Source organism: Hordeum vulgare, chromosome 1H, assembly GCF_904849725.1.
Source record: "Hordeum vulgare subsp. vulgare chromosome 1H, MorexV3_pseudomolecules_assembly, whole genome shotgun sequence".
Taxonomy (NCBI): domain Eukaryota; kingdom Viridiplantae; phylum Streptophyta; class Magnoliopsida; order Poales; family Poaceae; genus Hordeum; species Hordeum vulgare.
The window spans coordinates 505,287,367-505,359,455 of record NC_058518.1 but is presented as its reverse complement, the minus strand read 5'-3'; the positions used below and the strand labels follow the sequence as shown (position 1 = coordinate 505,359,455).

General features: G+C 46.8%; 3 protein-coding genes across 3 annotated transcripts; all 3 read left to right on the top strand.

The window, feature by feature from the left end:
* The first annotated feature begins 34,580 nt into the window (after window positions 1–34,580).
* LOC123451182 lies at window positions 34,581–37,453 on the top strand. The gene is made up of 4 exons (XM_045128193.1): window positions 34,581–34,864; window positions 35,278–35,626; window positions 36,293–36,420; window positions 36,818–37,453. Exons 1-4 carry the CDS (start codon window positions 34,784–34,786, stop codon window positions 37,250–37,252), a joined length of 993 nt encoding a protein of 330 aa, XP_044984128.1. The 5' UTR covers window positions 34,581–34,783; the 3' UTR covers window positions 37,253–37,453.
* Window positions 37,454–39,414: 1,961 nt separating this feature from the next.
* Window positions 39,415–44,997, top strand: LOC123451170 (pentatricopeptide repeat-containing protein At5g39680-like). Its single transcript, XM_045128184.1, has 6 exons — window positions 39,415–41,521; window positions 42,222–42,292; window positions 42,365–42,587; window positions 43,148–43,326; window positions 43,428–43,601; window positions 44,577–44,997. The coding sequence occupies exon 1, from the start codon at window positions 39,415–39,417 to the stop codon at window positions 41,461–41,463; it is 2,049 nt and encodes a 682-aa protein (XP_044984119.1). The 3' UTR covers window positions 41,464–41,521; window positions 42,222–42,292; window positions 42,365–42,587; window positions 43,148–43,326; window positions 43,428–43,601; window positions 44,577–44,997.
* Window positions 44,998–61,179: 16,182 nt separating this feature from the next.
* Window positions 61,180–63,019, top strand: LOC123420258 (protein phosphatase 2C 51-like). The gene is made up of 3 exons (XM_045107311.1): window positions 61,180–61,977; window positions 62,220–62,325; window positions 62,450–63,019. The coding sequence occupies exons 1-3, from the start codon at window positions 61,240–61,242 to the stop codon at window positions 62,791–62,793; spliced, it is 1,188 nt and encodes a 395-aa protein (XP_044963246.1). The 5' UTR covers window positions 61,180–61,239; the 3' UTR covers window positions 62,794–63,019.
* The last annotated feature ends 9,070 nt before the right edge of the window (window positions 63,020–72,089 follow it).

The window sequence follows — 72,089 nt, the reverse complement described above, 5'->3', positions numbered from 1 at the left end:
GATATGAAGGAAGCGAATATTAGATGTCAATTTACTTTGAAGAAGGGCATGGAGCATTTTCCTAGAAAGAAAATAAGATTGCCTTATGAATCCATGATGAGGGCTACTTATGATTTGAGCACCAAAGGCGACGATACGTGATTCCATCACCTTATGCCTAGCTAAGGGCGTTAAACAATAGCGCTTGTTGGGAGGCAACCCAATGAATCTATCTTTTTATTTCTGTTTTGTTGCGTCCACACCATCATAATTCTTTTATGATTGTGTTTTTTGTGTTTATTTTTGTGTTTGAGCCAAGCAAAACCTTTATGACTAGTTTTGGTGATGGTTGTTTGATCCTGCTGGAAAAAGACAGAAAATTTTTGCTCACGAGATTATTTTTCATTTTTATTCAGAAAGAGATTTTGAGTTGATTCTTTTTGCTACTAGTTGATATGTCGTTTCCCAGGCTGTCATAATGTTTCAGAATTTTTGAGGTAACATAAGTATACGAAGTATACAGATTGCTACAGACTGGTCTGTTTTTGACAGATTCTGTTTTTTGTTGTGTTGGTTGCTTGTTTTGATGAAACTATGGATAATATCGGGGGGTACTAGCCATGGAAAAGTTAGAATACAGTAACCTAACACCAATATAAATATAAATCAAGATTGCTACAGTACCAAGAGAGGTGGTAGTTTGTTTTCTTGTGCTAATGATATCACGAGCATCTGTTTAAGTTTTGTGTTGTGAAGTTTTCAAGTTTTCGGTGATGTTCTCATAGACAAAGGGATAAAGAGTGAAAAGAGCTCAAGCTTGGGGATTCCCAAGGTACCCCAAGCCATATTCAAGGACACCAAAAATCCTAAGCTTGGGGATGCCCCGGGAAGGCATCCCCTCTTCGTCTTCAATCCATCGGTAACATTACTTGGACCTATATTTTTATTCACCACATGATATGTGTTTTTATTGGAGCGTCTTGTATCGTAGGAGTATTTTCTTTTTGTTGTGTCACAATCATCCTTTCTGCACACCTTTTGAGAGAGACATGCACTCATCGTGAATTTGCTAGAATACTCTTTGTGCTTCACTTATATCTTTTGAGCTAGACTATGTTGCTCTATGTGCTTCACTTAGATCTTTTATAGCACGGCGGTGCGTAACTTGGTAGTTGGATTGTGCTATGAAAGTAGTCCCAAAGGTGATAGGTATCCAAAGAGGATACAATAAAACTTCCATCTTCATGTGCATTGAGTAGAAGAGAAGTTTGATTCCTCTCAATTAGTTTTGATACATGGATTTGGTAATATTAAGAGTTATGTTAGTAGGGTGTTGTGAATCTAGAAATACTTGTGTTGAAGTTAGTGATTCCCGTATAATGCACGTATGGTGAACCGCTATATTAGGAAGTCGGAGCATAATTGATCTATTGATTGTCATCCTTTCTGTTGCTGTCGGGATCGCGCGATGGTTTACACCTATCAACCCTTCCCCTAGGAGTACGCGTTTAGCACTTTGTTTCGATTACTAATAAAAACTTTCACAACAAGTATGTGAGTTCTTCATGACTAATGTGAGTCCATGGTATAGATGCACTTTGACCATCCACCATTGCTGGCCTCTCTAGTACCGCGCAATTTTCGTCGGTGCACAAACCCACCATATGACTTCCTCAAAACAGCCACCATACCTACCTACTATGGCATTTTCATAGCCATTCCGAGATATATTGCCATGCAACTCCCACCGTTCTGTCTCATGACTTGTGCCGTCACTCTCATATTGCCATTGAATGATCTTAAGATAGCTAGCGAGGTGTTTCAATGTCATACGCCAAGCTAGATTGTTGCACATCCCGGTACACTACCGGAGGCATTTCCTATAGAGGCATCATCGTTCTAAGCTTTGAGCTGTGAGTAAATAAAAGTGTGATGATCATCATTATTAGAGCATTGTCCCATGTGAGGAAATAAAAAATAGGCCAAACTTGCCCACATAAAAAAAGAGAAAAAAAGAGAGGCCAAAGAGCCCAAACAAAAAAAAAGAGAAAAAGAGAGAAGGGACAATGCTACTATCTCTTTCCACACTTGTGCTTCATATTAGCAACATGTTCTTCATGATTGAGAGCCTCTTGTTTTGTCACCACCATATGCTAGTGGGAATTTTCATTATATAACTTGGCTTGTATATTCCAGTGATGGGCTTCCTCAAAATCGCCCTAGGTCTTCGTGAGCAAGCAAGTTGGATGCACACCCACTAGTTCTCCTTTTGAGCTTTCACATACTTATAGCTCTAGTGCATCCTTTGTATGGTAATCCCTACTCATTCACAATGATATCTATTAATGGGCATCTCCATAGCACTTTGATACGCCGAGTCAATGTGACCATCTCCTCCTTTTTTTGTCTCACAACCTCCACCACACTCTATTCCACCATAGTGCTATATCCATGGCTCACGCTCATGTATTGTGTGAGAGTTGAAAAAAGTTTGAGAAAGTAAGAGTGCGAAAACAATTACTTGGCCAATACCGGGGTTGTGCATGATTCAAATTAGTTGTGTGGGGATGATGGAGCATAGCCAGTCTATATGATTTTGTAGGGATAACTTTCTTTGGCCTTTTTATTTCGAAAGTTCATGATTACCTTGCTAGTTTGCTTGAAGTATTATTGTTTTCATGTCAATAGAAAACTATTGTTTTGAATCTTACGGATCTGAACATTCATGTCACATGAAAGAAGTTACAAAGGACAACTATGCTAGGTAGCATTCCACATCAAAAATTCAGTCTTTATCACTTCCGTACTCGAGGACGAGCAGGAGTTAAGCTTGGGGATGCTTGATACGTCTCTAACGTATCTATAATTTTTTATGGTTCCATGCTATTATCTTGTCAAACTTTGGATGTTTTGTATGCCTTTTATATCTTTTTTTGGGACTAACTTTGTATGGTGGAACTTGGCGCAGATATTTTTTATATTTTCCAAAACTTATCCCCGTAAATTTTCAGGACGTTTGGAGAACTTTGATTTCTGCACAAAAATAACACCAAGGCAATTCTGCTAAAAACAGCGTCAGTCCAGGTTAGTTCCATTCAAATCATGCAAGTTAGAATCCAAAACAAGGGCAAAAGAGTTTGGAAAAGTAGATACAATGGAGACGTATCAACTCCCCCAAGCTTAAAACCTTGCTTGTCCTCAAGCAACTCAGTTGACAAACTGAGAGAGAAATAAAAACTTTGACAAACTCTGTTTGATCTTGTTGTTGCAACTATGTCTAACTCATAACCAGAATTTCAGCAAGATCACAAGTTAACCACATAAGCAAATGACACAAAGGTCTCACAGTAAACTAATATCAATGGCATAATCAGCTAACGAGCAAATAATAATGAGTTTCAAATACCAACACTTCAATCAAAACAAGCATGAAGCAATATGAATAGATGGTATCTCGCTAGCTCTTTCTGAGACCGCAAAACATAAATGCAGAGCACTTTCAAAGATCAAGGGCTGACTAAACATTGTAATTCATAGCAACGAAGATCCAGTCATAGTCATACTCAATATCAGTCAAAAGCAAAGCATAAAAATGACAAAGGTGCTCTCTCATTGGTGCTTATATAAGAGGAGGATGACTCAACAGGAAAATAAATAGACAGGCCCTTCACAGAGGGAAGTATTGATTTGCAGCGGTGCGAGAGCTCAAGCTTTGAAAACAAACATAATAATTTTGGGTGGCATGCTTTCATTGTCAACGCAATGACCAAGAGTTCTCAATATCTTCCATGCTACTCATGCTATAGGCGGTTCCCAAACAGAAAAGTAAAGTTTTAACTCCCCCACCACCAATCAATCACACTCCACGGCTAGCCGAATCCTCGAGTACCGTCCATACTAACATCAATCCGGGGGGAGTCTTGTTTTACAGTTGTGTTTTTGATTTAAGCGTGGAACTGGGTATTCCAATTACCGGCCCCTTTCTCGTGAATGACAGTGAATAAACACATGTCGAGGATAACACTCCTAGCATGGAAGATACCAATAGCCCCATGTCACCACATGAGCGGTTCGGGCATGCAAAACAGATTATTTCTTGAAGGTTTAGAGAGTGGCACATGCAAATTTACTTGGAACAGCAGGTAGATACCGCATATAGGTAGGTATGGTGGACTCTCATGGAAAAACTTTTGAGTTTATGGAAGTGGATGCACAAGCAGTATTCCGCTTAGTACAAGTGAAGGCTAGCAAAAGACTGGGAAGCGACCAACTAGAGAGCGACAACAGTCATCAAGATGCAATGAGTTTGACTAACATTGAATGCAAGCATGAACAAGATATAAATCACCATGAACACGAAAATCATGGAGGCTATGTTGATTTTGTTTCAACTACATGCATGAACATGCGCCAAGTCAAGCCACTTGAAACATTCAAAGGAGAATACCATCCTATCATACTACATCATAGTCATCTCAAAATCTATGTTGGCATTCAAGACAGACCATTATAAACTCTCAGCTAAATAAGCATGGCATCAGAAACTATGATCTCTAAGTTGTCATTGCAAACATGGTTCTCTCACAACAAAGCTAAATCTGAGTTGACAAGCTAGTCATATTTACAAAAACAAAATAGATAGAGTTCATACCAGCTTTTCAGTCTCAGTCACTTCATCATATATCATCATTGTTGCCTTTCATTTGCACGATCGAACGATGTGAACAATAATAAGCGCATTGGACTAAGCTGAATCTGCAGGCAAACACAAAGGAGAAGACAAAGTAATATGGCTCTTTGAAAGCTAAACAGGTAAGCATGCAAGAACCACTAAACATTGTAACCAATATCTTCTACCTTGACCCAAAGAAAAAGAAAACTATTTACACGGGAAAGCTCCCAACAAGCAAAAGAAGAAAGAAAAATCTTTTTGGGTTTTCTCAAAAGGACACAAAACAAGAAAACAAGAAAACAAAAATAAACTAGCATGGATAATAAAGTGGCAAAGTGTAAACACCGGCTAACAAAGTGAAAGCATAAGCATGAATGTAAAGTCGGTGAAAACACGTACTCCCCCAAGCTTTGGCTTTTGGCCTAGCTTGGTCTACTCCCATGGTGGGAAATCACCAGCTCCAGGATACTCCGGAGCAGACTGTGGATGCCACTGCTGTGTGAGCTCCTCTGGCTCCCACTGATAAACTGGCGTCTGGTACTCGACTGGCGGCTCGGGCACGGGCGCCTGTGGTTGGGCCAAGCCCCAATATGCGTAGATGTCCGCGGGCATAATAGTTTACCTGCCTGCATGAAGATCGAACAAAGAAGGAGCAGGCAAAGTAATAGTCTCTCGAGTACCCTGACTAAACACTAGGTTATAAATCATCCATCGACTAGCATCTCTATCCAGAAAATCATGGCGAACCATGTTGTCATAATCCAGATATTTCTCAGGGAGAAGCATCTCTCCTTCCTCTCCCAGTCTAATGGGTATCTCAAAGTGTCTGGCAAGACGGGTAGCATAGATACCTCCATAGACAACTCCTTTAGAACGGTTCAGGTTCAAGCGTTGAGCTACTATAGCGCCCAAGCTATAAGTCTTATCGTTATAAAGGCCTTCGCGCAAAACCACAACGTATGGAGAACTAAGTGATCCAGCCTCGCCACGGCCAATCAAAGATTTTCCCATAAATAGTGAGAAGTACAGAAGCACAGGAAAATGTATGCTAGCAATTCTAGCGCGAGACACTCCTCTCTCCTCTCCAACAGCAATAGAACCAATGAAATCCTCCAAGTCCCGTGGACGAGGGTCACGGATATCCCCAACATAAGGTAATTTGCATACATTGCAAAAATCCTGCAGCGTCATGCACTGGGGAACATCGTATATCATGAACTCAACCATGGGAGGATTCTTCCTTGGATAAAAGTTGAAGCTTTGAACGAAAATATTGGTGAGGAGGATGTATTGTGGGCACTTATCTTCAACGAACGTAGTAAGACCATCGTTCTCCACCAAGTAATAAAAGTCTTCATAAAGTCCGGCGGCGCGCAAAAATTCATCACTTGGCCACTCGCATGCTCGAACTTCTGTGACTCGAGGGACTACATACTTGGGGTGGTTCTTCTCATCCTCCCTAGGGTTACGGCTTGAAGAGCCTCTCAAGAACCTCCTCATCTTTTCCTTTTTCTAGCTCTGAAAAATTCTGAAATTTTAGAGACTTCGGAAGAAAAGTGAATAAGGATTAACCCAACTTGTAGCAACTACTCCTACTAGTGCCTAGAGACCGTATCACGTGCTAAAACTACTTGGGACCAGCTAAAATCAACATTTCTAGCTCAAGAACAGGGTCACCAAGGTAGCAAGAATACGCGAAGGATAAAGCACTAGAGCAAAAACTAATTGGACCAATGGACGAGTCACTTACCAAGGAGTAATTTCCCCAAAACGGTTCGGAGAATGGTGCTTTGAGCAAGGAGATCAAAAATCACAGCCAAATGAGCAAGAACACGGGTTTGAGCTGCGAAACAATTTTTTTTGGAGGTCGAAGAAGAGGCTGAGAGCTGGAATGAGTGGAGGGGGTGCCTGTGGGCCCCCACAAGCTTGCACTCCGCCACCGGGGGGGTAGATGGCGGTGGCAGGGCTTGTGGCCCACTGGTCTAGCCCCCAGGCCAGCTCTCAGGCCCAGAAATTTTCAAAAATTCCAGAAAAAATCATACTAAATTTTCAGGACCATCGGAGAACTTTTATTTTCGAGGTATTTTTCTCCGGGACGCTAAAACAGAAAACAGGAAAAGCTAAACTAATTCTATCATTTTTCTTCTAAGCAAAAGAAAACGAAAGCTTCAAAACAGAGGTATGTGACTCTTTGATTCATCCGTTTCATGGTCATCGAAAGAAATCCGTCAATGGGATTGATCAAGTCCTTATGACAAAACCTTCTCGAATCGCAAGAGAGAACGGAGAATTTTCCAATAGCCACTAAGTCACCTCAATGGGGATATGTATCTCCCCAACAAGCAAATCATACTTCATTTTGACACGAGGAATAGGGCATTCAAAGCTCCCAATGAGAATCGATGAAGTCTTTTCGGTACCATTGATGCAATGTACTTGATATCGTTTCTTCGGAAAGTGCACGGTGTGCTCATTACCGTTGATATGGAAAGTGACACTGCCTTTGTTGCAATCTATAACAGCCCCTGCAGTGTTTAAAAAGGGTCTTCCGAGGATGACAGCCATGGCATCGTCCTCGGGAATATCCAAGATAACAAAGTTTGTTTAGATAGTGGTGTTAGCAACCACAACAGGCACATCCTCGCAAATGCCGATAGGGAAAGCAGTTGATTTGTCGGCCATTTGCAGAGAAATTTCAGTGGGTGTCAACTTATCCAACTCAAGTCTACGATAAAGAGAGAGCGGCATAACACTAACACCGGCTCCAAGGTCACATAAGGCAGTTCTTACATAGTTTCCTTTAATGGAGCAAGGTATAGTGGGCACTCCGGGATCACCAAGTTTCTTAGGAGTTCCACCTTTAAAAGTGTAATTGGCAAGCATGGTGGAGATCTCATGATCTGGTATCTTCCGTTTATTAGTCACGATATCTTTCATGTACTTGGCATACGGAGACATCTTGAGCATATCAGTTAACCGCATCTGCAGAAAGACGGGTCTTATCATCTCAACGAAGCGCTCAAAATCCTCATCATCCTTTTTCTTGGATGGCTTAGGAGGAAAGGGCATAGGTCTCTGAACCCATGGCTCCCTTTCTTTACCATGCTTCCTAGCAGTGGAGTCATTCTTATCGTATTTCTTAGGTTGTGGGTTATCAGGATTAACCGTAGGTTCAATCTCCATATCCTCATCATTGCTAGGTTGAGCATTATTATGAACATCACTGTCCATATTGTCACCAGGTTCATGTTCATCACCAGATTGTGTTTCTGCATCAGACGCAGAAATATCATTAGGTTCTTCCGGTGTGACAGTATTTGGTGAACTGGCATGCAGGCTTCTATCATCCTTCTTCTTCTCCTTAGGATGACTAGGTGTATCAGCATTGATTCCTTGAGAATCTTGATCAATTCTCTTAGGATGACCTTCAGGATACAAAGGTTCCTCAGTCATTTTGCCTCCTCTAGTAATGACTCTGACAGAGTTGTCATTTAGTTCATTGAGCAGGTCATTCTGAGCTTTAAGTACTTGTTCTACCTGAGTAGTAATCATAGAGGCATGTTTACTCAGAAGCTTCAGATCATTGACATTTCTGTCTACACAAGCACTTAAATGGCTAAGCATACGAGTACTTTGTTCCAAATGTCTGCTAACATAATCATTGAAACTCTGTTGTTTGGCAACAAAGTTGTCAAATTCATCAAAGCATAGGCTAGCAGGTTTATCAAAAGGAATATCACTCTCATCAAACCTACGCAGAGAATTCACTTCTACTACCTGTATCGGGTTATCGAGACCATGGATCTCTTCGATAGGTGGTAGATTTTTGACATCTTCAGATCTAATGCCTTTCTCTTGCATGGATTTCTTGGCTTCTTGCATATCTTCGAGACTGAGGAAAATAATACCTCTTTTCTTCGGAGTTGGCTTAGGAGGTGGTTCGGGAATAGTCCAAGAATTATCGTTGATCAAGATGTATTCAGTAGAGTCTCAGCTTGTTCTACAGTTCATTCCCTAAAAACACAACCGGCACAACTATCTAGGTGGTCTCTAGAAGCATCGGTAAGTCCGTTATAGAAGATATCAACTATCTCGTTCTTCTTAAGAGGGTGATCAGGCAAAGCATTTTGTAGCTGGACAAGCCTCCCCCAAGCTTGTGGAAGACTCTCTTCTTGGAGTTGAGCGAAGTTGTATATTTCCTGCAAGGCAGCTTGCTTCTTATGGGCAGGGAAATATTTCTCACAGAAGTAATAGACCATCTCCTGGGGACTACGCACACATCCAGGAGCAAGAGAGGTGAACCAGACTTTAGCGTCATCCTTTAGAGAGAAAGGAAACAGCTTAAGGATATAGTAGTGGCGGATCTTCTCCTCATTAGTGAAAAGGTTGGCTATTTCGTGTAGTTTGGCAAGATGGGCTATGACCGTCTCAGACTCATAACCGTGAAAAGGATCAGATTCGACTAGACAGATTATCTCAGGATCGACAGATAATTCATAATCCTTATCGGTGATAAAGATAGGTGAAGTGGCAAACTTCGGGTCATATTTCATCTTAGCTTCTCGAGATTTTTCCTTCCACTTGAGAAGTAATTTCTCAGCGTCATATGCATCCTTACATGCAAGAAAATCCTTAGCTATCTCTCCCTCCATAATGTAACCCTCAGGTATATCAGGCAATTCATATCTAAGAGAGCTAGATCTAGCAGGAGCAAAAGCAGGTTCTATCTCAATAGTATCGGTAGTTTCAGAAGCATCACGAGCATTAGCAGTAACTCTAGCCATATGAGCATCAAGGAATACCCCTAGTGGAACATCAGGCAAAGTAGTATCTCTAGCAGTATCAAGCATAGCATCATCAGACAAAATAGCATCTCTAGCATCATCAGGCAAAGCAGTATCAGGCATAGCAACTCTAGCAGTATCAAGCATAGTTTCATCAAGCATAGCATCTCTAGCAGTATCAAGCATAGCATCATCAGGCATAGTATCAGCCATAGTATCAAGCATAGCATCTCTAGCAGTAGCATCATAAGCATCATCAAGCACGGGCGACATATCAAGATTTCTAGCAGGAGGTGATGTCACAAACTTACTCATAACTTAAGGTGAATCAAGTGCAGAGCTAGATGGCAATTCCTTACCTCCCCTCGTAGTTGAGGGCAAGACTTTGGTCTTCAGATCCTTCAGATTCTTCATAGTGACCAGCAGATATAAATCCCAAGTGACTTAGAGAATATAGCAATACCTCCCCGGCAATGGCGCCAGAAAAATGCTTGATGCCAACTGTTCTTCCCCTTTGCAAGGGCACCAGAAGAATGCTGCTAGCACTCTCCGGCAATCGAAACTAGAAGAATGTTGTTGACAGCCCACAAGCGCATGGGATCGCAGCAGTTTTCGAGGGTAGAGTATTCGACCCAAATTTGTTGATTCGCACGACGGGAGGTGAGAGAATACTCTCAAGTATTAGCAGTTGAATTTTCAGATTCAACCATACCTGAAAGATTAGTATCTGCAAGCAAAGTAGTAACAACAAAGTAGCGAGTAACAGTAGTGACAGCAGTAGCAAGTAGCAACAGTAGCAAGCGACAGTAGTAGCAATAGTAGCAGCAGAGCAAGACAAGTAACAGCAGTAGCAACAGTAGTAGTAGCAGCAGAGCAAGACAAGTAACAGCAGTAGCAACAGTAGTAGCAGCAGCAGAGCAAGACAAGTAACAGCAGCAGTAGGACAAACTCGTAGGCAATGGGTCGGTGATTTGTTTGGATGATATTCATCATGCAACAGCTATAACACGGAGAGATATGTGGCTAGCTCCCGTTCATCAATGTGATGTAGGCATGCATTCCGTGTGTCGTCATACATGCTTAGGAAAAAGAACTTGCATGACATCTACTGTCCATCCCTCCCGTGGCAGCGGGGTCCAAAAGGAAACTACGGGATATTAAGGTTCTCCTTTTAATAAAGAACCGGACCAACGCATTAGCACTTGGTGAACAGATGAACTCCTCAAACTATGGTCATCACCGGGAGTGGTTTCGGTTATTGTCACTTTGGGGTTGCCGGATCATAACACATAGTAGGTAATTACAACTTGCAAGATCAGATCTAAAACACACATATATTGGTGACAACATAATAATTTCAGATCTGAAATCATGGCACTCGGGCCCTAGTGACAAGCATTAAGCATGGCAAAGTAGTAGAAACATCAATCTCAGAACATAGTGGATACTAGGGATCAATCCCCATCAAAACTAACTCGATTACATGATAGATCTCATCCTACTCATCACCGCCCAGCGAGCCTATGAATAGATTACTCACGAACGACGAAGAGCTTCATGGAATTGGAGAGGGAAGAAGGTTGATGATGACGATGGCGACGATTTCCCTTCTCCGGAGCCCAAGACGGACTCCAGATCTGCCCTCCAGATGAAGAACAGGTGGTGGCGGCGCCTCCGTAGCGTAAACGCGGCGAAAACTTATGTTTTTTATTTTTTCTGGGACAAAAGGGATCTTATAGACCTGAGGTTGGGGGCGGTAGAGCCGTGTGGGCCCCACAAGCCTGCCCACCGCCACTAGGGGTGGTGGCGGAGCCAGGGCTTGTGGACCACTGGCCCACCCCCTGAGGTGGAACTTGGCGCAGATATTTTTTATATTTTCCAAAACTGCTCCCCGTAAATTTTCAGGACATTTGGAGAACTTTGATTTCTGCACAAAAATAACACCAAGGCAATTCTGCTGAAAACGACGTTAGTCCAGGTTAGTTCCATTCAAATCATGCAAGTTAGAGCCCAAAACAAGGTCAAAAGAGTTTGGAAAAGTAGATACGATGGAGACGTATCAACCGACGAAAATTGCGTGGTACTAGAGAGGCTAGCAATGGCGGAAGGTGAAATTGCATCTATACCATGGACTCACATTAGTCATGAAGAACTCACATACTTGTTGCGAAATTTTTTATTAGTAATCGAAACAAAGTGCTAAACGCATACTCCTAGGGGAAGGGCTGGTAGGTGTTAATCATCGTGCGATCCCGACCGCAACACAAAGGATGACAATCAATAGATCAATTATGCTCTGACTTCCTAACATGGCGGTTCACCATACGTGCATGTTACGGGAATCACTAATTTCAACACAAGTATTTCTAGATTCACAACACCCTACTAACATAACTCTTAATATTACCAAATCCTCGTCTCAAAACTAATTGAGAGGGATCAAACTTCTCTTTCTACTCAATGCACATGAAGATGGAAGTTTTTGTATCCTCTTTGGGTACCTATCACCTTTGGGACTACTTTCATAGCGCAAGCCAACTACCAAGTCACGCACCGCCGTGCTCTAAAAGATCTAAGTGAAGCACATAGAGAAAAATGGTCTAGCTTAAAAGATATAAGTGAAGCACAATGAGCATTCTAGTAAATTCACGATAAGTGCATGTCTCTCTCAAAAGGTGTGCAGCAAGGATGATTGTGACACAACAAAAAGAAAATACTCCTACGATACAAGACGCTCCAAGCAAAGCACATATCATGTGGTGAATAAAAATATAGCTCCAAGTAATGTTACCGGTGGATTGAAGACGAAAGAGCGGATGCCTTCCCGGGGCATCCCCAAGCTTAGGCTTTTTGGTGTCCTTGAATTTGGCTTGGGATGCCTTGGGCATCCCCAAGCTTGAGCTCTTTCCACTCTTTATCCCTTTGTCCATGAGAACATCACCCAAAACTTGAAAACTTCACAACACAAAACTTCAACAGAAACTCGTGATATCATTAGCACAAGAAAAAAAACTACCACCTCTTTAGGTACTGTAGCAAACTTGATTTCTATTCATATTGGTGTTATATTACTGTATTCTCACTTTTCCATGGCTAGTACCCCCCCCCCCCCCCCCCCGATACTATCCATAGTTTCATCAAAACAAGCAACCAACTCAACAAAAACAGAATCTGTCAAAAATAGACCAGTCTGTAGCAATCTGTATACTTCGTATACTTCCGATACCTCACAAATTCGGAAAAATTACGAATGCCTGGGAAAAAGGCATATCAACCAGCAGCAAAAAGAATCAACTCAAAACCTCTTTTTGAATAAAAATGAAAAATAATCTCGTGAGCAAAAAGTTTCTGTCTTTTCCAGCAGGATCAAACAACCATCACCAAGACTAGTCATAAAGGTTTTGCTTGGCTCAAACACAAAAAGAAACACAAAAGACACAATCATAACAGAATTATGATGGTGTGGACGCAAAAAAACAGAAAGAAAAACATAAATTCATTGGGTTGCCTCCCAACAAGCGCTATTGTTTAACGCCCTTAGCTAGGCATAAGGAGATAGAATCACGTATCGTCGTCTTTGGTGCTCAAACCATAAGTAGCCCTCATCATAGATTCATAAGGCAATCTTATTTTCTTTCTAGGAAAATGTTCCATGCCCTTCTTTAAAGGAAATTGAAATCTAATATTCCATTCCTTCATATCGATGATAGCACCGATAGTCCTTAGGAAAGGTCTACCAAGAATGATAGGGCATGTAGGATTGCAATCAATGTCAAGCACAATGAAATCCACGGGTACATAGTTCCTATTTGCAATGACAAGAACATCATTGATCCTTCCCATGGGTTTCTTGACAGTAGAATCCGCAAGATGCAAATTAAGAGAACACTCCTCAATCTCATTAAAAAAAGACTTTGGAATCGCGGAAACACTAGCACCCAAATCACACAAAGCATTGCATTCATAGTTTTTGAATTTGATTTTGATAGTAGGTTACCACTCATCATGAAGCTTTCTAGGGATAGAAACTTCTAATTCAAGTTTCTCTTCAAGAGATTTTATCATAGCATCGACGATATGATCGCTAAAGGCCTTGTTTTGGCTATAAGCGTGTGGAGAGTTTAGCATGGATTGCATCAAGGAAATGCATTCAATCAAGGAGCAACTATCATAATTGAATTCCTTGAAATCCAAAGTGGCAGTTTCATTACTACTCAAGGTTTTAATATCTTCTACTCCACTTTCAATGCTTTGAGCATCAAGATAGATGGACTCCGAATCATTGGGGCGTTTTTCAACCAAAGTGGATTCATATCCAGCCCCGTCATCATTAGGTTTGACACAAGAAAACAAAGATTCAATGGGATTCACACCAATCACTTTAAGATCTTTGTGATTCTTATCACGAGAACACGCCCTTTTAAGCCATTCATGTCTAGCACGAATTTGGGCGGTTCTTTCTTTGCTCTTACTCATGGAAACACGCATAGCTTTCAAAGTTTCATCCATATTGATCTTGGGAGGAGCACATCTAACTTTCAAAGCATCAATATCACTAGACATTCTATCAACGCTCCTAGCCAAATCGTCAGTTTTGAGTAGTTTTTCCTCTATGGCCGCATTGAAAATCTTTTGCGAGTTGATAAACTCTTTGATATTACTCTCTAGATCAGAGGGTAATCTATTGTAATTTCCATGAGTATTGTTGTAGGAGTTGCCAAAGTTATTAGAGGGGTTACTAGGAAAAGGCCTAGGAACATAGTTTCCTCTAAAAGCATTGTTGTTGCCAAAATTATTCATACCAACAAAATTAACGTCCAAGCTAGCGTTGCTACTATCAATCAAGGAAGACAAGGGCATGTCATTAGGGTCTAAAGGAGCACTTCTACTAGCAACAAAATTCATTAACTCATCCATCTTAGCACTCAACGAGTTAATTTCTTCTATAGCGTGTACCTTCTTACTAGTAGGTGACCTTTCAGTGTGCCACTGAGAGTAGTTCGTCATGATATTGTCTAGGAGTTTTGTGGCTTCTCCTAACGTGATTTCCATGAGCGGAGTCCAAGATATTTCTAGAAGCGAAATTCAAGCAAGCGTAGAAGATTTGTATAATCATCCAAAGACTCAAGCCATGAGCGGGACAATTTCTAATCATCAATTTCATTCTCTCCCAAGATTGTGCAACATGTTCATGATCAAGTTGCTTAAAATTCATAATATCATTAGGGAGAGAGATAATCTTAGCCGGCGGAAAATACTTGGATATGTAAGTATCTTTGCACTTATTCCAAGAATCAATTCTATTTTTGGGCAAAGATGAAAAGCAAGTTTTTGCTCGATCTCGCAATGAGAAAGGAAAAAAGCTTCAATTTAATCACATCAGTATCCACATATTTCTTCTTTTGCATATCGCAAAGCTCAACGAAGGTATTAAGATGGGATGCGGCATCTTCACTAGGAAGGCCGGAGAATTGCTCTTTCATAACAAGATTCAGCAAAGCAGCATTGATTTTGTATGATTCCGCACTAGTGGCGGGAGCAATCGGAGTATTAATAAAATCATTATTATTAGTATTCGAGAAGTCACAAAGTTTGGTGTTTTCAGTCATGGTGACTTCATCAAGCAAGCAAGCACACAAGCGAACAGAAAGCAAGCGAGAGAAAAGGGCAAACGTAAAAAGGCAAATATTTTTGTAAATTTCTGTTTTTCAGAAGTGGGGGAGAGGAAAACGAGAGACAAAAAAGTAAATGCAAGAGATGAGTTTGCGACACCTACTTGGATGAGTTCTTGACTTGATCCTCCCCGGCAACGGCGCCAGAAATTCTTCTGCTACGGCGACACAATTCCTTTTGCTGCCTCTTGAGCTTGCGTTGGTTTTTCCCTTGAAGAGGAAAGGGCGATGCAGCACAGGAGCAGTAAGTATTTCTCTCAGTTTGAGAACCAAGGTATCAATCCAGTAGGAGAATCGCGCCAAGTCCAGAGTACCTGCGCAAACACAAAAGAGCTTGCACCCAACGCTATAAAGGGGTTGTCAATCCCTTCAAGATTGATTGCAAAGTGAGATCTGAAGGCGGAAAGTGCAACGAAGTAAAATTGTAAGGACGAAAATATGGTGTGAAGTAGACCCGGGGGCCATACTGTTCACTAGAGGCTTCTCTCAAAATAGCAAATAATACGGTGGGTGAACAAATTACTGTCGAGCAATTGATAGAACCGCGCAAAGTCATGACGATATCTAAGGCAATGATCATACATATAGGCATCACGTCCGAGACAAGTAGACCGATACTTTCTGCATCTACTACTATTACTCCACACATCGACCTCTATCCAGCATGCATCTAGTGTATTGAGTTCATGACGAACAGAGTAACGCTTTAAGCAAGATGACATGATGTAGAGGGATAAACTCAAACCAATGATGAAAACCCCATCTTTTTACCCTTGATGGCAACAACACGATGCGCTCCTCGCTACCCCTTCTGTCACTGGGTGAGGTCACCGCACGGTATGAACCCAAAACCAAGCACTTCTCCCATTGCAAGAATCATAGATCAAGTTGGCCAAACAAAACCCACAACTCGAAGAGAATTACAAGGATATGAAATCATGCATATAAGAGATTAGAAGAAACTCAAATAAGATTCATAGATAATCTGATCATAAATCCACAATTCATCGGATCTCGACAAACGCGCCGCAAAAGAAGATTACATCGGATAGATCTCCATGAAGATCATGGAGAACTTTGTATTGAAGATCCAAGAGAGAGAAGAAGCCATCTAGCTACTAGCTATGGACCCGAAGGTCTATGGTGAACTACTCACGCATCATCGGAGAGGTCATGGTGTTGATGAAGAAGCCCTCCATATCCGAATCCCCCCTCCGGCAGGGCACCAGAACGTGCCCCAGATGGGATCTTGCGGAGACATAAGCTTGCGGCGGCGGAAAAGTATTTTCGTGGATCTCCTCGTCAGTTTTGGAATTTTTCTGAATTTATAGGCGGAAGAGGTAGGGCAGACGAGCCATAGGGGGCCACAAGCCTGCTAGGCGCGGGCCCCCCTGGCCGCGCCTAGGGGGCTTGTGGGGTCCCCTGGTGGCCCTTGCCTTGGTTCTCAAGTCTCGTGCGTATCTTCTGTTCCGGAAAAAATCTTTTTGGAAGTTTTATTCCGTTTGGACACCGTTTAAAATCCTCCTCTGAAAAGGGTCAAAAACACAGGAAAAACAGGAACTGGCACTTGGCACTGAGTTAATAAGTTAGTCCCAAAAAAAGATATAAAAGGCATACAAAACATCCAAAGTTTTACAAGATAATAGCATGGAACCATCAAAAATTATAGATACGTTGGAGACGTATCACACACCTCAGCGTAATGGTGTGTGCGAACATCGTAATCGCACTCTATTGGATATGGTGCGATCTATGATGTCTCTTACTGATTTACCGCTATCATTTTGGGGATATGCATTGGAGACTATGGCATTCACTCTAAATAGGGCACCGTCTAAATCCGTTGAGACGACACCGTATGAATTATGGTTTGGGAAGAAACCTAAGCTGTCCTTTCTGAAAGTTTGGGGATGCTATGCTTATGTTAAGAAACTTCAACCTGAAAAGCTCGAACCCAAATCGAAAAAGTGTGTCTTCATAGGATACCCTAAGGAAACTATTGGGTATACCTTCTATCTCAGATTCGGAGGCAAGATCTTTCTTGCCAAGAATGGATCCTCTCTAGAGAAAGAGTTTCTCTCGAAAGAAGTAAGTGGGAGGAAAATAGAACTTGATGAGGTAATTGTACCCCCTCTCGAACCGGAGAGTAGTGCAGCGCAGGAAAATGTTTCTGTGGTGCCTGCACCGACTAGAGAGGAAGTTAATGATGATGATCATGAAACTTTGTATCAAGTTACTACTGAACTTCATAGGTCCACGAGGACACGTTCCGCACCAGAGTGGTATGGAAACCCTGTCCTGGAAATCATGTTGTTAGACAATGGTGAACCTTCAAACTATGAAGAAGCAATGACGGGCCTGGATTCCAACAAATGGCTTGAAGCCATGAAATCCGAGATAGGATCCATGTATGAGAACAAAGTGTGGACTTTGGTGGATTTGCCCGATGATCGGCAAGCCATAGAAAATAAATGGATCTTTAAGAAGAAGACTAACATGGATGGTAATGTGACCGTCTATAAGGCTCGGCTTGTTGCTAAGGGTTATCGACAAGTTCAAGGAGTTGACTACGATGAGACTTTCTCACCTGTAGCAATGCCGAAGTGCGCCCGAATCATGTTAACAGTTGCCGCATTTTATGATTATGAGATCTGGCAAATGGACGTCAAAACGGCATTCCTTAACGGTTTTCTTAAGGAAGAATTGTATATGATGCATCCAGAAGGGTTTGTCGATCCTAAGAATGCTGACAAGGTATGCAAGTTCCAGTGCTCCATCTATGGTTGGTGCAAGCATCTTGGAGTTGGAACATTCGCTTTGATGAGGTGATCAAAGCATTTGGGTTTGTACAGACTTATGGAGAAGCCTGTATTTACAAGAAAGTGAGTGGGAGCTTTGTAGCATTTCTCATTTTATACGTGGATGACATATTGTTGATGGGAAATGATATAGAACTTTTGGAAAGCATAAAGTCCTACTTGAATAAGTGTTTTTCAATGAAGGACCTTGGAGAAGTTGCTTACATATTAGGCATCAAGATCTATAGAGATAGATCGAGACGCCTCATTGGTCTTTCACAAAGCACATACCTTGACAAGATATTGAAGAAGTTCAATATGGATAAGTCCAAGAAGGGGTTCTTGCCTGTATTGCAAGGTGTGAGATTGAGGACAGCTCAATGCCCGACCACGGCAGAAGATAGAGAAAAGATGAGTGTTGTCCCCTATGCCTCAGCCATAGGCTCTATTATGTATGCCATGTTGTGTACGAGACCTGATGTGAACCTTGCCATAAGTTTGGTATGGAGGTACCAAAGTGATCCCAGAATGGAACACTGGACAGCGGTCAAGAATATCCTTAAGTACCTGAAAAGGATTAAAGATATGTTTCTCGTATATGGAGGTGCCAAAGAGCTCGTCGTAAAGGGTTACGTCGATGCTAGCTTCGACAGAGATCCGGATGACTCCAAGTCACAAACCGGATATGTGTATATTTTGAATGGTGGGGCGGTCAGCTGGTACAGTTGCAAGCAAAGCGTCGTGGCTAAATCTACATGTGAAGCGGAGTATAGTGCTTCAGAAGCAGCGCAGGAAGGAGTCTGGATGAAGGAGTTCATCACCTACCTAGGAGTGATTCCCAATGCGTCGGGCCCGACGACTCTCTTCTGTGACAACACTCGAGCCATTGCCATTGCCAAGGAGCCCAGGTTTCACAAGAAGACCAAACACATCAAGCGTCGTTTCAACTCCATTCGTGGTTACATTCAGGATGGAGATATAGATATTTGTAAAGTACATACGGATCTAAATGTCGCAGATCCGTTCACTAAGCCTCTTCCACGAGCGAAACATGATCAGCACCGGAACTCTATGGGTGTTTGATTCATCACAATGTAAGTAGATTATTGACTCTAGTGCAAGTGGGAGACTATTGGAAATATGCCCTAGAGGCAATAATAAAATGGTTATTATTATATTTCCTTGTTCATGATAATAGTCTATTGTTCATGCTATAATTGTATTAACCGGAAACCGTAATACATGTGTGAATACATAGACCACACCATGTCCCTAGTGAGCCTCTAGTTGACTAGCTCGTTGATCAATAGATGGTCATGGTTTCCTGACCATGGACATTGGATGTCGTCGATAAAGGGATCACATCATTAGGAGAATGATGTGATGGATAAGACCCAATCCTAAGCATATCACAAGATCGTGTAGTTCATCTGCTAGAGCTTTTCTAATGTTAAGTATAATTTCCCTAGATCATGAGATTGTGCAACTCCCAGATACCGTAGGAATGTTGTGGGTGTATCAAACATCACAACGTAACTGGGTGACTATAAAGGTGCACTACAGGTATCTTCGAAAGTGTCTGTTGGGTTGGTACGGATCGAGACCGAGATTTTTCACTCTGTGTGATGGAGAATTATCTCTAGGCCCACTCGATAATACATCATCATAATGAGCTCAATGTGACTAAGGAGTTAGTCACGGGATCATGTGTTACGGAACGAGTAAAGAGACTTGTTGGTAACGAGATTGAACAAGGTATAGGGATACCGACGCGATCGAATGTCGGGCAAGTAACATACCGATGGACAGAGGGAATTGTATACGGGATTAATTGAATCCCCGAGATCGTGGTTCATCCGATAAGATCATCGTGGAACATGTGGGAGCCAATATGGGTATCCACATCCCGCTATTGGTTATTGGCCGGAGAGGTGTCTAGGTCATGTGCATGGTTCCCGAACCCGTAGGGTCTACACACTTAAGGTTTGGTGACGCGAGAGTTGTAATGGGAATTGTATGTGGTTATAGAAAGTTGTTCAGAGTCCCGGATGAGATCCCGGATGTCAGGAGGAGTTCCGGAATAGTCCGGAGGTGAAGACTTATATATGGGAAGTCCAATTTCAGTCACCTAAAAAGTTTCAGGTTTATCGGTATTGTACCGGGACCATCGAAAGGGTTCCGGGGGTCCACCGGGAGGGGCCACCTGCCCCGGAGGACCACATGGGATGAATATGGGTGGGAACCAGCCCCCTAGTGGGCTGGTGCACCCTCCCCAAGGGCCCAATGCGCCTAGGGTTGGGAACCCTAGGGCGTGGGGGCGCCTCCCACCAACTTGGGAGGCAAGCCTCCCCCCTTGCCAGCCGCCACCCCCTTTAGAGGCATCTAAGGGGCCAGCCCCCTCTCCCCTTCAGCCTATAAATAGATGAGGGGTGAGAGGGTTGTGGCACACCTGATCCCCTTGCCACTGGCGCAACTCTCCCCCTCCTACACCTCCTCCTCCTCCGTAGTGCTTAGCGAAGCTCTGCCGGAGAACCACGAGGTCCACCACCACCATGTCGTCATGCTGCCGGCGCTCTCCCTCAACTTCTCCCCCCCCTTGCTGGATCAAGAAGGAGGAGACGTCCCCAAGCTGCACGTGTGTTGAACGCGGAGGCGCTGTTTGTTCGGCGCTTGGATCGGATCTTCCACGATTTGAATCGCCATGAGTACGACTCCATCAACCGCGTTCTTTGCAATGTTTCCACTTAGCGATCTTCAAGGGTATGAAGATGCACTCCCACTCTCTCATTGCTAGCATCTCCTAGATTGATCTTGGTGATACGTAGGAAAATTTTGAATTATTACTACGTTCCCCAACACCACCACCACCACCACAATGTCGTGCTGCCGGAGAACTCAGCTACTACTCTATCCACACTCGCTGGATCGAGGTGGTGAAGGTGTCATCAAGTTGTACGTGTGCTGAATACGGAGGTGCCATTTGGTTGACACTTGATCGGGACATTCATGATTGGATCGCAGGACGGATCATGATTGGATCGTAAAGACGTTCAACTACATCAACCGTGTTTGTCAGTGCTTCCGCTTAGCGATCTACAAGGGTATGTAGATGCACTCCTCCTCTCGTAGATGTTGATCTCCATAGATTGATCTTGGTGAGCGTAGGAAATTTTTTGTTTCCCACGCGACGTTCCCCAACACCTCCTACCCGGATGTCTAGATTGCCAGACTGTCTGGGTTGCATGCGAGACGTTCGGTCGATGATGTGCTTTGCTCTGTTTTTCTACTTTCTTACTACATTCGTCGAACTATCCAGGTTCCTACTTTACGCACTATTATGGATAGTCAAATAATGAGAAAAAATGGATTCAATTGTCAGTCGGTCCTATTGAAAGAAGAATGGACTATGGATTTGATCCATCACACATGGTTTCGTAAAATATGTATTATTTTCCTGATCTAAATCGGCCATACATTAGGCCCATGCAAAAAATCTACCTCGAGCGGCTAGTTCTTGGTTAGCTATATATACCCCTCCACCATTTGATAGAGGGCTATGACCAATAATTTGAAACAAACCCTACAACACTCAAGAGTCTCCCTCTCACTTTCCCTGCACAAAATCGCAGATCCCATAGAAATTTGTGAGAGTTCTTGAGAGAGGTTTCACCCATTTATAGATCAAGTGATCCTGCCACTTTTTGACCCAAGCAATCGTGATTTAAGCAAGCCTTGAGAGTTTTTTCCCTTTGATCTTGTTACTCTTGAAGTTTGGAGACTCCTAGGTAGTAGGAGTGCTTCAGTGAGAAATCGACTAGTGATTTACCCCGGAAAGTTTGTCAATGATTGGAGGCCGCGGCAAGGTCTACCACTAATGGTTGAAAATTGCATTTGTTGTGATATCTCAAGGAGAATAGGGTGATCCTTCGTGGTGTTGATGTGCCGTGGTGGAGCTTGGCCTAAATTGTTGTGCGGGCGGGCTCATAGAAATAGCTATTGCGCTTGGATTCTATGTCCCAAAAATAAATATACCTTAAAGAAAACCTCATAGGTTGGGCGGGCCACGGCGCTTTGGGCCTTGCTGTAGATCCTCCACTGTTGGGTGCCTTTGTGGTAACACCCAACCCTCTCACGGTGATTAGATTCCCCCCAAAAGGAAGTGAAGATCTGGGTACATCCTCATTTCTGAAGTTCAGTTATCTCTAACCCTAGTTCTTTACTTGTCATATCTTGTTTCGTTGCTTACACTTGCTATATCTTCTTTTGTTGCTTATTTGTTAACTCAGTGTGACCACTTCATTACACTTGTTACCTCACTTAGCATTTTTTAGGGTCATCTTTATATTTCGCATTTGCCTAAACTTGCTAGCAATAAATTTAAAATTATAATTATACCTATTCACCCCCCAGGTCCATCTTGATCCTTTCAATTGGTATCCGAGCCTCGTGCACTATCTTGTGGCTTAATCATCCTAGAGTGAGAAGTGCCAAAATGGGAAGAAAGATTTAGCTAAATCTATGAAGCAAGATAATAAAGAGGTGGATGCCTCATGACAAGATGAGAAGATTTATAGCTCTACAGATTTAACTAGATTATTATTCGCACAAAACCTTAACAAGCCTCCAAAATCTAGTTGAAAGCAGTGGAGGTGAGAGTGGCATTGGGAAACCTCGCTGGTGCCTATACAGTGAATGCAATGGTGGTTGCACCCACCGGTGGTCATGTGACATGACCACCCCACCCCATCGTCGGGGAGCAATCCCACTAAACTTGGAACTACCCGATACCACCACCTAGAGAATCCAAATTTAATTTCAAGGCACACCCCTCTATATGATACAAAGGGGAAATCCCCAACATGGAAAATTGAGATGCGTGATCATGTGAAGAGTTCCTCTAATGTATGTGCGAGATTGTGGAAAGTGGCTTCAATCCCAACACCCATACCCAGTCCGTATGTGGGATGGATATATGGACACCCTGACGCGTCCGTCATGTCGGATCCAGCCCACTATGGCCCACCATGGCCCCACATATATTCATCCCTATTCGCACTCCGGACCAAACCCTAGCCACTCCGCTCCTTTCAGTTCCCTTCGTCCATTAGCTCCTATCTGGCGAACTCCAACCTTCTCTGGTATGACACAAAGTGGATTCGACTTCGAGATCTCCCGATCCGTTGACTGTGATCTCATCCCATGCAGGGACGACGAGAAGATGGCCGTCCACTTGGCTCACCGCCGCTCCCGGGAGGAGTGTGCCAGACCAGGGTCAAACTCTCTCCGTGGGAATCCGTTGTGTCCGTGCAAATGGCGCTTGGAACTTGCGGACGTGAGGCGTTCCCAATGTGCTAGGCACATGACGCGACAAGATGTGACAACCCTCGAGGCCGATGCTACGTAGGCGGAGGCGCACGCCGCCACAAAGCCGCAACGGGTGAGTGACACCCCCTTACCGTCGCAACCACGAGGATAACTCGTGCACGTCCATCGTCGATCTCATGTCGACCAAGACGTCCATGCGACCTGCTCCGACGAGGAAGAGTAGGCATGAAAGATGACAGTGCTTCGTGTCTGATATGGGCCAGCCTATGTCACCATCCTGCTCTGTTGGAATTATGCCCTAGAGGCAATAATAAATGTATAGTTATTATTATAATTCCTGTATCAAGATAATAGTTTATTATCCATGCTATAATTGTATTGAATGAAGACTCATTTACATGTGTGGATACATAGACAAAACACCGTCCCTAGCATGCCTCTAGTTGGCTAGCCAGTTGATCGATGATAGTCAGTGTCTTCTGATTATGAACAAGGTGTTGTTGCTTGATAACTGGATCACGTCATTGGGAGAATCACGTGATGGACTAGACCCAAACTAATAGACGTAGCATGTTGATCGTGTCATTTTGTTGCTACTGTTTTCTGCGTGTCAAGTATTTATTCCTATGACCATGAGATCATATAACTCACTGACACCGGAGGAATGCTTTGTGTGTATCAAACGTCGCAACGTAACTGGGTGACTATAAAGATGCTCTACAGGTATCTCCGAAGGTGTTAGTTGAGTTAGTATGGATCAAGACTGGGATTTGTCACTCCGTGTGACGGAGAGGTATCTCGGGGCCCACTCGGTAATACAACATCACACACAAGCCTTGCAAGCAATGTAACTTAGTGTAAGTTGTGGGATCTTGTATTACGGAACGAGTAAAGAGACTTGCCGGTAAACGAGATTGAAATAGGTATGCGGATACTGACGATCGAATCTCGGGCAAGTAACATACCGAAGGACAAAGGGAATGACATACGGGATTATACGAATCCTTGGCACTGAGGTTCAAACGATAAGATCTTCGTAGAATATGTAGGATCCAATATGGGCATCCAGGTCCCGCTATTGGATATTGACCGAGGAACCTCTCGGGTCATGTCTACATAGTTCTCGAACCCGCAGGGTCTGCACACTTAAGGTTCGACGTTGTTTTATGCGTATTTGAGTTATATGGTTGGTTACCGAATGTTGTTCGGAGTCCCGGATGAGATCACGGACGTCACGAGGGTTTCCGGAATGGTCCGGAAACGAAGATTGATATATAGGATGACCTCATTTGATTACCGGAAGGTTTTCGGAGTTACCGGGAATGTACCGGGAATGACGAATGGGTTCCGGGAGTTCACCGGGGGGCAACCCACCCCGGGGAAGCCCATAGGCTTTGGGGAGACACACCAGCCCTTAGTGGGCTGGTGGGACAGCCCCAAGGAGGCCTATGCGCCAAGAGAAAGAAATCAAAGGAAAAGAAAAAAAAGAGGGAAGAAGTGGGAAGGGAGGGGGACTCCTCCCACCAAACCAAGTCCAACTCGGTTTGGGGGGGGGGGGAGTCCTCCCCCCCTTGACTCGGCCGACCCCTTGGGAGTCCCTTGGACCCCAAGGCAAGGTCCCCCTCCCTCCTCCTATATATATGGGGCTTTTAGGGCAGATTTGAGACGACTTTCTCACGGCTGCCCGACCACATACCTCCATAGTTTTTCCTCTAGATCGCGTTTCTGCGGAGCTCGGGCGGAGCCCTGCTGAGACAAGATCATCACCAACCTCCGGAGCGCCGTCACGCTGCCGGAGAACTCTTCTACCTCTCCGTCTCTCTTGCTGGATCAAGAAGGCCGAGATCATCGTCGAGCTGTACGTGTGCTGAACGCGGAGGTGCCGTCCGTTCGGTACTAGATCGTGGGACTGATCGCGGGATTGTTCGCGGGGCGGATCGAGGGACGTGAGGACGTTCCACTACATCAACCGCGTTCTCTAACGCTTCTGCTGTACGATCTACAAGGGTACGTAGATCACTCATCCCCTCTCGTAGATGGACATCACCATGATAGGTCTTCGTGCGCGTAGGAAAATTTTTGTTTCCCATGCGACGTTCCCCAACAGTGGTATCAGAGCTAGGTTCATGCGTAGATGTCTTCTCGAGTAGAACACAAAAGGTTTTGTGGGCGGTGATGTGCGTTTTGCTGCCCTCCTTAGTCTTTTCTTGATTCCGCGGTATTGTTGGATTGAAGCGGCTTGGACCGACATTACTCGTACGCTTACGAGAGACTGGTTTCATCGTTACGAGTAACCCCCTTTGCTCAAAGATGACTGGCAAGTGTCGGTTTCTCCAACTTTAGTTGAATCGGATTTGACCGAGGAGGTCCTTGGATGAGGTTAAATAGCAACTCATATATCTCCGTTGTGGTGTTTGCGTAAGTAAGATGCGATCCTACTAGATACCCTTGGTCACCACGTAAAACTTGCAGCAACAAAATTAGAGGACGTCTAACTTGTTTTTGCAGGGTATGATTGTGATGTGATATGGCCAACGATGTGATGTGATATATTGGATGTATGAGATGATCATGTTGTAATAGAAATATCGACTTGCACGTCGATGGTACGGCAACCGGCAGGAGCCATAGGGTTGTCTTTATACTAACATATGTGCTTGCAGATGCGTTTACTATTTTGCTAGGATGTAGCTATAGTAGTAATAGCATAAGTAGCACGACAACCACGATGGCAACATGTTGATGGATGATCATGGTGTGGCGCTGGTGACAAGAAGATCGTGTCGGTGCTTTGGTGATGGAGATCAAGAAGCACGTGATGATGGCCATATCATGTCACTTATGAATTGCATGTGATGTTAATCCTTTTATGCACCTTATTTTGCTTAGAACGACGGTAGCATTATGAGGTGATCTCTCACTAAAATTTCAAGACGAAATTGTGTTCTCCCCGACTGTGCACCGTTGCTACAGTTCGTCGTTTTGAGACACCACATGATGATCGGGTGTGATAGACTCAATGTTCACATACAACGGGTGCAAAACAGTTGCGCACGCGGAACACTCGGGTTAAGCTTGACGAGCCTAGCATGTGCAGACATGGCCTCGGAACACATGAGACCGAAAGGTCGATCATGAATCATATAGTTGATATGATTAGCATAGGGATGCTTACCACTGAAACTATACTCAACTCACGTGATGATCGGACTTGGGATAGTGTAAGTGGATCATGAACCACTCAAATGACTAGAGAGATGTACTTTTTGAGTGGGAGTTTAGCATATAATTTGATTAAGTTGAACTCTAATTATCTTGAACATAGTCTAAGTCCACTTTGAATATATTTGTGTTGTAGATCATGGCTCACGCAAGTGTCATCCTGAATTTTAATACGTTCCTAGAGAAAGCTAAGTTGAAAGATGATGGAAGCAACTTTGTAGACTGGGCTCGTAATCTTAAGCTAATCTTACAAGCTGGAAAGAAGGATTATGTCCTTAATGCTGCGCTAGGAGATGAACCACCCGCTACGGCTGATCAGGATGTTAAGAACGCTTGGTTAGCACGTAAGGAGGACTACTCAATAGTTCAATGTGCAGTCTTGTATGGCTTAGAACCGGGACTTCAACGTCGCTTTGAGCGTCATGGAGCATTTGAGATGTTCCAGGCGTTGAAGTTTATCTTTCAGAAGAACGCCCGGATCGAGAGGTATGAGACCTCCGATAAATTCTATGCTTGCAAGATGGAGGAAAACTCGTCTGTCAGTGAACATGTGCTCAAAATGTCTGGGTACTCAAACCGTCTAGCTGAACTGGGGATTGAACTCCCGCAAGAAGCTATCACTGACAGAATCCTTCAATCACTGCCGCCAAGCTATAAAGGCTTTGTGTTGAACTACAACATGCAAGGGATGAACAAGTCTCCCGGCGAGTTGTTTGCGATGCTGAAAGTCGCAGAGTCTGAACTCCGTAAAGAGCATCAAGTGTTGATGGTGAGCAAGACCACTAGTTTCAAGAGAAACGGCAAAGGCAAGAAGGGCAATTCGAAGAAGAGCGGCAAGCCTGTTGCCAATCCGCCGAAGAAACCCAAGGCTGGACCTAAGCCTGAAACAGAGTGCTTCTATTGCAAGGGTATGGGTCACTGGAAGCGCAATTGCCCCAAGTATCTGGCAGATAAGAAGGCGGGCAAAGAAAAATCAGGTATATTTGATATACATGTTATTGATGTGTACTTAACCGGCTCTCGTAGTAGTGCCTGGGTATTTGATACCGGTTCTGTTGCTCACATTTGCAACTCGAAGCAGGAACTGCGGAATAGACGAAGGCTGGTGAAAGACGAAGTGACGATGCGCGTAGGAAACGGTTCCAAGGTTGATGCAATCGCCGTCGGCAGAGTGTCACTTCAACTACCAGCGGGATTAGTGATGAACTTAAATCATTGTTATTTAGTGCCTGCGTTGAGCATGAACATTATATCTGGATCTTGTTTATTGCGAGACGGTTACTCTTTTAAGTCTGAGAATAATGGTTGTTCTATTTCTATGAGTAACATCTTTTATGGTCATGCACCGAATGTGAGAGGATTGTTCATATTGAATCTTGATAGCGATACGCATATACATAACATTGAGACCAAAAGAGTTAGAGTAAACAATGATAGCGCCATATTTTTGTGGCACTGCCGCCCAGGTCATATTGGTGTAAAGCGCATGAAGAAACTCCATGCTGATGGACTTTTGGAGTCACTTGACTTTGATTCACTTGACACGTGTGAGCCATGCCTCATGGGCAAGATGACTAAGACTCCGTTCTCCGGAACAATGGAGCGTGCAAGTGACTTGCTGGAAATCATACATACCGATGTGTGTGGTCCAATGAGCGTAGAGGCACGCGGCGGATATCGTTATTTCCTCACCTTCACTGACGATTTAAGTAGATATGGTTATGTCTACTTGATGAAGCACAAGTCTGAAACATTTGAAAAGTTCAAGCAATTTCAGAGTGAAGTGGAAAATCATCGTAACAAGAAGATCAAGTTCCTACGGTCTGATCGTGGGGGTGAAGATCTGAGTTTCGAGTTTGGTACTCACTTAAGACAATGTGGAATTGTTTCGCAGTTAACACCGCCTGGAACACCACAGCGTAATGGTGTGTCCGAACGTCGTAATCGTACTTTGTTAGAGATGGTGCGATCTATGATGTCTCTTACTAATTTGCCATTATCATTTTGGGGTTATGCATTAGAAATAGCTGCATTCACTTTAAATAGGGCACCATCGAAATCCGTTGAGACGACACCATACGAACTGTGGTATGGCAAAAGGCCAAAGTTGTCGTTTCTTAAAGTTTGGGGATGTGATGCTTATGTCAAAAAGCTTCAGCCTGAAAAGCTGGAACCCAAAGCGGAAAAGTGCGTCTTCATAGGTTACCCAAAAGAGACAGTTGGGTACACCTTCTATCTCAAAACCGAGGGCAAAGTGTTTGTTGCTAAGAACGGAACTTTTCTCGAGAAGGAGTTTCTCTCGAGAGAATTGAGTGGGAGGAAGATAGAACTTGACGAGGTTGTCGAACCTCTCATCCCTCTAAATGGTGGCGCAGGGCAAGGGGAAACCTCTGTCGTTGTGACGCCGGTTGAGGAGGAAGTTAATGATGATGATCATGAAACTCCAGTTCAAGTTTCTGTTGAACCACGCAGGTCGACGAGATCACGCGCTGCTCCAGAGTGGTACGGTAATCGCGTCTTGTCAATCATGTTGTTAGACAACAATGAACCTGCAAATTATGAAGAAGCAATGGTGGGCCCAGATTCCAACAAATGGCTAGAGGCCATGAAATCCGAGATAGGATCCATGTATGAGAACAAAGTGTGGACTTTGGAGATACTACCTGAGGGCCGCAAGGCTGTTCAGAACAAATGGATCTTTAAGAAGAAGACGGACGCTGACGGTAATGTGACCGTTTATAAAGCTCGACTTGTGGCAAAGGGTTTTTCACAAGTTCCAGGAGTTGACTACGATGAGACCTTCTCACCCGTAGCGATGCTTAAGTCCGTCAGAATCATGTTAGCAATAGCTGCATTTTTCGATTATGAAATCTGGCAGATGGATGTCAAAACGGCGTTCCTTAACGGTTTCCTTAAGGAAGAGTTGTATATGATGCAACCCGAATGTTTTGTCGATCCTAAAAATGCTGACAAGGTGTGCAAGCTCCAGCGATCCATTTATGGACTGGTGCAAGCATCTCGGAGTTGGAACAAACGCTTTGATGAGGTGATCAAAGCATTTGGGTTTATACAAGTGGTTGGAGAATCTTGTATTTACAAGAAAGTGAGTGGGAGCTCTGTGGCGTTTCTAATATTATATGTGGATGACATATTACTGATTGGAAACAACGTAGAGCTTTTGGAGAGCATAAAAGGTTACTTGAATAAAAGTTTCTCTATGAAGGACCTAGGAGAAGCTGCTTACATTCTAGGCATTAAGATCTATAGGGTAAGATCGAAACGCCTGATAGGACTTTCACAAAGCACATACCTTGATAAAGTTTTGAAGAGGTTCAAAATGGAACAGTCCAAGAAAGGGTTCTTGCCAGTTTTACAAGGTACGAGATTGAGTAAGACTCAGTGCCCAGCAACTGATGAAGATAGAGAGCATATGCGCTCCGTCCCCTATGCTTCAGCCATAGGCTCTATCATGTATGCAATGCTGTGCACTAGATCGGATGTTAGCCTGGCCATAAGTATGGCAGGTAGGTTCCAGAGTAATCCAGGAGTGGATCACTAGACGGCGGTCAAGAATATCCTGAAGTACCTGAAAAGGACTAAGGAGATGTTTCTCGTGTATGGAGGTGACGAAGAGCTCGCCGTAAAAGGTTACGTCGATGCAAGCTTTGACACAGATCCGGACGACTCTAAGTCGCAAACCGGATACGTATTTATTCTTAATGGGGGTGCAGTAAGCTGGTGCAGTTCCAAGCAAAGCGTTGTAGCAGATTCTACATGTGAAGCGGAGTACATGGCTGCCTCGGAGGCGGCTAAGGAGGGTGTCTGGATGAAGCAGTTCATGACGGATCTTGGAGTAGTGCCAAGTGCACTGGATCCAATAACCTTGTTCTGTGACAACACTGGTGCCATTGCCTTAGCAAAGGAACCAAGGTTTCACAAGAAGACCAGACACATCAAACGACGCTTCAACCTCATCCGCGACTACGTCGAGGAGGAGGACGTAAATATATGCAAGGTGCACACGGATCTGAATGTAGCAGACCCGCTGACTAAACCTCTTCCACGGCCAAAACATGATCGACACCAGAACTGTATGGGTGTTAGATTTATTACAATGTAATTCACATGGTGATGTGAGGGCTAGATTATTGACTCTAGTGCAAGTGGGAGACTGTTGGAATTATGCCCTAGAGGCAATAATAAATGTATAGTTATTATTATAATTCCTGTATCAAGATAATAGTTTATTATCCATGCTATAATTGTATTGAATGAAGACTCATTTACATGTGTGGATACATAGACAAAACACCGTCCCTAGCATGCCTCTAGTTGGCTAGCCAGTTGATCGATGATAGTCAGTGTCTTCTGATTATGAACAAGGTGTTGTTGCTTGATAACTGGATCACGTCATTGGGAGAATCACGTGATGGACTAGACCCAAACTAATAGACGTAGCATGTTGATCGTGTCATTTTGTTGCTACTGTTTTCTGCGTGTCAAGTATTTATTCCTATGACCATGAGATCATATAACTCACTGACACCGGAGGAATGCTTTGTGTGTATCAAACGTCGCAACGTAACTGGGTGACTATAAAGATGCTCTACAGGTATCTCCGAAGGTGTTAGTTGAGTTAGTATGGATCAAGACTGGGATTTGTCACTCCGTGTGACGGAGAGGTATCTCGGGGCCCACTCGGTAATACAACATCACACACAAGCCTTGCAAGCAATGTAACTTAGTGTAAGTTGCGGGATCTTGTATTACGGAACGAGTAAAGAGACTTGCCGGTAAACGAGATTGAAATAGGTATGCGGATAGTGACGATCGAATCTCGGGCAAGTAACATACCGAAGGACAAAGGGAATGACATAAGGGATTATACGAATCCTTGGCACTGAGGTTCAAACGATAAGATCTTCGTAGAATATGTAGGATCCAATATGGGCATCTAGGTCCCGCTATTGGATATTGACCGAGGAACCTCTCGGGTCATGTCTACATAGTTCTCGAACCCGCAGGGTCTGCACACTTAAGGTTCGACGTTGTTTTATGCGTATTTGAGTTATATGGTTGGTTACCGAATGTTGTTCGGAGTCCCGGATGAGATCACGGATGTCACGAGGGTTTCCGGAATGGTCCGGAAACGAAGATTGATATATAGGATGACCTCATTTGATTACCGGAAGGTTTTCGGAGTTACCGGGAATGTACCGGGAATGACGAATGGGTTCCGGGAGTTCACCGGGGGGGCAACCCACCCCGGGGAAGCCCATAGGCTTTGGGGAGACACACCAGCCCTTAGTGGGCTGGTGGGACAGCCCCAAGGAGGCCTATGCGCCAAGAGAAAGAAATCAAAGGAAAAGAAAAAAAAAGAGGGAAGAAGTGGGAAGGGAGGGGGACTCCTCCCACCAAACCAAGTCCAACTCGGTTTGGGGGGGGAGTCCTCCCCCCCTTGGCTCGGCCGACCCCTTGGGAGTCCCTTGGACCCCAAGGCAAGGTCCCCCTCCCTCCTCCTATATATATGGGGCTTTTAGGGCAGATTTGAGACGACTTTCTCACGGCTGCCCGACCACATACCTCCATAGTTTTTCCTCTAGATCGCGTTTCTGCGGAGCTCGGGCGGAGCCCTGCTGAGACGAGATCATCACCAACCTCCGGAGCGCCGTCATGCTGCCGGAGAACTCTTCTACCTCTCCGTCTCTCTTGCTGGATCAAGAAGGCCGAGATCATCGTCGAGTTGTACGTGTGCTGAACGCGGAGGTGCCATCCGTTCGGTACTAGATCGTGGGACTGATCGCGGGATTGTTCGCGGGGCGGATCGAGGGACGTGAGGACGTTCCACTACATCAACCGCGTTCTCTAAAGCTTCTGCTGTACGATCTACAAGGGTACGTAGATCACTCATCCCCTCTCGTAGATGGACATCACCATGATAGGTCTTCGTGCGCGTAGGAAAATTTTTGTTTCCCATGCGACGTTCCCCAACATGCTCTACCTCACCGGTGAGCGAACCTTCACATCGCATGTCTCACAGCTGATGTCGGGGACACGGGGAAACAACAAGGATGATCGCGGGTGAAGATTTAGTTGCATGTGACCGTATGGATTTAATGATTTGAAATGAGGTATTGATTTATGCAATTGAATATTTAAGTCGTGATTGGTCACTCTGAATGTGTGTATGTTTTGGGGCCTGATTTTGCTAAGACCAACTCCACTGCACGACCCCATTCTGTCCGGCCCCGTCCATTTGGGGTAAAATGGACAAACAGGTCAGCCCAGCGCGAGACGGCCTGGACCCATCCTGTCTGTTTCGTGTCCGGCACGACCCATCTTGAGCGCAAACTTGCGTGGGATTTGGGTCGCGGCGGACACCAAACGGACGCGCGCTCGTCCGTGTCGGGGACGTGTGGCAGACGGCCGCCAACCTCCCACCCACCCGCATGAATGCGCACGAGCGGTCGGGCCCGTCTGTCATCCGCCCATGGGACGGTCGCGGTCCTTCTTAAATGAGGAAGCCATGGATCGGTCGTCCACAGTTCCCATCGCCAACCCCGCGGCCTCCTCGAAACCCGACAGCCCCCTCGCGAAACCCTAGCCTCCTCCTCGAGCTCGTCGGTCGCCGCAGCCATGGGTTTGTGGAACTACGACCGCAAGGGCACCCACGACCGCGAGGTTGGCTCCTCGTCGGGACGCCGCCATAGCTCTGTCAAGGAGGAGGCCGCATCGCCACCGCGCCAGGCCGCAGCTCCCTTCTCCATCCATCCTAGGCCCGGCGCCGGCCATCGCGACCGACAGTACCTCAGGTTGAGGTATGTCGGCGCTACTGGGAGACGAGGACGCCGGTCCCGTGGAGTGATGTCCACCTCCCCAACGCGTGGCATCTCTCCGCCGACCGCGTTCCCATCCCTCCAGTGCCGACGAGCGGCCATGCGCACCGCGAGGAGGTCGAGCGTCGTCGTCGCCTCCTCCCCGACGACCTATACTACGACCCGAGGTACGCCGCCAACAGCACCCTCTGGGACACATGGCTCAGGGACGAGCACGACGTGCGTCGTGCCTCGTACTTCGTCGGGACGGTCGCGAGGCCGCGGCGGGCACGGGAGGTGCGCGGGCGCACACAGGTGCGCGGCCTCACGCCCACGCCGTCGCCTTCGCCGTCTCCGTCACCACCTCCACCTCCTCGCATGACGGAGGAGGAGGAGGCCCGGCTCATTTAGCGCGTCATGGAGGACTCTATGGCGACGCATGATGAGCGTCAATGGCCGGGCCTGGACCGCGCCATGGCCCTCTCTGCGACCGGCGACGTCGCCATCCCCGAGCTGATGGAGGAGGAGGAGGTGGTCGCGTTCCCGCCGGCGCTCGTTGGCGTGTCGTGGGGCTGGTCCTGCACCGCCCCGGAGATGGCGCAGACGGGGGGGGGAGGGGGGGCGTGAACTGGTGCCCCACGCCGCCGCGGTCACCGGAGCGGAAGGCCTCGCCACGGGAGGAGGTGATGCAGGCCAGCTTACAACACGCCCCCGCGCACCAGCGACCACCGCCCACCTCTGGCCGCCGCCGCCCTACGTCGACCTCGTCAGCGACGGCGACGACGACGACACCGGCGACCAGTGAAGACGGCGACGGCAACGACGGGCGGGCTACGTTTTTTTATGTTAATTATGTCAAAAACTGGGCCGTTTTGTGGCCGTGAAAACTGGGTCTTTATTAATGTTTATCTTATTATTGGTTTATGCTTTTAAAATGAGTTTATTTATTTATAGTTGAGTTTTTTTTTAAATCAAGTCCAACGCGGAGATGATTTGAGATGCGACCGCGCGGTGGGTGCACGCACGACGCAACGGACAGAGGCGGACATGGACGAACCCATTGCAGTCCCGTGATGATTTGAAATGAGGTGTTGATTTGTGCAATTGAATTTTTAAGTCGTGATTGGTCACTGTGCGTGGATGTGCGTATGCTTTGGGGCCTGATTTTGCCAAGTCCCACTGTAGATTACTGCAGCAGGGTGCGGATGCGCGGAGTATTTCAGGACTTTTGAGTGCGGCCGGTTGAAGCCCAAATGGCATACTCGCCGAGTAGGATGGGGTGATGTCGCATGTGCCGGCCGCCTTCGCTTTCTTTTTTATTTTTATTTATTCCACCTCGCCTCCTCGACCTCGAGTTGCCGTCTAGTTCCCCTCGTGTCTCCTCCGCTCCCGGGGATCCTCGCCGCCTCCCACCAAATCGCCTCGCCTCTCCGCGCCTCCAGATCTCCGCCCGGCCGCAGTCCGGCGCCATTCGGCCGGAACCCCGCCCCGTTCCGGGCTCAGCCGGTCGGCGGTGATGCGGCGTACAGCGGCGCTCCTCCTCCTGCTCGCCTTCTCGGCCGCCGCCGCCGCGGCAGCAGCAGCAGCAGCAGCCGAGGTGAAGGTCCCCTCCTTCCCTCCCTCCCTCCCTGAACCTCTAGAGAGTCGTCTGCCCGGCTGCCCCCCGCCGCTCCCTTGCGCTACAGTTGGTGCGATCTGGGGAGCTCTGCTTCCGCGACGGGTGGACGCATAGAGCTTGGTTTGAGTTCCGTGCATATCACCCCTCTGTATTTACCCGCTGATGATAAGAATTCTGTATCAGTAGTGCTGGATCAGATTGGGGGGGCTGCTGAATGAACTCAAACTTAATTTCAGACAGTTTAAAGCACTGCAGCAGCGATCCAGTGAGGCACTTGCCATATGCAAAACTTAGTTTCAGACAGCTAAATCAATACAGCAGCGATCAAGTGACTAACATACATACACGGCCATGTTTTCTTCTGTCTTTGACACGTTTTCTTTTCAATTCAGGATAGTGCTACTGGTGCCTTACCAGCAGGAAAAGACAATGGTACCGCTATAGCGGATACAGGCGTTGGGAGAACAGGGAAGGATGGCGAGGCAGATCCTAACACGCAACAGAAAGTACACGAGGAGGGGGGACTCAATAACGTCATTGCCGAGAACACTAACACGGATAATTCCATCGAAGGAACCAGCACCGGGAAAGACGAGCCTGTACAGAAACCAAATGACAAAGATGGCAACACAACATCCTCGACGGACTTCTTGCAGGATCCTCTTATCGGTGAATGTGATCCATCCCATAGATGTCTCATTGAAAAGCAGAAGTTCATCGCCTGCTTGAAAGTTTCCGGAGGTGATTTTCCATTCATTTGTTCTTCCTTACTCTGTTTGTGCGTACTTTCTTACCATGTTATATGCTTGCTTCTATCATGCATGTAAACCTGCTTGATCAAAAATTATTTCATTCTTTTCAATGTTTGCCATTGTCTTGTGGCGGCTAAACTGATGTTTTTTTTTTCATTGAGTATCAACGCAATATTCAAAAGTTGGAAGATAAAACTGACGGGCTCATCCATGCTGGGAATCTGAAACTTGGTTAACCATGCCACGTAGATGTTTACCACATGTCTTTTGTTGTCTGTCAACTAATGGTTGGATGTAATTGGTGCCATCAAGCAAAAAATTAGATATACCAAAGCACATGGTGCAATTTACTCGATGCATATTTATTTGGCAATTTGGTTTGGCCTTATGCTGCTACCATAATATGGAAATGCTGGAATTGGACATTAATAAGTTGCCAATTATAGTTTAGTTCTCTGTCAACATGTAGCCGTAACTAGTGCTATTAATTGATGACCTTATTTTTGGTCATGACATATCTTGGTTACAGTTTTGGTCTAGGTGGGGTACATAAGTGACTTATTATAGTTGAAACCAGATTCGTCAGTTCTGTCTTAGTTCTTTCCAGCTCTTTCCACATATTTGCACATAAGTGACTTATTATAGTTGTAACCAGATTCGTCAGCTCTATCCCTTTTGATGGACAACAAAGGCACAAACCCACTTGATGTTAGCATAACGGCTCCAGATTATGTCATCTTAGCAGAAGATACAGTTCATGTTGAAGCAAACGGTCACAATGAGGTATGCTACGATAATTAATCTTCGAGGATAATTATATTATTGGTTTTTATGGCTTAATTGTTTCATATAAAATGTCTCAGTATCTTGCATTTTCACGGAAATGTTTCTGAAGAAAATGCCGTTTATTTTCCCTTTTGCTGTGAAAGTTTGTTCAACAAGCATATGAGTGTCCTATTGCACTTTCCCATGCCCATGAAAAGCAAAATTCATCTCTTTTTTTTCTGTTGTTACATGATTGATTATGGGTGTTAATGTGTTATATCATGTTTGCCTAATGTTTAATACACTATCTTTGCTCTTATCAACTTGTAAAAAGAAACTGGAACTTCGGCATTCTGTTTTTAGTGTTATCTGAATGTTGTACTGATCATCTCTTCTTCTGTCATTATTAATTCAGACACAGGTGAGTGTTTCTGTCAGCGATACCGTGAATGATATGGCGATAGTTCTCAAAGTCGCAGAAGAAACCTGTAAAATCAATCTTGAGACTGCAGTCACAAGGAACACAGGCCGAGTAATACCAATGCGGCTCACTCCAACCTACATGCTGGTGCCTGTATTTGTTCTCCTTGGGCTGGCGGGACTATGCGTCAAACTCCGGAGGGCACGGAAGCAAGATGGCGGGCCATCATACCAGAAGCTCGACGCACCAGAGCTACCGGTCTCCATTGGGGGGAAGAAAGAAACTGATCAGCCTGACCAGTGGGACGACAACTGGGGAGATGACTGGGACGACGAGGAGGCGCCGTCGACACCGTCAAACTCCATGCCCAACCTGTCGTCGAAAGGCCTGGCCTCAAGGAGGTCGACCAAGGATGGCTGGAAAGATTAGCCGGTGACCGGATGTCTATATCAGTGCCTATATTAATTGTTTCCGTCTTTTTGGAAGAGATTTTGTGCTTAGCTTTTTTGGATAGATTTCACTGAGACCACTAGAGAATGTTGTAATACGCTGGTACCACTAGAAGAAATATGAATGCTAATTTTTGCTAGTTTTATGTCACTGGTGGATGAATGCAATATGTTAGTGTCATGGTTTTGTACTTGTTTATAATATATTTTTTGGGGATCCAAAAAATACTTATTTCCCTTTTTTTGCTTGAGAAACAATACTTCTTTTTCTAATAAAAATATAAATGAAATTCGTGTTCGGAGGGCCAAATCACTGTTTTAACGTTTTAAACGAAGTCTAGCACAATTTGACCCTGTTTGAAAGTTTTGCAATATCTGTGCCTTGACTCTACTGCCATGCAAGGCGGTCGTAGGCTATAGGAGGCTAGGGGAATGCAATTGGGCTCCCGGGAGCACGCGCTTCTACCCATCGAAAATGAATTTTGAAATGTGAAAAAATCCCAACAAATTTTTTGTGCGTTCTTTGCCACATTCAAATGATACCAGAAATTTTTTAGACAAAAAGGTTAAGCATTTTTATCTGTGCAAAAATAAAACAAATTGAACATCAATTGTTATCCCAAAATGTCACATCCAAATTTATCTTTTTCACTGACGAAACACCACTGCCCCGATTCATATGAAAATACTCAACCATACTTGCGACAGTAACACGAACACCCAGAAAATTTTCAATTTTTTTTAAACATTTATTATTATTATTTGTGTTACTATTCATCCAGATGCAAATGCACATGGGAGCCAAAACACCTCTCCCGGCTAGTGCATAAATAAAACACCTCTCCCCCTTCTTTTTTACATCCAAAGCTAGTGCGTAAATAAAGTGAGATGGTTTAATAGACTATATGCCTCTTAACCTAGGCATCATACATGTTTATATATTTTTGGGAATTTCTAAAGGTAGTTATAGATAAGTAAAAAAATGATTTTTCAACAAATCTCAATTCTACAGTTATTTGGACAGACTGTTATTTTTTGTTAGGAAAGAACAAAAGAAAGGATTTTTTACTTATGTGAACACCTAGACTGCATCGATACTTTACTGCAATGTACCGAAGAATATTATAATGTCAGCTTCGTTAGTGAGTGTGGACCCTATGCTCCGGTTCGAGGGTTAGATTGTGCAAAACTTTCGTATAGGGGTCAAATATGGGCGTCCCTATGTCTCGCTTGACGCGAGATGAAGGTTGCCCTTGCATCAGGCATTGTGACTGTACCACCCCTGGTAGATTTCTGGTTAGTTTGTCTTCCCTTTTGTTCTTTTATTTTATTCTTATTTCCAAAAATATGAATACATATATTTCAAAACGTTAAACTAAATAAAACATAATTAAATTAGTTAACAACAAATGCTAATGCCATGTAAAAAAATGTTAGATAATTCAAAAAAATTATATCATCAAAAATGTTTGTGATATTTTGAAAATGTTCACATGTTTCAGAAAAATGTATGCGACATTATAATATTTTTATTCATCAAAATGTTAAAAATATACGTATCAAATAAGTGTTTCATATTTTCATGAAAAGTATACAGTAGTTATGAAAAAGATAGACACCAAACATGTATTTGGAATAAATGTTAAAATTGTATTTAAAAATTCCAAATCATGTATTAAAAATGTTAATTGTGTATTTTAAAATGTTTAACATATATTAAATTGTTATTGATGTATACGAAAAATGTACATTGCATGTGAAAAAACTTATATTCCCATTAAAAATGGTTGCCATGTATTTGAAATGTTGATCATGCAGCAAAAAGTGTTCAAATATGAAACTAAGAAAAAAAATGTACATCAAGTATTTAAAAAAATCCTTTTTTAGACAAATTAAAATTTAAATAAATAAAATATTAAATATGTATCAACAAAATGTTTTGCATGTACTTCGTTCAAAGGTTAAAACAGTGATTTCTGCTTCTTTGGAGATACGGGCTGGACCCTTTTGCCGACTAATGGGCCTAAGTGGGCCCCTAAATGGTCCGTCGAGCGAAAGAAAACTGGTATTGGGCCTGGGCCTCGGCGTACCATACATAGGCCAACCGCCCCTTGACCCTCGGTGTCCAAAACTGCTATTCCCATGGCTTCCCTCGGCGGCGCCGCTCTCCAGCTGCACGCGGCCGTGGCCGTGCTTCGCACAGCGGCGGCCGCCGGCAAGCTGTCCGCAGGCAAGGCAGTCCACGCGCATATGCTCAGAGCCTCCCATTTCCACGTCGTCCTGCACAACCACCTCATCGCCTTCTACGCCAAGTGCGGCTGCCTCGGCCTCGCCCGCCGGGTGTTCGACGCAATGCCCTCCCGCAACCCGGTCTCCGGGAACCTCCTCATGTCCGGCTACGCCTCCTCCGGCCGCCACGGGGACGCGCTCACGCTGCTCAGGGCGGCCGGCTTCGGCCTCAACGAGTACGTTCTGTCCACCGCCGTGTCCGCCACGGCCCAGGTCCGGAGCTACGACATGGGGAGGCAGTGCCATGGGTATGCCGTCAAGTCTGGGCTGGCGGACCACCACTATGTCTGCAACGCGTTGCTGCACATGTACTGCCAGTGTGCTCGCGTGGAGGACGCGGTCAAGGTGTTTGAGAGCGTGTCTGGTTTCGACGCGTTCGCCTTCAACTCGATGATCAATGGGTTTCTTGACAAGGGCAAGTTTGATGGTTCGGTCAGGGTTGTGAGAAGCATGGTCGGAGAAGTTGAGCAATGGGACCATGTGTCGTATGTCGCGGTTCTCGGGCATTGTGCTAGCACCAAAGAGCTGCTGCTTGGTCGTCAAGTGCATGCCCAGGCTCTGAAGAAGAGGCTCGAGCTGAATGTGTATGTGGGCAGCGCGCTGGTTGATATGTACGGGAAATGTGAGTGTGCCTCTGATGCTCATTCCGCGTTCGAGGTTTTGCCAGAAAAGAATGTTGTTTCTTGGACAGCTGTTATGACTGCTTATACCCAAAATGAGCTGTTTGAAGAGGCATTACAGTTATTCTTAGATTTGGAAATGGAAGGAGTTCGGCCAAATGAGTTCACTTATGCTGTGGCTCTCAACAGCTGTGCTGGTCTTGCAGCCTTGAAAAATGGCAATGCACTTAGTGCCTCTGCTGTGAAAACTGGGCATTGGAGTGCTCTCTCTGTCTGTAATGCCCTCATTAATATGTATGCAAAAAGTGGCAGCATTAGTGATGCATGGAGAGTCTTCCTTTCTATGCCATGGCGCGATGTGGTCTCTTGGAATTCGATCATAATAGGCTATGCTCATCATGGCCTTGCGAGAGAAGCCATGTGTGTATTTCATGATATGTTGTCTGCTGAAGAAGCCCCATCCTATGTGACCTTTGTTGGGGTGCTGTCAGCTTGTGCACAGTTGGGTCTTGTCGATGAAGGATTGTACTACTTGAACATTATGATGAAGGAAATGGGTATAAAACCTGGAAGAGAGCATTACACTTGCATGGTTGGTTTGCTGTGCAGAGCTGGACGGCTAGATGAGGCGGAACAGTTCATACTGAGCAGTTGTATTGGCACTGACGTTGTCGCGTGGAAATCGCTTTTAGGTTCTTGCCAGGTATATAAAAACTATGGCCTGGGTCATCGAGTAGCTGAACAGATCCTTGAGTTGAAGCCCAATGATGTAGGAACCTATGTTTTGCTTTCTAACATGTATGCAAAAGCAAACCGATGGGATGGTGTCGTGAAGGTACGGAAGCTGATGAGAGAGATGGGTGTTAGGAAAGAGCCTGGTGTTAGTTGGATTCAAGTAGGAAGTGAGGTCCAGGTTTTCACATCAGACGACAAGAATCACCAATGGATAAACCAGATCACCATAAAGCTCAGAGAGTTGATAGACCAGATCAAAGTGATTGGATATGCTCCAAATTTTGCGGTTGTCCTACATGATGTTGAGGATGAACAAAAGGAAGAGCATCTTATGTATCACAGTGAGAAAATGGCTCTTGCCTTTGGCCTTATTCACAGCCCCGAAGGAGCAACTATCCGTATAATGAAAAATCTCAGGATATGCGATGATTGCCATGTTGCCATCAAACTCATCTCTCTTGTGACAAGAAGAAGAATAGTTGTGAGGGATACTGTTAGGTTTCATTGTATCGAGGATGGAGTGTGCTCATGTGATGACTATTGGTGATCCATACCTTGGTTGTTAGAAGTTCCAGACCATATATGTTGTTCTAGGCATCAACATGGTATGTCATCATCTTATTTTTTAGAGCCAAGGTTAGATAGAATCTGTAGATATGTTTTTAAGGATTTTAATCACAACTGAAAAAGTCATTTTGAGACGGAAAGACAGCAGGAATTTGCCTGTAAATATGTTTTTAAGGATTTTAATCACAACTGAAAATTCATTTTGAGATGGAAAGACATCAGAAATTCACCTGTAGATATGTGAATGTTACCACAGCAAAAATGTCTCTGCTTGAAACAGTTAATATGTTAAGGATTTGCATAACTGAAAAGGTTAATTTGCTTGACCGAATAGAGACGGAAAGACATCAGGAATTCGGCTGTAAATATATGAATGTTACCACAGCAACAATGTCTTTGTTCACTATCCAGCTTTGATCAAGTAGCGAGGATCAGACGTACCATGTATAACATTTAGCTTACATACATACACCAATAATGTTCTACAATTAGCATTTTTCCCCTACAGACTGAACATTCACTGGATGATGAACTTTGTCAATAGATGTGTCTAGCTAGATGTCTATTTCCACGTAATTTGTAGAGCTGTCAATTTTGATCTGGAAAAGGTAACTTTTTTTTCTGCAATCAATGTTCTTCCTTAACTTGCCAACAGCATTTATATGCTCATTATTTGGATCAGTAATCTAAAAAGATAACGGCAGCAACTCATTTGTTCCTTGATGCATGATGGTCCAGGTGAGTTCTGTTTCCTACTGGCAGAAGTTGTTGCCTAGGTTTAAGTAAACATCACCAGGATATCTGCTCAGGTATACACTGTGCATGGTTTGTTGCTTCTGCATGTTGTTTTTCAACAGTGACAACCCCTTTTCTCTCTCAAGGTTTTCCAGCAAGCATGGTTTTCCTCTTCCTCCGCACGAGGTGTGATGTTCTTCCACTTTGCATCTTGAGCAGGGTTCTTGGTGCTGCCCGGTACCCTGCTCCCATCTTGCAGCAGATCCTCTTGCTGCCAACATTGCTCAGGTGTACATCCCTGCGATTGATTTCTTCCTTGCTCCTTTGAACTGTTGTGATATTCCTTCTTCAAGGAGATTTTGTTTGCAGGTTCGCAATTTACTCTCCCATATTTCCCCTGGGGTTAATATTTATACATCACATTTACATTAACCAATAGTAGGACCCATAGTTGCCTTACGTGTGATGGTGGGCTTATTCATTTGAAATTTTTGCATTCTGTCTGCAGGATTTTTTTTTACCATGATTGCTTGTTATATGAACTGCCCCTACTATGTAAGTAGGGCCTAAGTTGTACTCCCTCCGTCCCACAATGTAAGTCGTTTTTGCAAGCTAACAAGCAAAAATGGAGGGAGTAGTTTTTAATCCCAGGCTACTTAAATAACACAGTGCCCATAGTTCTTACTTGACACTCAAATGCCATATGGAATTCTAAACATTGAACCTGTGGATCGTGTAGATTTTAGACCATGTTGTCACAGGCTCATTTTATAACCTAGGGATGCAGATACAGTGGTCATATCTACGGTAAGGACTGTACAGTAGCCGCTAAACATGCACCACAAATTACTCTCTTCGTCGACACCATTCGTATGTGCATGTGACCATGTATATATGCAAAGAGCTAAAGATTTTATGCGCACACACAGAACTGAAGGCTAAAAATCATAGTGCACGTCTACTTGTGAAGACGATGAGAGGGGTAATTCTTGGATAGACATGGAAGAGCTCCGCCGGTTGTGGTTTTCATGATGCATGGCCAATCAATTTTGTTGCCGAGCTTGACTGAATGCCACTTTCTGAAATGGCCCACACTGTTAATACAGAGGTAGGAGGACTTCCACTTGTCCTGGGCTTCTCTAACCCTTTCTTTGCTTGCCTGGTATCATGTTCAAGTTAATGATACGTGTACAACACATTTATACACAGGAGGATCGCTTCTTGCAGGCTTCCTCCCAAGTTTACTGATTTATCTCTGTGCACACTGAATGTGTGGCACCAGCTTATGATGCTTCTAGGAATAACTCTATGCCAAACACGCCTTTAGAAGACCGTGGTGGTATCCATACAAGAAAATTTTCATTCTTCTGAATTCTGATACATGTATGTTCCTTTTCACTCGTATTTTACTTGGAGATTCATTATTATTTTTTGCTCAAAAGTTGTCATATTATTGAGTTCCTCTTAGCTCTCAAGTCAGGTACAGTTTTTTTTTTTTTTTGAACTGAGGTACAGAGTATTATTTCTAGGTGTTTATTTTCATGTGTCGATGCTGAGATCATGCTACCATAAAGTGAACATTGTCTTGTTCCCCTCTTCTGAATGCCGCTTTACAAACTTTTAAATGTCACCATGCTCATCACCTTCAGTATGGCATTCCCAGGGGAATCTGAAGAACCCATTCTGCAGCACTACACTAATGATGAACTTACTAAAGGCGCAAACATGGTGTAGAATAGGATCCATCGAATTCATGTAATTACTGGGCCTATAGAAGTTGTTGTCCTTGCGACAACTGAACAACGCAAGCCAAGTTACTTTAGACTTCTTCCTTGCTCCTTTTTTCTCTACTGTTGTGATATTCCTTCTTGCAGATGATTTCATTTGCGGTTCACAATTTACTCTCCCTTATTTCCGTTGCAGTTAAGTTATCTATGTGTGAAACCAATAGTAGCGCCCATAATTGCCTTGTGTGTGACGGTGTAATGCTTATTCATTTGAAATTTGTGCATCATGTCTTTATGATTTTTGACCATGGTTGCATCTATATGAACTGCCTATGTATTCCTACTATGGAAGTAGGAGCTAAGTTGTACGTACCTTATAATCCCAGGCTACTAAAATAACACAATGCCCGCTGCTTTTACTTTACACTTGAATGCCATATGGAACTGTAAACATTGAACCTGTGGAGCATCCAGATTTTAGATTATGTTGTCACAGGCTTATTTAATAAACACGGACAAGCGCAGATATAGTTACAGAGCCTGTTCTCATTCTTGGGCATTATTACTGTATATACACATGCATATATAGTCTGTGGTTCTTACTCAACCTTTGTTTGCCTTAACACATCAGGATAATCATTCAGCACTTTCACTCATTGATCCTACTGCAAGGAGGAAGTCTGGCGGAGCACCCTCCCCGATGAAATCCTCAGTAAGATTATCTCCTTCCTCTCCATCAAAGACGCCACCCGCACCCAGACCCTCGCCTTCGGTTTGCGCTGCCTCTGATGGTCCATTATATCTATAGAATGTGTCTTGAGCTCCTGGGCGTCCAATCTGCAAGGGGAGTTATCCTGGTCGCATGCCTTCTTCAGAGCATGTATGTAGCAGCTGCATGCATCTACAGTCTCTTCAGTGGAGTAGTATAGTATACCTGCTTGTGACTTGTGAGTTAATTTGAGAGTGAATTCCACATTTTACCACCTAGATGTGCATTTGTGACACTAATTACCCCGTCGAGTTGAAATTCATCTAGAATACCCCTTTAAGAAGCTTTAGACTCTCATTTTTTTATGCATGTCTATTAGGAAAGTTGTAAGTTGATGTGTGGGATCCAAAAGTATCTAGCCGAGGACGAGGAATGGAACAAATGGACAAGTAAAGCCTGGACATAATCAATAATGCCCTTTGTACTTTACTCATTTTTCTTACGAATCATTTACACAACATGCGGATCCTATCTAACACAAACAAGCAAAATGAAAAAACTGAGGTAATATCGTTAAAAGTCTCTAAAATCTGATATTCCAATAGAATTTCCACTAAATGGGGTAATATGTGTCACAAATTTACAACTATAGGGTAAAAAGTGGAATTCACTCTTAATTTGAAGAAGTGGCATGGAGTGCAGTCATTCGGCAACTAAAATACCAACGCAACTGATGCTGCATTTTCTTCAGTAGCAAGTATTTGTCCCCTGGCATTCACCGGCAATCAAGTACGCCGTGGTTCTCCAAGTGAAGGCCTTGATTTTATCAGGAACAGGAGCAGACCGAATCAGATCCCGCAGCGGTCTAGTTTCTGATTCAGGATTCCAGCCCCCTTTAAAGCAAGTCTAGTAGAGCCCTTAAACCCTTAAAAATAACTTTTTTTTACAGTTTTCGTCGTAAAAACGGCGTAGACTAGAACCCTTAAACCCTTAAACTCGTAAAAAAAATTAGAGGTCCAACCCTCAAACGCCTTCCCAGCCTGTAGAAGTGAGGGTTGGGAGGAAAAACTCCTCCCAACCTGCACTCCTCTTCCCAGATCGCGCGGGAGGGAATTCCCGCCGCCTCGTCGCCATGGAGGCTTCCCCCGCCGCCGCGCCCCCGCCCCCGGCCTGCAGCCGACCGTGGCCGACGTGGTGGCGGCGACCCACGTCGAGGCCAAGCGGCGGCGGGCGGGCCTCACACCGCCTCTTGCCGCCTCCCCGCCTCCCCGGCTCCCGCCCCGACCACCTTCCCCGCCGCCTCCCCGGCTCCGCCTCTAGAACCCTTTAGGGTTGGTGACGACTTGGAGGAAGATGAGGAGGATGAAGGGGATGACGAGGAGGAGGTGGCCGAGATAGGGAGGAGGCATTCATCGCCGCTTCCCGCCCACACGCGCGGTCGACAAACTACACCGAAGCGGAAGATATCCTCTTGGTTCGTGCTTGGGCATCTGTGGGGATGGATGCAACCACCGGCACCAATCAAACCGGTAAACGGTATTGGCACAGGATCGAGGACAACTATTGTAGGATCAAGCCGAAGAATAGTGGGTTCATCTCTCGCAGTTACCGGTCGCTTCAAGGCCGGTGGGAGTTGATGAAGCCCGCTTGTGCTCGTTGGAGTGCGTTCATGGACCAAGTGAGGGATGCACCACCTAGTGGAACCGTGGAGAGTGACTATGTGAGTACTATCTCTTCACTATTTTGATTATGTGTGTGTACTATGCTATTGGTGGGTTCTTATGTGATTATGTGTGGTTGATAGGAGACAATTGCCGGCATGAGGTACAAGGAGATGCCCGCTTCCAAGGGCAAGCCATTCCCATTTAAGCATCTTGGTCAATTCTTCAAACCTTTGACAAGTGGAAGTTGAGGGATCAAGAGACCGCACCCAAGAAGTCGGCAATGCTTAGGATGGATGATAGTGAAGATGAGGAGGAGGAGAGGAACTTGGGCAAGCCCGAGGGAACCAAGAAGGGCAAGCAAAGGGTGAAGATAGAAGGAGAGGCATCAAGCCTAAGGGAGAAGATGGAGCAAATGATGAAGGCAAGAGAGGAATTGACAAGGAAGACATTGGAGACGAAGCTTCTTATCACCGAGAAGAAGAAAGAGGTCAAGCTTGCACAAGTTGAAGCAAAACGTGAAGAAGCAAAGCGCAAGGCCGACTTGGAGGAGAGGATGATCAAGCTGAAAGAGGCAAAGGTATGGAAAGAACTCATGGTGTAAGAGAAGGAGCACATGATGATGTCCAAGAAGGACATGGATCAAGAACAATTGCAATGGTGGAAGGACTACAAGGAGGACATCGCAGAGAGGAAGAGGATATTCCGTGGTACGTCCTCTACTCTTCGAGGTGACACTCCGATGAGTAGTGGTGGCGATGGCGGTGTGGAAGACTCCACCACCGGCGACAATGGAGGTGCTTGATGGACGTGGAAGTGGTCTAGGAAATGGCGCCAAGTGCAACTTTTTGGTGATGGTGCCGATGAGAGGGGGAAGATGATGATTGTGTGATGTAAAAACTATTAAACCATGCATCAATGATCTTTATTTACGTGTTTGTTTGAAGGTTTATTGTGTTTTTCTAGTGAAAATTGTGATATGCCAAATGACACTTTTAAGGGTTGGGGTTGGGGCAAAGACTAGAACCCTCAAACCCAACCCTTATAATGGAATATTCCGTTATAAGGGTTGGGTTTGAGGGTTCTAGTCTTTGTCCATGTTTTTCAACCCTTAAAAGTGTCAAAAATGGCCAATTCTCAACCCTTAAAACTGGTTTTAGATTTAAGGGTTTGAGGGTTCTACTAGAGATGCTCTTAGCTCGCTCGTGATGTGGTTGGTAGCACCGCTATGGTCGTACTAGTTCGTGTCAACTCCATATGAGGCCTCAGCTCCGCCCACCACCTTCTCGTCCCGGGATGAATCACCCTCATCCTTAAAGTGGTACCAGCGGTCCTTCGAGTATTTTTAGCAGACCTGTAAACTGGCCAAACTCATAAAAAGACGAGGTGTTTACAGTTTCGGTCAGAAAAACGGCGTGGAGCACACCCCGTAAAACTTGTTCAACCCTTAAAAACTTTTTAAGGACACGGTAAATCCATCCGTGAAAATCTTTTATGTACAATTTTGAAGGCAATATATAGTTCAACCCGTAAACCGGTCAAACCTCGTCGGAGTAGACGCATCGCCACGCAATTGGTCGGAATGTACCTAGAACTTACCGGAATCCGTCGCCGCACGTCGAAGAAGCCCTTGCATGTCGGAATTTACCGCCGCCGGCCCGAATTGCGACCGGTTCGACATCCATCGTCGAGGCGAGGCCATCCACGGGCAGGGCGAAGCATGCCACCGGCAGCACGAATCATGGCGGGGCGGCACCGGAGAAAAGCGAGGCGGGGTGAGGGAGCTCGCACGGCCACGTCGGGGAGCGCGCGTGCGGCCGCGGGCAGTGTCGGGCTCAAGTTAGGGGCGGGCAGGCGCGCCAGGGAGTGCGCGATCAGGGCTGGCGGCGCAGGGCTCCTCCACTGCATGCGTGGCCGGAAACCACGTATTTTATGACACCTTAGCCGAATGTCGCGGCTTGCCACAGATTTGATGACACCGGATGGCATCAGGGCATGACTTGTTGGAGGAGCTGCCGCGGTGGCCCTTAGGGTTGTTGTAGGAGGGCCGAAGATAAACTTTATTCGGTCAGTGATCGAACAAAAGAGAAGGAAAAAATAACCCAACCGGACTCCTCATTTTATCCCTATACGAACTGGTTGTTCGCGAATCCTCATATATCCATCTTAAATATAGAGACGATATGAGGGTTCGCGGACACACACGGACAACCCATCAAATAGGACGTGACCCCATCCCGGATCACTTTTTTTATTATTCTTTTCTCTCTCTTTTCATTTCCATCAATGACGTGTAAGTAACCGAACATATGAAGAAAAAATTTGAGAAATGTGACTGTACGAATGAATACGGGACACCCTCAGAGGATTATATTTGCTATGTCCGGTTATAGATGCTCTTAAGCAGCAACACGGTAAAGAAAATAGATGATGAGTAGTCGCGATAATACTGTTTAACCATGTTATCTTTGATAGATATTGCATTTTGGCATTCGTGAGTTGGGTCTCGGGCATCTAGCATTCTATCCACCATGGTTGGTCATACAATCACGATTCATAATGGAAAGGAACAATGAAACGTATACTGATTTACACAACAAATCAGGAAATGGCCACGCTAGTGCTTAATTTGAATCTGTTCGCTGCACATAGGTTTAGCTTAAGTGTTTTATTTCTAGCACTAGCAAGTTTTATGCAGTAAATCTTTTTTCTTCACATGGATTCTTTTATGTAGTAAATCGGCATTGAGCATGCCTTAAGATAATTGAGCATGTCTTAAGTTCGTGTGTAAGCATGGAAGTATCCTATTCCTCGAGAACGGACGTTTGGCTCCCGAAAGCCATGAAGGCCGAAACTTTTGAAAAAAAATAAAATTTGAATATTTTAGTTTCAAAAAATCTAAAAAATATATACAACTAAACAAGGATATGATCCGTGCGCGTGTAAAATTTCAGGTCGAAATACTTTAAAACGCGACCTGTATAAAAAAGACAAATTCATGTTCTGAAATGATGAATAGTAACATGTGTTAAAAAGTTCCAATTTTTTTTTTTTTGCACAGCCCTCATTTCAACGTATTTTGTTCTGAAAATTTACACACTTGTGTATTATACCTTCATCTATCTATGTATTTTTTCAGAATTTTTTAAAATATTAAAATACGAATTTGCACGAAATTTGGAGTTTGAATTTAAAGGCCTTCATGGAGCTCGGAAGCCAAAAGCAATTTCCGCCTATTCCTCCCCTAAAAAAAAAGAAGAAGCACGGAAGTAATATATCCCTGAACCGATGAAACATAATAATGAGATGAAAAGAGGTTTCATGCATGATCCATAGCGGAGGCCCGCGCCACGACGACACGACTAGGACGATGATGCGCGACCACAAAGTTTGGTGGTGCAGAGGAAAATGGTGCGATCGAGACGTACGCGCCCATGCATGAGCTCCAACCATGTATGCCTATCAATATCAATATCAATATCAATATCAATATCAAATAAAAGGTACGCACTATGAGGAGCATAGGTAATTGCACAACCAGGTTGTTTAGGCATGGGCTTTTTCTACGTGGAGCTTCATACATTATCCTCCTCTTCTCTACTCCACGGCGACCACACAAGTGCAGCCAGCCGTATTATTAATTTGGTATAAATATCCTTGTGTTTGTGGAGAGCACGCGTCGCAGGACGATCCAAGTCCAGCGTACTCCGCTGTCGTACGTATCAAATCACTGCCAAATTAAGTACGTGCGTGTTAATTGAGATGAGTGTATGTATATATGCGAGTGTCTGTCTTTACAGCGTGTGTTTTCAAACATGAATTGTTGAGTAAGGGCACTAAACCGTAAAATTTTCTCTTGCATCAGACCACGGACAAGAGGGACCAATCCATGGACACTAACGAGGAAGGCCGTCATCCAACATAATCTTCATACATTTCATACGCTATATGAACCAACCAGACGAAACTCATGCAAACACGACGGATTTTTATAAAAATCGGACGAAAATATTTATATTTTGAACATATTTTAACTAAAAGTGGTAAAACTATGTGCACGTCAGGCTGCGCGGACCTTCATTCCCATGACGCTGCGCGGACCTTCATTCCCATGACACGGATACACTACATTAGTCTATGATCGGCCACGGCGGATCCTTTTGTCTTCTTCATGTCCGAAAGCCCGATTATCAGACCGCAAGGTGCCCCGGAGGCACATTGTCCCCCTTGCCCTATCTCCGGTTGCGTCGCTTGTCGTAGTGGCAAAGAGGGTGCTTCGGCCTGAAGGGAAGGGTTGCATCTGCTTCCATGAAATCGCGGATTCGTGTTTGTTTTGGGGGATGTGGGGTGGATGATGGGTGTGTTAGAGGACGAGACATCGGCTGTGGACGTCGGCGACTCACCCGTGGTGGCCTTCTGGGACCAAAATGACGGCGCCCACCCCAAGTTATACTTTTAGTTGGTGTCGCCGGCGGTCATGGACGCGCTGGCCACCGACTCGTCAACTCCGCGTAGCCACCTTCTTCCTTCATCGACCGAGGGTGGTTTCGACAACGTTGATGATGGATGGCATGGTGGCTGGCCTTGTCCATGCTAGCAACGATGTCCGATCCGCTATGCTTCCTCGTGTGCCTCTACTTGATCAAGTTGGCTTGGAGTGGCAGGTTGTTGAACCACGCGCTAGCTTGGAGCGGTGACGTGCTCCATCGGGCTAGGCGAGGGAGATGGAGCACTCGTCTCCCTCGCTTGTATCTGACGTCTGGGCAAGCTGCTCTTCGTACTCGTCGGATGCCATCGAAAGGGTGAAGAAAATGGTGGAAGGAGATGGGGAGTGGCAGAGTGGTGCGATTCTTGTCCACGTCTGCGCTCCTTTAAATGGCGTGCGGACGGGAGGAGATTGCCCGACATTGAGTTTAATGTCGCCCGCTCGTGAATGAACATGTGGTTGGAGTAGGTTTCTCAACTTTCACCCGGGTTTAATGGATTTGATTGCAGCGATGAGACGTGTTCAGCCGAGCGGTGCCCTCGACCAACGTGCCGCTTCAATGACGGGGGCGGCGAGAGATCGCATCCGCACTGAGTCGTCTTCAATGTAGAGTGGCGCGCACTACATCAGCATGAATGTGGGCGCTGGTGTCGGGCGGGAAAGCGTGCGGACAAGGAAGGAGGTGTTGCGATGGGCCAAGGTGGTGAGACGCAATCTAGGATGTTGCCCGGACGCCCGCAAAGTCCCCGACGGTTTTGCGGGAGAAAGGATGTTCAAATCGTCCTCCAGACCGACATAGCCCCACCACATTAGATGGCTTGTATGTTTCAAACAGCACGGTCTGGACGTATGAGAGGGTTTGCAGGTGGCCATTGGAGATGCCCTGACACTTTGCCACGCATCAAGTTTTGTGGGCAGTCTGTCCTGCTGCCCGTCGGCCGTGAGGACAACTCCTACGCACGACCCGAAATGCTCCGATCGCGTCCGTTTGGGGGTAAACGGACAGACCAGATGATCCAACACGCGGGAGCAAATGGATCAATGTCTGTTTTCTTCCGTTTTCGAACCATTCCGGACCCAAGTTTCAGATGTGATTGCATCGAAAATGGATAGCGTGCGGCCGAGCGGGTCGCGCGCCCCTGTCCTTCCCTGGTCCGCCCCTCGAGGACACACCTGCCCACTTTTCCTCCATTTCGCCCAAACTCTGTCGCGTGCCCTCCCCTCCCCTCGCTCCTCCATGGCCGGCGGGGCGACGAATCCCGGTGACCTGGCCATGGCTATGCGTCGTGTGGCAAAGAAGAAGGCCGCCAATAAGTCGCATTTGGAGCTCACGTCGATGGAGCTAGCGAAGCTCGATGCCTAATCAACCAAAAGGAGGAACCGACGGAAGAAGGTGGCGGAGAGGAAGGTCGTCGGCCAGGCGACCACAAGGTGTCAGGCCGACATCGACAACAAGGAGTCAATCGTCACCAAGGCGCACACCCTCCTCATGTTAGGGTTGTGTCAATCCATGCTGGCCATTCTCTCAGTCGCTGCCATGGCCGCGACTAGCACAACCTTGTCAGCCGTTCGTCCTCCACAACACCGATCCCCGAGCTCGCCCGTCACACCTGAGACACCAGGCTATAAGTCGTCGACGCTGCATGGCCATGGACAGACATGGTTCTCTGCATTGCTGGACTGCAGTGTGGTCGCTCCGACCACACCAGCTGGCGTCATCGACCTCAAGGCGCTAGCCAGCCGTCCGACGGGACGCAAAAGACGCAACCCCGGTCGATTCCTTCGGTCACCATGGCCGGCGCCCGCAAGTTGTTTGTTGATATGCCATCGCAGCCAACGACGACCAGCGATCCTAACTACACAGCGTTCATGCAGAGCGTCATCTACAAGGGCCATGGCGAGGCCTTCCACATCGATGGACAAGGCAAAACTATCAATCCAGGCATGACCCAGAGCTAGGACGGTCGCGGCCACTATGGTGACACTCAATTCGCCAGCCAAGATGAAGAAATTGTCGTCCATGATGAAGATGAGGACGACCATGGCTACTCATGGCATGAAGATGATGACTTGTATTGTGAAGATGAGGAAGAAGAGGTTGACATTGCGGAGGAGCCATTGGTGTTCATCAACGAGCTCACTCAAAGGCCGAGGCACAAAAGAAGAGATAAAGCATTCACACGAGATCATACACCCAATTGAGGAAAAATTGATTTGCAAGAGTTAGATGGAGATAGTCCAAGATCCTTTGAGAGGTGCCGAGCAAAAAGTATCCGTCTTTTGGACGAGAGTTCACCACACATTTCATGAGCGAAGGAAGTTTCCCCCCTACCAATTTGTGAGCACCCGCGGTATCAACTCAATCCAAAAGAGATGAGGGTTCATTCAACAAGCGTGCAACAAGTATTGTGACGCACTTGAGAGCATCCAAGCCGTCCCGTGCGTGGCCTAGGCATTGGTGACTTTTGGTATGGGCCTTCCATTATTTTATGTTGTGTCCTTTCTTGTTGGCATGCCATGTTTGATGCATCATGTTTCCTTCGATATCCTAATTGCGACCTCATCTTTGATTTGTGTAGCCATTTCAATCTTTGAAAGCGTTCAAGGCCCGGCACAAGAACATGACATTTACTCTCTTCTATTGTTGGTCACTCATCAAAGATTGCCCCAAGTTCAAAGACCAATATGCCGCCCCGCAAGAAGAAGGGAGGGAACGCGCCCGTGGCTGACGAGGGGGACTTGCTCAAGCGGGCAAGTGGGAAGACAAGCTTGAGGGCCGACAAAAAGCTTGATACGTCTTCCATGGCCTTACAAGGAATTTTGGAGAACATGATGAGTCAAAAAAAGTGCGGGAGGAGAGAAGGAGCCAAGGGAAGGAGGAGCAAATGAAGATATACCTCAAGCTCCAAAAGAAGAAGCTTCAAATGAAGGAGCCTGCGGAAAAAAAGGAAGCTAGACATGAAGGAGGTCATGTAATTCAAGAAGCTCGAGATCGAAGCCACCAAAGCAAAAGAGGTTGCACTGAGCGTCGACAAAAACAACATGTCACCGGAGAGGAAGGCTTGGTTCGTGAACCAACACACGAAGATGTTCGCCCGCGACGGCCTGACCTAGGCGAGACCTCGGCCGTGGATTATGGTCGTCCATTCTGAAGGTTGGCTGGTGTGTCGGTCGCTGGCTTCGTTGTTGACACGAAAAAACATGTACAATTTAAAAGTTGGCTAGTGCGCCAACCGTTGGCTTTGTTACCGGCTTAAACCGCAGGCCGCTCGCTTTGTTATCGGCCGACATGAAGTGACGTGAACTATGGCCGTCATTCATTTATATCTTTTATGTTTGCTTTCCTATTTGCATGCACGCGCACGAGATGCGACCGAAGATGCGGCCTTTCAGCACATCCATAATTTTAGACGGACGTGTTCATTGTTATTTTAAACGGACAAAATTCTAATAAAATGGACGTCTTTTAGGATGGTGCGTTGGAGTTGCCCTGACCGATCTTGTGCGGGGCAATGAACTACTGTGCGACGTACGTACCCTGCTGGTTGTTGCACCACGTTGGGTGGACCAGTGGACGCACGCACCAATCGCCGCAAGCCACCAGCAACACAGCCGGTCCCCGGTGGAAACGTCAGAACCGGAGGACGGACACGCGGTCGCCGGCGTTTGGAAGCGGCTCTCTCACACACAAACATGTGCGAAATGAGAGATTCATCCAGTCGCGTCCTCCGTTGGTAGAGTAAAAGATGTGCAACGTTGTGACTGAGAGTGGATCAGACAGCCTCTCGATCGCTCCGCCGTTACCCCGTCTGGAGCTGAGCGCCGGGACACGCGGTGGCCCGCGTCTCGCCGGCGCGGGTGCGTCCAGCGCATCGGTCCTGGCCACCGCAGACCACGTATGTCCGTCCTAGCCCTGGTAGGGACATGCCTCCGCGATCACGGCGCGGCGCTCCACGTCGACGTCCGTAGCTGCGCGTGCGTAGAGGCAGGCGCAGAGAGCAGAGCAGAGAGCAGTCAGTCAGTCAGTGCTGGATGAAGTGGCCCGGACGCAGAGCTGAGCGCGTGCTCCGAGGCGGCGGCTCTTCCCGCCGGACAGGAGCCGGGCGCACGCCGACTACTGCGGCCGCGCCACGCGTCCCCCTCCCATGCCCCGGTGGGCAGCTCGGCACGCGCTCTGCAGCCACTCTCGTGCGTAAGGCCAGCTCCACCGCACGACCCAAACGAACGTTCGATTTGATCGGATTTTGTTCTTTTAAAACGGTTTAGGGTTCGTTTATGTTTGTTGGGTTGTGTGCGCGTCCACCGCACGGCCACATTCAAATCATGTTCGTGTTGGACGTGATTAAAAAAAATAGAAAAACTTAACTCAAAAATGAATAAACGCACTTAAAAAACTTAAAATATAATAACATTAACATAAAAAAAGGTCCAGTTTGACATAACTAACATAAAAAAACTTGTTGATGTCGTGGCCATCGCCGTCATCGCTGGCCGTCGGTGTCGTCGTCGTCGTCGTCGCTGACGAGGTCGACGTAGGCCGGCGGCGTCCACAGGTGAGTCGGCGGTCCCTGGTGCGCGGGGGTGGGCTGAAAGCTGGCAGGTGCGTGCAACACCTCCTCCCGTGGCGAGGCGTCCCGCTCCGGTGACCGCGGCGGCGTGTGGCACCAGTTCACGCCCCCATTGCCTGCGCCATCTCCGGCGCCGTGCACGACCAGCTCCATTGCTCGTCCACCAGATCCGGAGGGAACGCGGCCACCACCTCCTCCATCTGCTCGGGGATGGCGACGTCGCCGGCCGCAGAGAGGGCCATTGGCGTTCATCGTGAGTCATTATGGAGTCCTCCATGACACGTTGCATGAGCCGGGCCTCCTCCTCCGTCATGCGAGGAGGTGGAGGTGGTGACGGAGACGGGGAAGAAAACGACATGGGCGTGAGGCCGCGCACCCGTGTACGCCCGCGCACCTCCCGTGCCCGCCGCGGCCCCGAGACCGTGCCGGCGAAGTACGAGGCGCGCCGCACGTCGTGCTCGTCCCTGAGCCATGTGTTCGAGAGGGTGGAGTCGGCGGCATACTTGTCGTCGTAGTACAGGTCGTCGGGGAGGAGGCGGTGGCGGCGCTCGATCTCGTCGCAGCGCGCACGGCCGCTCGTCGGCACCGGCGGGATCGGGACCCGGTAGGCGGAGAGGTGTCATGCGTTGTGGAGGTGGACGTCGCTCCACGGGACCGGCGTCCTTGTCTCCCACTAACGCCGGCATACCTCAGCGCTGAGGTACTGCCGGTCGCGCTGGCCGACGGGCCTAGGGCCGATGGTGAAGGCAGCCGCGGTGGAGGCACGGCGCGGTGGTGATGCCGCCTCCTTCTTCATGGAGCCGCGGCGACGTCTCGTTGAGGAGCCAGCCTCACGGTCGTGCTTCCCCTTGCAGCCGTAGTTCCACAGCTCCATGGCTGCGAGGTCGGCAGCCGGCGAGTTCGAGGAGGCTAGGGTTTGGCTGTCAGGTTTAGAGAAGGCCGCGGGGGTGGCGATGGGAACTGTGAACGACGACCGGTCCACGGCTTCCCCATTTAAGAAGGACCGCGACCGTTCCCTGGGTGGATGACAGACGACCTCGACGCGGACGAGCGCGCGTCCATTTGATGTCCGTCGAGACCCAAACCCCGCGCAAGTTTGCACTCGAAATGGGTCGTCCCGGACACAAAACTGACAGGATTGGTCCGGGCCATCTCGCGCTGGGCCGACCGGTTTGTTCCTTTTACCCCAAACGGACAAGGTCGGACATGATGGGGTCGCGCGGTGGAGTTGGCCTTAGTGTTGGGGAACGTCGCATGGGAAACAAAAAAAAATTCCTACGCGCACGAAGACCTATCATGGTGATGTCCATCTACGAGAGGGGATGAGTGATCTACGTACCCTTGTAGATCGTACAGCAGAAGCGTTAGTGAACGCGGTTGATGTAGTGGAACGTCCTCACGTCCCTCGATCCGCCCCGCGAAAAATCCCGCGATCAGTCCCACGATCTAGTACCGAACGGACGGCACCTCCGCGTTCAGCACACGTACAGCTCGACGATGATCTCGGCCTTCTTGATCCAGCAAGAGAGATGGAGAGGTAGAAGAGTTCTCCGGCAGCGTGACGGCGCTCCGGAGGTTGGTGATGATCTTGTCTCAGCAGGGCTCCGCCCGAGCTCCGCAGAAACGCGATCTAGAGGAAAAACCGTGGAGGTATGTGGTCGGGCTGCCGTGAGAAAGTCGTCTCAAATCAGCCCTAATACCTTAGTATATATAGGAGGGAGGGGGAGGGAAGAGGCAGCCTCAAACCCTCAAGGTTTGGCCGAAATTGGAGGTGGAGGAGTCCTACTCCAATCCTACTTGGAGTAGGATTCCACCTTCCCACTTGGAAACTCTTTCCACCTTGTGTTTTTTCCTTCTCAAACCTTATGGGCCTTAGTGGGAACTTATTCCAGCCCACTAGGGGCTGGTTTATCTCTTCCCATAGCCCATGAGACCCCTTGGGGCGTGACACCCCTCCCGATGGTCCCCGGCACCCCTCCCGGCACTCCCGGTACACTACCGATGAGCCCGAAACTTTTCCGGTAATGCACGAAAACCTTCCGGTAACCAAATGGGGTCATCCTATATATCAATCTTCGTTTCCGGACCATTCCGGAAACCCTGGTGACGTCCGTGATCTCATCCGGGACTCCGAACAACATTCGGTAACCAACCATATAACTCAAATACGCATAAAACAACGTCGAACCTTAAGTGTGCAGACCCTGCGGGTTCGAGAACTATGTAGACATGACCCGAGAGACTCCTCGGTCAATATCCAATAGCGGGACCTGGATGCCCATATTGGATCCCACATATTCTACGAAGATCTTATCGTTTGAACCTCAGTGCCAAGGATTCGTATAATCCCGTATGCCATTCCCTTTGTCCTTCGGTATGTTACTTGCCCGAGATTCGATCGTCAGTATCCGCATACCTATTTCAATCTCGTTTACCGGCAAGTCTCTTTACTCGTTCCGTAATACAAGATCCCGCAACTTACACTAAGTTACATTGCTTGCAAGGCTTGTGTGTGATGTTGTATTACCGAGTGGGCCCCGAGATACCTCTCCGTCACACGGAGTGACAAATCCCAGTCTTGATCCATACTAACTCAACGAACACCTTCGGAGATACCTGTAGAGCATCTTTATAGTCACCCAGTTACGTTGCGACGTTTGATACACACAAAGTATTCCTCCGGTGTTAGTAAGTTATATGATCTCATGGTCATAGGAATAAATACTTGACACGCAGAAAACAGTAGCAACAAAATGACACGATCAACATGCTACGTCTATTAGTTTGGGTCTAGTCCATCACATGATTCTCCTAATGATGTGATCCCGTTATCAAGTGACAACACTTGCCTATGGCCAGGAAACCTTGACCATCTTTGATCAACGAGCCAGTCAACTAGAGGCTTACTAGGGACAGTGTTTTGTCTATGTATCCACACAAGTATTGTGTTTCCAATCAATACAATTATAGCATGGATAATAAACGATTATCATGAACAAAGAAATATAATAATAACTAATTTATTATTGCCTCTAGGGCATATTTCCAACACTTAGGCCAACTCCGGCCAACTCCACCGCGCGACCACAGCCTGTCCGGTGCGTCTGTTTGTGGTAGAACGGACGAATAGCGTGGCCCAACACGCGGACCCAAACGGACAAATGTCCGGATTTCGTTCGTTTTCGACCCATCCCCGGCGCAAACTTGCGCCGAGTTTGGCGGAAACGGACAACAGGCGGACGCGCTCGCCGCACGCCCGTGGCCCACGTGTCAGGGACACAAGTATTCCCAGAAATTCCAACGCCTCCACCCCCTCTCCCGCCCCGCCCCGCCGACGGCGCCGCCGTTATTCTACGACCACCTCAGCCCCCAGCGATGTACCACGGCGGCCACGGCAGCTTCCGACGAGTGCTCGAGAGCGGCCAGTAGCCGGCCGCCAACCACCCATGCATCAAGGTGATCATCGCAGCCTCTTTGCCACCACGCCCGCAAGGTGTTCGACACTTTTCCCGCAAAGGTATGGGCAGTGGTGATGAGTTTTTCTTCCACTACTTCATTTATTCATCGGACAATTCGTCGTCGGATGATGAAGATCTTGTGGTGGCTCCAGTGGTGGTTCACGACCACATTCAACGACAGCTTCCTCGGTACAGGGGGTCACTCCCTGGCCGTGCTCCCAACCTGAACCGCAACAGGGAGAAAGGCCAGGCCCTGCTCTATGCCGATTACTTTGCAAACACATCGCTCTTCAAGCCGGATAAATTTCGTCGCTATTTTCATATGGCATGGCATGTGTTCAATCGTATTCGAGAGGGAGTGGTTGCTCATGACCCATACTTCGAGTGCAAGACGGATGTCCTTGGCAAGCTAGGATTCCCCTCTTACCAGAAATGCACCGAGACCATCTGCATGCTTGCATATGGAATTCCAGGCGATCTGGTGGATGAATATGTGCGTATGAGTGAGACAACATGTGTGATGTTAATGTACAAGTTCTGCTAGGCTGTGATCGAGGTGTTTGGCCCTGAGTACTTGAGGCAGCCAATTGTCGCTGATACAGAGAGATTGTTGGCGACCAACGCAGCTAGAGGCTTTCCAGACATGCTTGGCAACATAGATTATATGCACTGTGAGTGGAACAACTGTACATTTGCTTGGCAGGGCCAGTGCAAGGGGCATGTCAAAACGTGCACTGTCATATTAGAAGCGGTGACTTCGCAGGATCTTTGGATATGGCATTCTTTCTTCGGCATGGCAGATTCTCACAATAATATCAACGTGCTGCAGCGTTCTCCAGTCTTCGCAAGGCTTGCAGAAGGCCACTCCCCACCTGTCAACTTTGAGATCAACGGCCACCAGTACAACAAGGGATACTATCTAACTGATGGTATATATCCTCAGTGGTCAACTTTTGTGAAGACAATCTCGAACCCCCAAGATGAGAAGAGGAAGAAATTTGCCCAAATGCAAGAGAGTGCTAGAAAGGATGTGGAACGTGCTTTTAGTGTGCTTCAATCGTGATGGGGTATAGTTCGAAACCCTGCACTGTCATGGAATGAAAGGAAGCTTTCGGAGGCGATAACTGCTTGTGTGATCATGTACAACATGATCGTCGAGGACGAGCGTGATGACAATATCTTCGGCCAAGGATTTGATTATCAAGGTGAAAATGTTGAGCCCCTGCACCAAGAACCGGCCACGTTTCAATAATTTGTCCAGTCTCATCGAGAGATGCGTGATTGACACACTCATTTGGATCTTCAAAATGACTTGGTTGAGCACATGTGGGATCATATTGACAACCAGTAGATGTATTGGTTCATATTATGTTCATTCAAGACAATTTCGATTTGGTTGTAAAACTATTTTATTTAGAGACAATTTTAATTGGGTTGATGTACAAACTTGTTTTGATACGAAAATATGAACATTTTAAGACCTCGTGAACAGGATGGGGCAAAAAGATGCGGCCGTGCACTGGGCGCACAACCACCGCATCCCAGGACAGGCCCGAACACGACCCGTCGCCCTACCTGAACAATGGGGTCGCGCTATGAAGTTGGCCTAATATGTAGATCTTTTCTTCGCCATGGACATCGAAGGGGAGGGGGGCACCACCTACAGCACCTACGCGTGGCATTCTCGGTTTTTCTTTCTCTCTTTTCCGTGGACTCGATGGTTGCGGCCTAGCCCCGGCTACCTTTTAGCGGGAATAAAATTACGCACGCGCCGCCGTGTCACATCTGTCTCACCATAGAGGAAAAATACACGGAGAACTTGTTGAGTTTCGACAGAATCTCTCTCTCTCTCTCTGTCTATGTGCTTCCTTGCACTTGCACGTAAATATTACTGTATTATTTTTTGCCTAGTTGCACGTAAGGTTTGCGCGCCCCTAACATTTGTCCCGGGGAGCAGTCAAATCGCACGGCAACGCAGGCCATGCCCCACCCGTCCCCTCCCGCCCTCCACGTAACCCCCCTGCCCCACACCCGCAGGGCCCCACGCCTACCCAACGGTCCAAACATCCTGCTGCACGCACCCCCACCAACGCCGTCCTCTCCAGAGGGACCATGCCAGAGCAGTCGTGTCCATGGACCGGGCGCAGGGACGTGCCCCCTCGGTCCCCGGTATCTGAAGCAGCGCATCCGGGCCTCCACGCCACGCGCCACCGACGATCTCCCCCGTCCACGTCCCGGTACCACCCGCGCGGCGCTGGCGCGCATCCGCCCGTCCGCTACCCATCCAACGGTGCCCCCCGCATCACCTCTCGCCGTATTAAAGCCGCCTCGCCCTCCTCCGTGGCCGGCTAGGCTAGGCCGCTCATCTCCGGTCCGGTCAGTCGAGCTCGAGCGAGCCAGGGGCATGCTACTATGAGGCAGGCGGTGGGCGCCGGTGAGGAGGGGCTGCCGCGGAAGGTAGTCCTGGCGGCCGGGGACGCCGGTGAGGAGGGGCTGCCGCGGAAGATGGTCCTGGCGGCCGGGGACGCCGACGGGGCCGCGCGCCGTCGCCGCCGGCTCGAGCTCCGGCGGCACGGACGGAAGGTGGCGTCGGGCGAGGACGAGCCGGCCAGGAAGGCGACCGACGGGTCCGAGTCCGAGTCCTCCGCGGACGTGGGCTGGCTGCCGGCGTGCCTCTCGCACGGCGCGGTGTCGGTGATCGGCCGGCGAAGGGAGATGGAGGACGCCGTGGCCGTCGAGCGCACCTTCCTGGCCCCGCCGTGCGGGGGAGGCGACGAGGGCAGCGGCGGGGAGGAGGACTTCTTCGCGGTGTACGACGGCCACGGCGGGGCGCGGGTGGCGGAGGCGTGCCGGGAGCGGATGCACGTGGTGCTGGCCGAGGAGGTGGCGCGGCTGCGGTGCCGCCCCGGCGCGCGCGGCTGGAAGGAGGCCCTGGAGGCCAGCTTCGCCAGGGTAGACGGCGAGGTCGTCGGGAGCGCCGCCGCGGGCGCTGACGCTGACGCTGACGAGGAGTCGCGCTCCCGCACCGTGGGGTCCACCGCCGTGGTGGCCGTGGTGGGGCGGCGCCGCATCGTGGTGGCCAACTGCGGCGACTCGCGCGCCGTCCTGTCACGCGGTGGCGTCGCCGTGCCGCTCTCCACTGACCACAAGGTACGGCTACACCCCACGTACGGAATCTCTTTACTACTAGCAGTAGGACTCCTCCTACCTCGGACGCGTGTGCCTACCCAAAGCCAAACCCAATGCAGAATAATACTCCACCAATGGCCAGGTGTCCCTCGTGTGTTGTGTTCGAATGCCACACTCCACATGATCTGGTTTGTGCTCGGATCCGGTACCATGGCGAACCTCCATGACAAGTTTTCTAATGGGAGTTTGCTCTGCCATGGCAGCCAGATCGACCGGACGAGTTGCAGAGAGTGGAAGCGGCTGGCGGCAGGGTGATCAACTGGAACGGGTCCCGTGTCCTAGGGGTCCTATCCACCTCCAGATCCATAGGTACTCCCTCCAATATATCCAGAGATCTCACAAACACCAGCAGCACCTGCCATGCATTATCTCTGTTTTCATCTCTAGCATGGCATCTGAGTGACGCTGTGATCTGAAATCCTTGTTTGAGCAGGTGACTACTACCTGAAGCCGTACGTGAGCGCGGAGCCGGAGGTGACGGCGGTGGAGAGGACGGACAAGGACGAGTTCCTGGTGCTGGCCAGCGACGGGCTGTGGGACGTGGTGTCCAACGAGGCCGCCTGCAGGGTGGCGCGGAGCTGCCTCACCGGCCGCGCCGCCGCCGCGTTCCCGGAGTCCGTGTCGGGGCGCACCGCCGCCGACGCGGCCGCGCTGCTTGCCGAGCTCGCCATCTCCCGCGGCAGCAAGGACAACATCAGCGTCGTGGTGGTCGAGCTGAAGCGGCTCAAGAGCAGGGTAGGGCGCCGTCGTGCCGTCGGGAGCGAGGTGCAGCTGTAGGAGCTTTGATTAGCTAATTTCTTAGCTGTTGTAGGCGCGCGCGCGCGCGTGCACTAGCTGGTAAGTAAAGTAACTAGTCTGTACATTACGGCGACATTTATTCTGGCCGGGAAAAGATCCTCCGGCCGATCACCCACCGTCGGGGCTTCCGGTGATCGATGACGGTGACGATGAGTCATGACTCATGAGTGTGTGTGAAAGAAAATTGTCCAATGTTTTTCGCTAATTTTATAAGCACTACAGGCTGTAGTCGCTGCTCAGGGACGTTCTCAGCAGCGACTGGCCCGGCTTTTGAGTTCGAAAATTGAAAACTGAAGCTGTAGGCATGCACGTGCGCGGTGAGAGAGATCTCCGGTGACATTTATTCGGCAGGTAATAGCACCGGGTATATTAAAACTTGCATGCAATGTGATGGTTTGATCCTAAAAGTAGCAAATTGCACCTATTTTATCCTAGAACTTGCACCTCTTGTGCAGTTTTAGTCCACAGACAATCACAACGCGCCAAGTGGACAGGGTGGGTCAGGGTGGGTCGTTTTACCTACAACCCCTTGCATTTGTCACTTATTAATCCGTATCTGAGAAACACCTACCATCATGTACCGGATGAGGTAATTAACTAACTAAAAAAACCTAATATAATCTTTCCATCATGCATGTCCTACGTACTACTAATAATATACTCAGCTCATTTCATTTGTTACTTATTCCCTGTCCTGTGAATGAACTATTTACTTACTTAATCCTGCATGAGGAGGAGCAGGAGGCGGGGAGGAGAAGAAGGAAGGCGAGGAGGACCAGAAGCCGGGGAAGCAAGAAGGTGTGGCGGTGGACGGCTTCCCGCCGGAGGAGATGATGAAGCGGATGATGTACTGGCCCTACGGCGGCCGACGCCGAGGAGGCCATGATGGCCAGGAGGATGGCCATGCACGCCATGCCCCCACCTCTTCCACCGCCACCGCACCACCACCACCACAATCCCTATGCCATGATGCACCAGCAGCAGCACCAGTGGGCGCCTCCGCCGCCGCCTCCTCCTCCGATGTACAGCAACTACAACTACGGCAACAACTACATAATGGAACGGCCGCCGCAGATGTTCAACGACGAGAACCCTAACGCCTGCGTCATCTCCTAGCTAGCTAGCTCGGATCCATGCATCCATCCATCCACCGAATGACCTCATCGCCGGCAGCTACACGGCTTCGCACTATCACTACCAAGTCTTCTCGTCCATTGCCAAGCCAAACGGCTCCTAGCCGGCGGCCAGTCGGACTGCTCCACCATGACGGCCGAACGCGACGTTACATTCCTATGAGCCACGGGGACTCAGCAATCTCTTTTTCAAAGGTATCAAGACTAGCAAAGCTTAATGGGTGAGGCATGGTTAAGTGGTGAGGTTGCAGCAGCGGCTAAGCATATATTTGATGGCTAAACTTACGAGTACAAGAATAAAGAAGGGGATGATCTACGCATAACGGACGTGCCTACTGATGATCAAACGAATGATCCTGAACACCTACCTACGTCAGACATAACCCCACCGTGTCCTCGGTCGGAGAAGGAACTCACGAAATAGACAGTCACAGTTACGCACACAGTTGGCAAGTTTTAATTAAATTAACTTCAAGTTATCTAGAACCAGTGTTAACCAAAGTTTCCACGTTGCCACATAACCGCGGGCACGGCTTTTCGAAAAGATTTAACCATGCAGGGGTGCTCCAACTAGTCCATCACAAATTACCACAAACCGCATAGAAATCCTCAATCACGAAGCTCGCGATCTCGTCGGATTCCCTAGTGGAAAACCTCAACTCTGAGATTACCCAAAGCATCACCAGAATCCCGATGCACAAGATATCTCGTCAAAGGTAAAACTAATCCAGCAAGGCTGCCCGACGTGTCGACGATCCCGATAGGAGTCGCGTACCTCGTTCTCAGGACACGACGGATGAGCGATGGTTACCACGCCAAACGCCGAGTTGCTCCGGGTAGCGTTAATAAGCTGCTCTGTTTTGGACCAACACTCATGAGGAGCACTGGCCCGGGGGTTGATTAAGATAGTCCGCGGGTGCCGGCGGGTCCCTATGCAATTTTATTAGGTGATTAGGCAAATGTAGTACCAATGTTGGGCCTTGCCAGACCAGCTTTAATCTAAAACGAATTATCAAGGGGGTCCCCATAACAACCCCGATCGTGTTAGGAGCGCTCAATTATGGAACAGAACACCGGTAACCGGCAACTAAAGGGGGCAAAGGTGGAACAAAACACCAGGCTAGAAAGGCCGAGCCTTCCACCTTTTACCAAGTATATAGGTCCATTAAATTAAATAGCATTAATATGGTGATATAACAAGGAACCCATGCTTTCGCATGGAAGCAACTGTACCTGCAACTAGCAACGCTAACAACATGGATAAGCAAGCAGTAACATAGCCAATCAGTGGTTTGCTAGGTTGAACAGGTTGAAGGTTTCATGGCATTGTTGAGAGGCTGAATTTAACAGGTGGTAGGCAACGAGACATAAACGATAGAATCGATAAACTAGAATGGCAATGATAGTAATGGTATCTAGGGAAATGATCATCTTGCCTGAGATCCCGCTTGGAAGAAGAATGCCTCCGTGAAGCAGACGAACCGACGTAGACGAACGAGTCCTCACATCCGACACGCTTGCGGAACTCTATCGAGGCGGGGAAACCGGAAACAAGCATCAACACACGATGCACAACACATATGATGCATGAGCTACTGAATACATGCAAGTCACGGCAGGACAAATCACACAATCAAACACTACACATTAAGTGAAGTTCAATATGCACGAGTTGCACATTGACGAAACTCCACGTTAATTATTTAGTTCACTCCCGGTCAAATACACGGCAATATTAAATGTGGTTAAACATGCAAGAGGTGAAGCGGAAATTAAACTACCTATCTAGGCATTTTAAATGAGGTCGGAAATGACATATAGCATCTCCGAAACGACCTCACATGTTAATTTACAATTCTGTCCAGATCTGAACTAATGCATTTAATTGGTTATTAAACAGCAAAACAATAGGTTCACGTGATTCTATGTGTCATTTCAAGAAATCTACACATAAAGAACATCTCCAACGGAGCTACGGATCAAAAGATACGGACACCGTAAGATATGATGACATGAATGCAAAAATGTGTGCAACGGCGGCTACGAGCACTTCAACACATACAAACAGCAAAAGAAAATGAAACTACACGAGATTCTAAGCAACTTCATGTAGGACACGATCAAATCGGAGCTACGGTTCAAAAACTACGAGCAAAAGACGAAATGACTACAAGCTGCCAAAATCAGTCACATATCATATTCTACGCCCCACAACTACGAGCTACACAACTCCGATAAACTCAAGCAAGACATGGCATGAAAGAGGGAAAGATGCACTACTACAAACAACTAACAACAACTAGCATGGCAGCAAGGAGCCCTAGAAAAAGAAGACACAAAATGGCATCTCACGCACTATTTCAGACTTAGTGAAAATAACACCTCACGAAAGTGCAGTTTTCAGCCTGAAGGCATATTGACAGCAGCAAAAACCTAAGCTACAGGTCTCCAAATGGCATGAAACTTCATAGAATGCTAGAGAAATACAAGGGGTACAACTAACTCCATTGGACCAACCCCAAAAGAGCTACAGATCACAAGATGCAAGCAAGACAAGACAGCAACAAAATATAACAGATTCCAGACTTAGAAATATTTCAGCTCCTCTAAAACAACACTATTTCTAGCAACTTGAGGGCAATCAAAACACACCTAAACATGCATTTCTATTGCAACCAAAAATACCAGGGGCTAAACAAAACATCCAAGTTCAGCTCCCTAATTGACAACTCATTCAAACGAGGCACGGAATAAATCCTACTAATTAAACAAAAGGGAAACTTAGCAAAATATCTCGCGAACTAACTTCCTCAAAAACTAAAACTAATTGCACAGAAAAATCCATGGAATTTTTCTACCCCGGAAACATATAAAATATGTGGGGTTTGCAACACAAAATAATGCCACACATTAATGCGAGAAAAACACCTATATGCGGGAAAATTAACTACCGGCAAATCCCTACACGTAAAAAAATACAAAGACCGCTCAAAAATGCATGGAAAAATAGTCCCTAAAACATGGGCATTTCTATCATGGCATCCGGGCAATTCAAACACGCGTGGAAAAAACTACGGGCAATAAACCTATCGAGACAGCACGTAAAACTAGGCATTTGGCGCGTTAAACTAGCTCAAATAATTATGCAAGTTTTGTAAACGGGTTCTACTCGAGAAACTACACGAAAAGCATATAAAAATCATCGCGATCCGACATACGGATTAAAAGATACATGCATTTGAAGATCTAATCTTTTTCTGGAATTTTATTAAATTCCGAAAAATCCTAATTAGCTAACGGGCCGAAACCAAGGGCGTAACATAGCAACGCTCGCCTGGGGCGAGGAATAGCTCACCTCGAGGGGAGGCCACTTGGGCCGGATTGGAGGGGCTGGCGGAGTGGGCCGATCGGGGAGCCACTGGAGAGGCCGGCTGGGGGTGGGCCGGCCGAGGCCAGCCGGTTGGGCCGGGGCGAGGCAGGCCGAGGAGGGAGTCTGCGCTCGCTGACCACGCGGGCAGGCCTGGCGCTGGCGGGCCCATGCGAGGCGGCGGCCCAGCTAGCTAGCCAGGCGGAACCGTCGTCCACCTCCCGCACGAGACGCGCTGCAGGCAGCCTGCTCGCCGACAGGGCTTGCGGGCGGCCGACCTCCGGCAGTGGCCGGACTCCGGTGGCGGCCGGATCTGGTACTGCAGGGCCATTCCCGGCGGTGGAGGGGCGAGACGGCCACCGGCTCCATGGTGATGGGGACCTGCGGGACACAGGGCAGCGAGGGTTAGGGAGAGAAGGTAAGAGGAGAGAGGAGCGGGGCAAGGCTCCGGCCTGGGTCTGGCGAGCCCGTCGTGACGGTGGCCGGAAGGTGCTGGGCGGCGGGGCACCGATCTCCGGCGAGGTCCATGGCGGCGGCGATCGGCGGTGTCACAACACGACGGCGGGGCGAGGCCGCGGGATCTGAACGATGTGCTGCCTCCGGGCGAGCTCGGGAGGAGCGGCGGCGCGATCCGGGCCGGGCGGGCCGCGCACGGGCTCGGGCGGGCCCGGTGGCTCGGGAGGAGAGAGAGGTGGGAAAAATTAGGGTTAGGGGTAGGTTTGCACGGATTTCGAGGTGGAGGAGGGAATGGCTCTCTAATTAAGGCATGGGGTCTATATATAGACAAACGGGGGGCTCGGTTAACCGCAATCGCGCTCCGGATCCAACCGCGGGGTCGGATTCGAATGATTCGCACGAGGGAATGGGTACGCGGCCGTGTAGAAGGAATAATCGGAGACGAGAGGGAGAACGGGCGACGCGGCACGAATTTTTAAAACACCGACAGACGTCCGACGGTAGACCGAATACGGTGCCGCTACGGTCGACCGTTCGGGTACCATACGGTCTCCGATCGCGACGAAATTCAACAGGCGGTCTAGCGATAACTAATTAAGACCGCACGCCAAGCTTCGACTCAATCAGAGAAAGTTTTAAACGCACTTTAAAAACAGGGTTTCGACGGTGCCGCACGCGCGTGCGAGTGCGGTCGGACTCAGAACGGACGACGACGAGAACCGGCAACTAACAATGGATGCAAGTTTGAAAACTGGCGGCAACGGAGATGCCGATGCAATGCAGATGATGTGCATGATGCGATGATGATGCAACAAATAAAAAAATAGCACACGACGAAAACGGAAAGAGAGGGGAATCTTCTGGAACGTCGGCATCGGGCTGTCACAACTCTCCTACACTACAAGAGGATCTCGCCCCGAGATCCAAGAATGAAAGGGGAGAGGATGAGAAACAATAGGTAAAAACTTAGTCGCTTCTTTGACAAACGAATGAAACCAACGATCCTTGAAGGTTGCAAAGAGATGAGGAATGACATGAGAAAGAAGCAAGAATTCACGAAATTTTTTGGCAACACTTCGGTAGGATAATGGGACAAAAAATTCGAAAAGGTGGAAGAATTAGACAATATTCACAACAAACAAGTAAATAGAGCAAGGGAACACCAAGATCTTGATAGAACAACAAGGTAGACAAAAAAGAGCAACAACTCAAAGTCTCCGGAACAATAGAATAGGAACTAGATCATACGGAAGAAGAGAATGAAGAAAAGAATGAAAACTATCATCACAATAGTATCGAAGAGCCTCCGGATAGAAGAATAGACGGAGTAGTTGGAAAACCAACAACGAAAAGAACAAGATAGTAGTGGCTTATGAAAATCATCTCAACCAATATGAGGTGACAAACAACCACTAAAGGAAACAAGGATAGATTGGGAGAAACAAGATATGAACAATTACTTACACCAAGAGGGCACATTGAGGACTTGGATTAATGACGAGCACCATGATAGCACAATCCATAGGAAAGGCTTTAGGTGAAATCCAAACCAAGATAGCTCAATGAAGAAATCATGGGTTAAAATAACTCATGATCAAAGAATTGATGGGTTTAATTATCTCGTTCTTGAGAGGAAAACTCTTCGAGGCTCCTACACTAACAAGAATGCTATAATACCACCTCAAAGGATAAAGGAAGAACAATTGAGAATGGATTGAAACCTTGATGAACCACCAAGAAGGACCTTCGTATACAAATGAATGATGCAAACATATGAAGGTAGAAAAGAATAAGATTAAGACCTTGCCAAGATTTAGATGAAGCCTCACAAAGAGATACTTGAGAAAACTTGTAACTCCGGAAAAGAAATATAGGCACTTGAGAAAAGAATTGATACCATGAGCCACTCCGGATGAAGAATTCAGATCATTTGATGAAACAAGAATAAGTATTATGTTATGCTAATCCTTCATCAAGTTTAATTGATGACAAGCAACGGATTTAGCGTAGCACTTATTCCTCTTGAAGGAATCTTGAAGAGGCAGATAGATAAGCACCACTTGAGGCATGATTGCAGGACGCACCGGTAAGAATTCACAACTGAATGGGAAATTCCAAGAATGCATGGAAGCACCTGAGAATGAAGAGATCATGAGCCACCTAACAGAAAACTTTAACAAGGCACCGGATAACCGAGAGACGAATGAAGAGACAACAATTGAGAAGAATTAGAGAACGAAAGCTGAAAGCTGAGAACGAAGAATCTTCTGAAATGATGGCCTTCGGAGGAACGAGAAATAAAAACCACTCAGAGAAGCACCGGATAGCACGAAAGGGATTACTCATGATTGACAACAAATGAGAGGACACACGAAGCTGAAATGATGAAACTGCAAGAGAATAGATCAAGATTGAGAGAAACACTCCTTCAGATAGCAAGCTGAGAATGAGGAGGAGAACACCACCAAGAATTAATGAGACATTCCGGAATAAAGAAGGATGCAAGGTTGAGCCAAATATGAGAATTAATTCAAATATATCTTGAAGAAGGAATATGACTGATGAAATTCATACTGACGTCGTAGTTGAAAACAATTAATGAACTTCGGGAAAAGATTAAAAGAGCCAGGAAAGATCCTGGGGAAAACCTGTGGGTTATGGGCCCACTCAAAGAAACCACCGTTGAAAAGATTGAAAGAAAGATAGAATGCACCAGTATGAAGAGAACTAGATGAGGTTAGCAGCTCCAAATAATTAAAGAATTGAAAACCAGAAACTTCTGGGATAACTTCAACGCTCCGGATAGAATAGAGAGAAATGACAACAAGAAGATAGACTGATAAAAATTTCCAACATAGGAAAGAATTACAAGGATGAAAAGGATATGATAACACGGACAACTGAATTAAATTCACCGGGTAAGAGAGAAAAGAAGAGACAACGGAAGCACAATGAAAAGAAAACTCTTGGAAGAAAATTGAATCACTGAGAAAAAGGGTGGGAGGGTGGGGAAAAACAAAGACAACTTGAGACAGATGAGATGAACTCCGGATGGAATAAAAGAATGCTCTTGACAAATTGGAGAGGATTGAATCCACTTGAGGAGAAGCACGCCGGTAAAAATGGAATTGATACGACGACTCCGGTTGACAAGAACTGATAAGACAACTGATTGAGCAAAAGAATTTGCATTCTCACATGAAAATATGAGAACACCTCTTAGGAAGGATCTGAAATGACCACTTGACATCGAAGCAACTCAAAATACCATATTAAAACAAAACAAAGGGTGAGGCTTACGAAACAAGCCAGAACAAACTCATGAGAAAGATTTCCGTTCGATATTTTCGTGGACAGGATCGCACGGGCTCGATTTTACAGTAGCCATCAAGTGCAAGGTAGTGCACCCGACATACGAAGCGTCCCCGAGTCATAGCAAGCTACAAGGACTCTTTAAGACACAACGTGTACCGTTGTAAGTCGACCGTGAACAAACGAATCCACTAGATGTCGAACCCCAACCTAACATCAAGAATTTGTTGGAAGATTGTCCTATAAGCAACTACTTGAATTCCCACCTATGAATTCCCGAAATATCTGGTCATGCAATCTGGTACACGGATACAAGGAGTAATAACACACAACTCCTATACTAACCCGTCACCTGTATCACATGCATCAACACACAACCAGAATCTCGGACCTTCATCTACAACAGACCCTCGTGATCACAACGATACAAAGTATGGCAGTACTCCCGAACAATCTGCACCAGTACTGGGGACATCGGGGTTATCTCGCCACTACTAGTATTGAAGCAATTACGAACATCCTTCGTCCTGAGATACCAAGAAATCTGAATGATAACGATGTGCTCAAGAATCCCCTAGAGCTCAACTCCCCGGAAGAAGATCAAGTCAGACAGGAGGCACCAAGACAGAACTCCGTCACATCGGCATCATATAGATCCCAAGAATATCCGCGTGATCCTAAAAAAATTGAGTGGGAAGAGGAGTAGAGTAAATTATTACGTCAAGATTCCTCACCAGAGCATCGAAGAGGAGAGAAAAGAATCCTACTCTCCGATATATAACTAAGACTCAAATAGTTTTTCACTAGACTCGACTCGGACATGTTCGATCAATCAAGGGGCTCCTAGGTCGGTCCTTGCTCTGATACCAACTTGTCACGCCCAAGATGCGACCCTATCCTCAATTTGGACCGAAGGCCTCGTCAGGGATAGAAGCGCATCTCGTCGTGTCGCAAGAATGGATATCGTTACAAGTACATGTACTGAAAAGAAGAGATATATAAAGAGT

Bases quoted from the DNA above. Each gene is read 5' to 3' on its own strand.
- LOC123451182 (XM_045128193.1), top strand. From the start codon at position 34,784: ATGCGGCGTACAGCGGCGCTCCTCCTCCTGCTCGCCTTCTCGGCCGCC. The intron at 34,865-35,277 runs GTGAAGGTCCCC...TTTTCAATTCAG, and splicing joins CAGCAGCAGCAGCAGCCGAG to GATAGTGCTACTGGTGCCTT. The intron at 36,421-36,817 runs GTATGCTACGAT...TTATTAATTCAG, and splicing joins AAGCAAACGGTCACAATGAG to ACACAGGTGAGTGTTTCTGT.
- LOC123451170 (XM_045128184.1), top strand. From the start codon at position 39,415: ATGGCTTCCCTCGGCGGCGCCGCTCTCCAGCTGCACGCGGCCGTGGCC.
- LOC123420258 (XM_045107311.1), top strand. From the start codon at position 61,240: ATGAGGCAGGCGGTGGGCGCCGGTGAGGAGGGGCTGCCGCGGAAGGTA. The intron at 61,978-62,219 runs GTACGGCTACAC...CTGCCATGGCAG, and splicing joins CGCTCTCCACTGACCACAAG to CCAGATCGACCGGACGAGTT. The intron at 62,326-62,449 runs GTACTCCCTCCA...TTGTTTGAGCAG, and splicing joins ATCCACCTCCAGATCCATAG to GTGACTACTACCTGAAGCCG.